This window comes from Gasterosteus aculeatus, chromosome 15, assembly GCF_964276395.1.
Source record: "Gasterosteus aculeatus chromosome 15, fGasAcu3.hap1.1, whole genome shotgun sequence".
In the NCBI taxonomy this organism is placed as follows: domain Eukaryota; kingdom Metazoa; phylum Chordata; class Actinopteri; order Perciformes; family Gasterosteidae; genus Gasterosteus; species Gasterosteus aculeatus.
This window is the reverse complement of record NC_135703.1, coordinates 5378361-5450449: the sequence shown is the minus strand read 5'-3', so window position 1 is coordinate 5450449 and position 72089 is coordinate 5378361. Positions and strand designations below refer to the sequence as shown.

The window sequence follows — 72089 nt, the reverse complement described above, 5'->3', positions numbered from 1 at the left end:
GAAGGAAATGGGGCTAAATATGACTTTTATTTCACAATAACGCTGCAGGGTTTTTGAAAGTATAGAGGATAAAAAAGGCAGCTGAACAGCAGGTAAAGCGTCGTATAAACTGAAGGAGAACGCATAGTATCTTTAATATCTACATTAGGCCAAGTGTAGAGAGGAAGATGACCATTCATCTGTGACTCGGAGGAAGGAGTTCGCAGTTACTTTGAGCTTATTCACCCAATATCTGATAATGATCCTTTGTCATCAGGCAACCTTGGGGAGAAAATGAAAGCGGACCTTTAAGACCTCAATGAGGGTCTGAGAGACAAAATGTCAAGAGGCAACTGATCTTTACTGCATGACTCATGCAAACCACTCTGGGGGAGGGGGGGGGGGGGGTATTAAACCTCGGTGTGAGCCTGTTTCTGTTCCTGTGGATTTATCACAAACAGTATTCTGCTGAATGCATGTGGTTGATAGCTTGTAAATCAGCCTCAGCCCACACACAATTACAGAGAGAGAGAGCGAGAGACGTCACAGTTTGACTTCACCGTAAATACAGGTTGAGGTCGCTGTGGTTTGCTGGGGCCAGGTGAGACCTGCGCCATCGTTTCCATGACAGCACACGGACACAGTGACGGCGGGGAGCTCTTATTCTGCCTCCCCTCGCTTCTGGGGAAGTAGGATAAACGTATTTCTTTAAAAACCGATCACTTCTGTCGCTGATTCGTGTCCTAGTTCACGTCGTGGCGTCCGGTCACACTGTAGGTGTCACAACCGTCACCGTCACGGCGAGGACTGCTTTCCCACGCCGGCTGACCGCCCCGCGCCGCACAAGCGGCGTGTCACGGTCTTTCTCACGAAACCACGTTCGATGGCCATCAAACAGCCAATAACTTCCTCAGCGCGCCGGCTCACTTCCGCCTTCTGCCTGTGGAGACCTGCCGTTGCCATGGTTCCCGGGCCGGCGTTTGCGTGCGAGCAGCTCAGACAGCCGTCTGGGGTTTGACACTCACGTAACAGGAAGAACGCTGGTCGTACTTCACAACCGTTTCTCACTTCTGCCTTCTTGATTTGGGGAAGGCTGGGCCGACGCACAGACACAACACACAGCAGCACTGCGAACAGCTTCGGGTGTTTCAACCGTCTCCAAAAAGAAATAAAAATATCGACACAGGCAGTTATTGCGATGATTCATTTTGCTCTGCAGTTCTGATACAACGCTCAGTCGTGGGGAAAATGTTGTGTTGGGATTTTAGACACAGGAATAGCTTGAGAGATAAAATGCATTGTTGTAAGAATGCACCAAATAAGATAACTACAACAATGCTTTGTCTTTTGTGGGTAAGATAAGATTCCTTTGTTAGCTCCACAATAGGAAAATTCACACGGCCGCGGCAGCAAAGTTGACAGTGCACACAAGATAAAAGGAAAAGAAACAAGACAAGAGCAGCAGTAATTAGTAAGTAAAAAAATAAAAAAGGAATGCAAAAGAAACACGATACCTAAATATACATGGTAGCTCGTTGCCGAGTCTCGGGTTTCAAAGAGGGGCTTCTTCTTGAATTAGCATTATGGAAACATCCGAATGAGGAGTGGGACGATGTAACGGCAGCAGGTGATGGATGTGCCGATTCATTTCCATCCCTCCAGGTTGTTGATTTTTGGCTTCAACAAACTTGCATGTGTAAACTTGCGCCACTGCGCCGGCCTGGAGGAAACCAAACAATTCAAAAGGCTGACTGAGAGTCTTTAATTCTGGTTTACTAATAAAAGGCCACAGGCTCTCAATGGAGGAAGGGAAACGGCCCGGACTTTTAATATCAAAAGCCTTTTGCGGGATTAACAATCACAAATAAATATGCACATAAATATATATGCAAGTGTGGTCTTCTCATAAGAGGAAGGAAAAAAAGGAAGCCATGCTGTAACATCAAGGTGCCAAGTAAGTAGCAAAGTGTAAATGTTAAGCAACCATAAGAGTGGCATCGGCCGCTCAGTGGCGGTGGGAAAGTGCACAACATGTCTGTCACATGGTTAAGTCTTTCTCAAAGCAGTCGTCAAGCCACAAAGATGCGAGCTAAAACCGGAACCCGTCTGCGGCCTGGGCCTTGCCAAGGCGAGTCTTCCCCGTGCCAACCTGTGTCTGATTTCAGTCAGCAGGTCTGCACTGTGCACAGAACCAACAAACCAGAAACACGCTCACGTGCACTCCGGCAAGGAAACCCTATCCTTCAATATATTTTTATTTTATAAGCAAAAGTTTCAAATGACGAAAGGTCGGCGACGTTCCATCATGAATGCTTTAATGTTATGGCTTATTTTGACAGAGGATTCGGGTTTCAGATGACGAATATCTCCGTCCAGCGGGACTGCGTGTTTCTTTTTTCTCACTTTTAAACCACATCACTGGTGGGGCAGCAACCTCTGACAAAGGACACAAAAGAGCCACGAACCGTAGTTCGGCTTCCACGGCCTTTGCAAAAACACGATGAATGAAAATGTGTAACGCGCAGTGGCGTTTCTAATGCGGCCGCGGCTCCCACACGGCTTGTGATGCAACGGGAGGACGAGTCATTCCCAAAGGCGCGTGAATCACAACAGCGACAGCTCACCGAAGCCTCGGCCGCTGTGAGATGCGTCGACGCTGCAGTGGAAAAGTCTGCGTGGGCGTGTAGAAACCACCTTTAGCCATTTGCTAAATCGTGAGGTACGACTGAAGAGCGCGAGTGGGTCGACGCTACACACTAATATCTGTCTGTCACTCGTGTCTCATGCAAAAACTGAAAGGAAAATGACATTTTTCGACCAATCAACAACTGCGAATCAGAACTGAGGACAAATCCGTATCCATCGTGAGTTTGTGTGCAGGTTGAAGTGTCTCGTCTGCGTGACTCAAATAATGCACAGTGGTTTGTGTGAAGCTGAAGAAGCCTTAAGAGAGATGACTCAACTTAGCAGAAGCTAGCCAAGAGTTCTGGGTAGAGAGGTTTGGCTAACCAACACCGTGAGAATGTGGCAACATGTGTCCTCTTCTGCGGCAGCGTCAGCCTCCTTTCTGGTCCCTTCCTCCGTACAACGGTGCGACAAAAGTGTCAGGATGCTTCAAGGAACACTTATGAACATACAAAGGTGAAATTAGGTTATCGCACGAACGTATTCTCTAATTAAAACAACGGGGGTGTAACCGGGTGGTAGAAATTGGGAGCCACTCATCGGACACACGTGACTCTAAATCACTCATAACACCAGAACATGAGTATTCTGCTATTTTACCACATGATTAAAGCAAATATTTACGCGTTTGAGTGCTGGTAAGCCAAGCTCTATCGTACCGCACCCACGCCCACAGACAATGATGCCCTCAAGCCTTTCAGGCCGTAATCATATTCTCCCCAGGCGTCATGTGACACATTGAGCGCCCCCCCTGGGTACCGAGTCACGGCCGCGGGAATGGCAGAGCGCTTACGCACTCCCACTCCCGACCATTGTTCGCCTTTTGTAGTGAACGGCAAGCCTCCTCATGTGGCTTGAGACGGGGCCTTTGATAAAGCCAATGGCGCTACAGCCTCTGGTCTGCTGCTCAGTTTATCATTTTAAAAAAAAAGGACAGACAACGACGTTCCCCGCGGGGACACATGCTCGAAAAATGTATTAAAGAAGCTGAAGATTTCGGGTTCGCCTAGAAAAATATATATATAATTATATATATATAAAGGCACTCATATGCACCCAAATAGCAGCGGTAGTCAAATCCCCACCGTCTAGTCACAAAGTGCTCGTCAGTCTGTGAGAGTTGTAGAATTTAATATATATTCAAGTTTTATTCTCACACATACACAGATAGAAACATGGAAAAAAAGGGGCCGTTTTCTCTCGGTTGTCTGTGCAAGCAAGCCACCAACCACAACCACAAAGCCCCAGTATGTCAGCAAGCACCTGGTTGCACAGACGCTCTCAGACAGACAGCAGACACACACACGCAGGGATCTGCACTCGAGTACCAAAAGATGCACCCGTTGTCTTTACTCGAGTCTTCCGAAGAAGACGATGCAAAAAGCACCTGCTTCCTTCAAAGGCTCCTTATATGATGTATATAGGTGGAGCGATGCACGGGTCACAATAGGAGTCTCACAGCCTGTGTGTGTGTGTGTGTGTGTGTGTGTGTGTGTCTGTGTGTGTGATAGAGGGGAACACAGCACATCTATTTCTAGCATAGAGCGTGGGAAACAACATGAAGTGCTGTCTTCAAAAGTAAAAGATTGCACCCATGTGTTAAACATAAACACAGTGCATAGGCCCGGGACTGCAATGAATGTCTTTTAAAACACATTGGATTCAATATTCTATATATATATATATATATATATATATATGAAATGTGCCACACACCTGGATACAGAGAGGCGGCTATCAGTACAATCGCATGCGTAGACGTCTGCACAAGAAGACAAATAAGGACACAGTGTGTAGCTGGTAGAGATGGTAAGATGTAAAAAATGTAAAAAATGTATCTCATATTTCTTGATAGTTTATAAAGATATGAAGTAAAAACGGTTCCTCCTAAGGATGAAATTGCTCAAAAAAGATACCGTTAGAAGATACGTCGGTTACTAAGAATTTCCCCTGGCGAGGAAGTTGTAGACAAAGCATGTTAGCTCTAATGGGCCACTTTCCTCAATGATATCAAATTGATTAAGAGCTGAGCTTTGCATGGTAAGTTAATGTCTGCAAAATCTAACTATTGGCATGTGAACAGGCAGCTGCAGGTTGGTGTTTTTTCAACAGTGTTCAGGCTACTTTCAAAGTAGACCTATAGTTATTCAGTAGAGTTGATCAATAATAATCAATCATGACTATTAAACCCCCGTCTAAATAAAGACTAAGTTATGAGATTAGAACTATTAATTCCACTGCCCATTTGATCAAACCATCACTGTAAATCTTGTTGTCACTGTGAGCATTTTACCCGAGGTGTTAAAACCACACGAACAGCAAGGATATTCACAAGTTACTTTCATGTTGGTCAGCACCAGTTAAACAAAACCAGAGCAGATAAACGGCCATCAGTAATTCAAACGAAGGGCCTGACTGGACCTCCTGCTTGGAGACATTTTAGCAGGTTGAAGGTCCAATCTATTCGTTTTATATCAATGCATATGCGTTTATGAAGAACGCAGTGTGGAATGCATACATTTTGAATAAAGAGAGTGAGAAAAGAGACTTATTTGGTTTATTTTGTTACTTTATGTGTGTGTGTGTGTGTGTGTGTGTGTGTGTGTGTGTGTGTGTGTGTGTGTGTGTGTGTGTGTGTGTGTGTGTGCGCGTGTAGTGGTACTTTCAGAAGAGAAGCAGAAGGAAGTATTACATAAATTCCTGTAATACTAAAATTGCATTTAGTCCAAAGCCAAAGCTTCAACATTAAATATACAGGGTCATATTCACAGATGAGAACATTCTTAGAGAACTTCTTTTCTATCAAAGATGCAAATCTTAAAACAGCCGTTTTAGTAAAAGTTACTCAAGCGGGATTCATTTTATTCTATTTACTGTTAATATTTGCAGCAGCAAGATAGTGTAAGTCTGATTTAATAAAATCTAACACTCCCACCTGCATGATGATGGAGGGACGGATCCCCCAATGCAATGATGCGTTTTTTGAAAACCAGTGAAATAATGTAGTTCCCGCCTTTAAAAATACAATATTATATTATATTGATATTATCAGGATCAATTCACTGTTGGTGTGACCACACAAATGGAGATATTTCTTATGGTCCAGACAAGTTCCCCATCCAACATCTTCTGAAGATAAGACAGAACGCCTGGTGTTTTACAAATGACAATTATTTTGTATGCCGAACATTTCTAAATGTTTTAGGAAGGAATTGGACCCAGACAGGAATAAATCCGTACACTCCGCTCCCATGAACACGCACTGTATTTAATTATTAATGTGACTTTTTCGAGCGTAAATTGGAGCCAGACCCGTTGTTGACGCGTTCGTCCTGCGTCTCCGCCAGTTCGAGCGCGAGAGGCCGTCTCAAGCTGCTCTTTGACACCAGAGCCGCTGAGCAGCACAGACGCCTCCGTGCGGCGCGAGGGGCCGAGTGGAGCCCCGCGGTGCCGTGTGCTGTGGTGCACCCCTGAGCCCCACCAGTCATCCAGCCTGCCAGCAAGTCCGGGGGGCCTGGGATGCATTAGAGGCCGGGGGGGGGGAGAGAGGCCGCCCTGAGTGGCCTTCATTAGGAGCGGCACCCCCCTCGCACACGCACACACGCACACACACACACACACACACACACACACACACGCGCACACCCCCCTCCCACAAAGGAAACACTGTATGTCTCCCTCAGAATAAAAGCCAGTCCTGGATCATAGATCAGACACATGTAGCGTCTGCAGAGTCTGGTTCTCGACTAGTGAGAGCCGAGGGGTTCAGCTACACACACACACATACAGTACACACACACACACACACACAAAACTGCACACACACACACACACACAAGGACACAGCGCAGGCACGCATTGCAATGGATGACAAAGAGCAATGACCTCCGATATTATAGGGGAATACAGAGGATGAACAGGGAGGCAGAGAGAGAGAGTGTGTGTGTTTGTGTGTCTGTGTGTGTGTGTTGGGACAGTGTCAGGAGTGCCCTGTGTCAGCATCACCTCATAAAGCATCCTAATGGACGTCGCCCCTATTTGTCAAAGGGAGAGACAAATGAAAGAGGGGCAGAGCGAGGGAGGGCTGACAGAGAAAGTGAGAAAGACATTTTGGAGAAAAATGGAGTGCGCTATTATGTTACCGGCTTTCAAAGGACTGTAAAAAGCTTATGCACATATGCCTACATTTACAGTTACGTGGACACACACACACACACACACACACACACACAAGACACATGCACACGCTCAAACGCATTAGTGAATTTCCTGAGCCCCCCCTCCTTCCCCCTGTTCTAGGTCAGCAAAACCCACCGAGGTACTGAAATGTGTGGGCTGACAAATGAAAGCAGGTCACTGCTGCAAAGCACACACAGTTACACACACAAACAAACGCACACACTGGCATGCAAACATACGCACACACCGGCATGCAGACATACGCACACACATGCACACGGAGATCAGTAGCAGAGTGATGGTTAAAAAGTTTGTTTTCGATGTTGCCCATGACACTGAGTCACGAAGTGGTTAATCTTGGGGAAGACAAACGTGCCCTTTAGGATTGATGTTACACCGTGAAACCTGCTGAGAATGAAGTGGATGCACATTTGGATCGTTCGGAAATTCACATACTGCAGATGCATTTTAAAGTGGCCAAACTTGCAGCCGTAAAGTCACTACAGACGTGTGTTACATTTTTTTTAATACGAACACCCGCACAAGTGCATTTGTATTGAACAGAGTTACAGTGGCAAATAAAAATAAATCATTTCATTTTAATTTAATTTAATTTAAAGTTTCAGATGTGGACAAATAAAAAGACACAGCTCATTTGGTTGGCCTGTTTACTTCACACAAATAACACACAAGTCATTTGTTAACTCTCATGTTGTCTCTCACATGCGGTGGTGTCACTACGTCTACATGACAATGACGACTTCTACACAATTCGAGTGTTTGTTAATCAAACTCCTCACGATCCAGAAATCCTATGAGTTTGAGAAATGTATACTTTACATAATTCTAATTCTTAATTTTACTATAATTCAGAGGGATATACTTTTTTTTTTATGAGATGCATTAAATTGTTATTGATTCCACTACACAATATGTTTCTACAGTGTGGAGAGAGGCCACTTGCCTGCACACTGGACGGTACGGTTCATGCAGCAACGCAAGGACACACACTCACACGCACACTGTGTCTCTGTAAACCACTGTGCATCTGCTGGAGAGGAACATCCTGCCCCACACAGACGAGCAGGCTCGTCTGTCACATCCAAAACCCACGTCTGAGCCACAGGAAACACAAAACGACACATGACACAAACGCACGCACGCACAGGTAAAACAAAAATGGTGATGGGGAACAGCACTCTGACACACTAACTGCAACTCTGCAAAGCGTGTGCTATAACCGTGCATTTTGCACGGCGGCGGCAACCGTCGAATAGTTGGGTAGAAAAACGACGCTTGCAACCTCGCAGCATCCCACCTGTGTTTGCTGAAAAAGATCCCGATGATGCACTGAGGACAATGGGATCGGTCGGGTTGGAGAGACCTCTGCTCTCTAATCTGGTCTGGCTAGGGCTGAGCAGTGTGTGTGTGTGTGTGTGTGCGTGCGTGCGTGCGTGCGTTGGGTATTGGGGCGTTTGGGGTAGCTGAGGTCTCGGGTTTACGGGTGCTTTTATGTGAGGCTGCAGAACTTCATCCTCCAGCTGCTCTGTGATGATGTGGTGCCTTTGTGTACCTCAAAGCTCGGTGTAAATTTACCACTCTGGTGAAGACGAGTGGTTCATAAAACACACGCGATAAGCATTTTTGAACCAAAAGATGATAAAACCAGCGGGCGCCCCGTGTTTGGTTTGTTTTATCGCGGATCACCATGAGTGGGTTTACCAAAACACTTGAAAGCACAGGTTGTTGTGTATGTAAAACATGGTAAATTCCAGTTTACTGAATCTACACAGTTGAAATTATTATAATATACTTTTCTATAAAATGACATGAAACACCGTCGACTAAGGTAAGATAAACTATTAAATAAAAATAAATAAATACATGTGCCACTGCTTTCTCAACTTGCTATGAGTAATACTTTTAAGTTACAAAGACAAATAATTATTATCTAAAATACAGTGAAATTAAGTTGAACCAGCTTGGAGGTTTTTGCAATGTGGTTCGTTTTCTCATGTGTCTATCTAATATGTATATTATGTCCAGCTTCCGCTGGAATGCCTCAATTTAAATATTGAAATCATTACGATTGCAGACTTATTTATTTAGCGCTGAACAGGAAGCATATGACTGCCGTGAATTGTCGAATGAGCCCCAGAGAGCTCACTGCCTGTGGTTGTTGAAGCTTTTCAATCGACCATGCTGTGAAGGAAGCTGGATGCTCGGTCTCTGTGTTGGCACAGTTTCTGAATAACAGGAAGAACTTGGGGTGAAGTGGGTGGGACGGCGGCTTCACTACCTACAAACGTGGTGAATTCGTGGCAGCTGAACGCCGACGGGTCCCTTCGTGGAGCTTCAGTCGGGCCCCGCCGCAGGTCACTGCTCAACCCCCCGGGGAGCTCCGGCTCCCCTCGTCTCCGCGTGGTCACCACAGTCAAGTCTCTACGTCTGCTGGAGCCAATAAATAAATAAGTAATGGAGCCGGCGGTCCCTTCCCGACCGTGATGCCGGGCGCTAAAAGCACCGCTTACAATGACGACGACAACAACAACAGCATGCAGATGTAGACGCATGCACACACAAACGTCAATGCTGAGCTGCTAACAGTGTATTCATTCCTCGTGCAGCTGCAAGAAGTAACCAGTTTAAATGTGACGAGCTGGATATTTTTACACATTTTACGTATCAGCTTTTAAAAAAATGTTTATTTGTGGTGGTGCTTCTAAAAACCGAATTAGCTTGAGGAGTCTTCAACGTGTCCCGCATAGACGTAGAAGGGGGCAGTGAAAGCGGACAGGGCCATCAGTCGACGGAACGAGCGGCGTAATATGATTACTGGATAAAACGGGCCGGATGAGGTGCGAGTGAGCAGGTAGGACTTTGGGCCCGCGTGAAAAAAAAGAAGAAGAAGGGAACGGCCGAATCCCAGGGCCCGTCCCCGAGGCTGGCAGGACCACGGTGTTTGATGCAATGACGGCCACTTCATTATAAAAGCCTCCTCAAGTCCCACGCTGCATTCCACGTTTATAGGGAACACATGGGGAAGCCTGCAATTTTTAGACCACAAAATAAGCCCCTTTGCAGCTGGACGCGCGACCGCACCGGGTCCTTTTTGCCTCGCGAGCCACACCCGAGAGGCGTAGGACCACTGACAGTGATTAAACCACCACAGTTTTCTCAGCAAAACAGGAGTTATATTAAGCTTAAATACAGGGGCTTGATAAACAAGGCCTGGGCAGGGGAACAAAAAATAAAAAAGAGTGAAAGACGGCCACAATGATCTTCAGACTATTTTCCCCTCACGGTCGTTGGCAGTGCAAAGCCGTGAGATAGATTTCAAAACATGAAGCAGATGTTTACCTTGACAAAGGAGAAAAGGACGCAGAAAAATGTCCTGCTTCGGTGCACCGCTTTCTTCAAATGTCAAGTTTGGGCTACACAATGGAGCCAATTGCCATTCTTGCCCAATGCTGCGGGACGGTCCTCTATTTGTTTAGCTTTTCTCCAGTCCTCATTGAAAATACAGACGCAACGTCTCCCACCGCAAATGGACAAAAATAAGGAAATGGACAATAATCCGAAACAGTCTGCACTTGTGAAAACAGCGAGCGGAGAAGTACACCACGCTGAAATAAGATCGGAAAAACAAAACAACGTGAATTATTACCGACAACATGTCACACTAGCACAAACGTGTGCACGTAGAAAAAAAGCAAAGAAAATGCAAACTGTTCCGAGCTAAACCAACAACAGGCCCCTGCGATGCGAAGGCAGCGCGGCCTCCAAGAGCAGCCGACCCGAGGGAAACGTCTGGCAAAAAGGCTCCGCCGCCGAGTCCCCCGAGTGACAGCAGCGGGCCTCCCTCGGTCACACAGCTGTAATCCGTCCCCGGGCTGGCGGAGCCGGGGGAGTGGGGGGGGGGGGGGGGGGGGGGTGCCGAGGTCATGTCGGGTAGGTGTGAGGAGAGGAAGCCTCGGCGTCTGTGAGGTTACGTTCGGAGGCCTGCAGCGGCCGCGCGGACCGGACTGATAAAAGCTGCGGGGCCGCGGCTGTGGCCTCGGCGTTCGGCCGCACTCGCCGACCCGCCGTGTCATTTGGGCCGCGCTGCCGCCTAGCCGAGCGGCAACTGCTCATTTACAGGGCAGTGCGGCCTACCGGCAAAACTCTCTCCCTCACACACACACACACTCAGAACATGGTACTGTATATACACATACAAACACGCGCTGTGGTCCGCGCAGTCCGGCAATTAGCACGGGTTAACGTGGGCTGACATCCACACACAAAGGAGTTTGGAGCAGCAGCGGGATCGAAAAGAGCACACAACATCTCACACACACACACACACACACACCCACACACGTACACGGGTTTCTATGGAGAGCTTTCGGGTCACATGTGGGACCAGACGGTGGTTTGGGTCGGTTGGTCCCGTGGCCAGACATGGTCAGCGTGTCACTGAGAGAGACGGGAGAAAGGAGAGAGGAAGTGTGGATACCACAGGTTTGCACATGCCAGTGATTTGTGTACTAACACACACACACACACACAGTCACACACACAGACTGGCAGAAAATGTGCTGCAAGATTGTCAAATTATCAGCACCACAGCATAACAATTTGTCTTACTCAGTTCTGTTCTTCAGCTCAGTTCTTCAGAATCTGAAGTAACATGAATCACTTCCTGTTTTTCTCACAACTGCAGGAGAAACTTATCAAATAAATAGAATCAAAAGTAAAGAAAAAAAAGAAAGAGCAGTAATGGCCTAACCCAGAAAAGTGTGTGAACCACAATCAGGTTAAATCACTTGTGGAGGGAAAACACTACACGAAACACTGTGCTTTTCTTTGCCTTTTTTCTCAAATCAAAATGACCGTTGAAAATGAAATGTTTCCAAGCACAGCTAACTGAACTGTGTGTGTATATTAAATATAGAGGACAATATTGCTCAAAAGACCAACGTCAGCAACCGACAGTGCTGCTTCTAACGAGGCAGCGGTCTCGGTACCATCGGGCGGCGAGGGGAGGGCCCAAACCACCGATTCCTACCAACACAAATGAGATGTGAGTCAGACCAACGATAAAACCATGGCAGGGGACGAGACGCTCGGGGAGGTTCAGCAGTTACCCCCAAACTCCACGGCCATCCGTCAATTTCTCCCCTTCTGATTCACTGCCGCTCTTTCCCCTCTTTTTAGGAGTTTTTTGGCTCAGAAAACCTTCTGGGAGCCGCAGCCCGGTTTGAACTCAAAAGAAAAATAGAATGTTTCCAAAAAGACCCGGGCGACCAATGAGAAGAACGAGCGAAGACGCGCGAGTCAGGGAGGGAGAAGCATGGAAAGCAGAGAAAATAAAAATGCATAAAGAAAAGACGATAGGAGTGGGAGGGAGGGCGGAGGGGGTGGGAGGGAGAGGCCACGGTGACCTCACGTGACGCGTGCTCCACCACTCACGGAGGGGAGTGTGTGTGTGTCTCTGAGTGGAGGATGGCGAGAAGGATGCAGATACACTGTGGCTTTTTTAGCCTTTTACTAGCATCCACGCTGCAGTCGGGCCACCGCCGAGAACAGAGACAGACAGACCACGCTATCCAGCTAGCCGGCTAACCTCAGACCCCTCGGCTCGCCGTGTGACTGAGGACCGCAAGCCCGGGCCCTCCTCCGCCCCCCACCCCCACCCTCCGTTTCCACCCACCACCCTGGGCCCCCTTCAGCCTCGGACCCCCACCCCACCCCCCCCACCCACTCATCTCATCTCCAGTGCCGGTGAGTCCACCACCTCCACACCTGGAGACCCTGTTGCTGCTGTTTGCTTCCGATGAATCTGTTTCACTCGCTCTCTCTCTCTCTGAAGTGCCATCTCTCAGAGTTTCTTCCCTTCTTTCCACCTCTCTCACACGCTGCTGCTGTTAACACGAGCTGCTGCTGCTGCTCTCTGCAGACTTGTGGCTTGGGATTCCTGCGGTGGCCACAAACCCTAGATTCTTGGTTGCAAAAGGGCTCCGAGCTGCAGGAGTTTTGTCCTCTCCTCACTTCTCTCTCTGACTCGCACTCGCTCACTTGTGCTTTTTTGACTTTTGATTTTTTTTTTTTTCAATTCTATCCCCTCCAAGGTCGGTTGGAATCGCACGCAGCAACGGGCGCTGTCCCCCGCTGTTCTGGTGTCCCCCGTCATGGCATCAAACAGCATCTTTGACTCTTTCTCCAACTACAGCAGCAGTCTACTCAGAGGTGAGCGCTGATCCTCCCCTCTACCCCCCACCACCACCTTCCTCCCTCCCATCACCATCCCACCTTCTGTCCACTTGAATGTGCAGCTTTCTTTGTTTGACAACTTGTTTGTTTTGACCAAAAAAAGAAAAAAATCATCACAGGCATTTCTTCAATGCGTTTGTTTCTCTTTCCACACACACACACACACACACACACACACAGACACGCTTATATGAGTTGACTCATATTGGAGTCCTGTGTTTTCTGTAGGCTTGATGGGAGTAGCGCCGTAATGGGATTCTCACCACAGACGTTCATTATCAAGAGAAACTCTCTGTGAGAATCCGAGCTCAGAGGCTCCATGTGACCGGGCCCTTTACCGGAACGCGGCAACGCGATAAAAGAGAAAAAGAAACAAACATATTAGGCTCTCTCACTGCTTTACTTCCACGAGGTACTTTTGGTCTGTGTGGTGAAGTGAGTGCACTAAGCTTGGCGACGCTCAACGCCAGCCTCAACAAGGAAACCATTTGTTGCCATGGCAACTCCAATCAGACAGCTTTCACTTGCAAATAGTGTGGTTGAAACGTCTACCTGATTCTGACTGCAATACTTTTGTTTATTTGCATTTCGTTTTATTTCTGACGAATGATGACGAACGCAAAAAAGGCGAAGTGGTCTCAAGTCCCGGGCTTGTTAATGCCGGCCAGGGGGGACTCCGTTGTTACCACGGTGACAGCCGCCAAAAGGCAGCAGCAAAAAAACTAAATCTCCTTCCCAATTAAGGCCATGTTGCAGTGTTAATTAGAGGCAGCCAAAGGAGAAGCACTACCAGCTCCTAATTGTTTGCAGCAGAGTGTATCTTAAAATCTCTGGAGCCTCACACGCGTACAGACACACACACACACACACACACACACACGCGGTACATCTGTGCCTCACATGTGAACAATCCTCTGATAGCCTCAGCGGAACCGCAGTGACAGGGGATGATGTTCCAGTGTACTCACTGCTTCTACAGACACCCGGGCATTTAGAGTTTCCTCCTGACAAGACAGGCCCTTTGCCCCCATTTTCTCCTCCAGACCCGCCGGATCTGCATCCCGTTATCTCCTCACTGTTTGCAGATCAGCGTGTGACTTCAGGATTCTCGGCTTTGGAGCCGTTCTAACGCGATGTGCTCTCAGGGCGCCTGATTTTGATTTTTAAGCCTATAGCCAGAGCAGCGAGACGGGCTGTGAGACAGTAGGTCAAGGCGGTGGGAGGGGGGGGGCATTTAAAGCTGTAATCATCCATTGGATATCATTAGTGAATATGCAATATGTAGTCGGGAGACTGAAACCGAACTGCAGGAGAACAAAGGCCAAAAGTCATTTAAAAGAGCCGGTTCAATCTGAAAGCATTTCTAATCGGGACCACCACATGTAAGCGAAATACCCCAGCGGTGAGTCTAACAACTTGCATTACACAGGCGAAGCAGTTTGGCAAGTTCTCTTTTTTTTTTTTTGCGACCCAAATCAAACTGAATTTAAGAGGAAACTGCTAGAAAAAAAAATCAAGGAGGTTGTTAAATGTCTGGCGTCCGGAGCTCTGATTTTAATGCAGTGAGACATGAGGCCGGTGGAAATAATGTATCATCTATTCAGAGGTAGGAAATATTGATGTAAGCAACAATTGAACAATCACACAAAAAGGAAATAGGCTGAAGTCCTTTACTTTCAAAATGTTTGATTCCTCACCCAAATAAAATGATTTAAATCCTTAGAATCGTTATTTTTCAGTCCACTAACTTTGAGTTGTTTTGAGAAAAAATATCCCAACAACACAAGCACTATTTGTCTGCGTTGTAGGTTTCATTGACTTTTTTTTTTTTTACATCTCAGCCTCTCTCACGGTGCAGACAGAGAACACATTTCGCGTGAGAAGCGAGAGATCGCCTCACCTCAGAAACCTCAGTCCTATGCTCGAGCTCCAGGAGGGACCCGCACGAGCAGAACATATGACACGTACACGCCGAGCAATAAAAGGAACAGGTGGCGCAGCACGTCGCTGTTACGCCGTCAGGTTCGGCCGAGGGGGAAAAGAGCTAAGCTCAGCTAATATGGCGTTTGGCCTCGGAGAAAGAAAGAAAAACTAAGAGGCGGAGAGCGTCGCGTCGACAAAGCGTTAATCTGATGACTCGCAGTGCTGCTGCAGTTCACTGATAATAACCACAATGGGGCTGTACACCTGCTAACCCTCACACAGCAGCACCGCCATTTAACCATAAAGCAGCATTTCTCTCACACTTTCACACCTACATTTGATTTACTCAACAAAAAAAAAAGAAAAAGACAAGCCAGACGTTTCCCCTGTGAAGCAGAGTTGTATAAACTTTACTGTGTTTCCCGATGCAGGTGGAGTACCTGTAGGTTTGTAGCAGCGGCTCATGTCTTTGGGAGGGCGGTTTTCTACAGGGGTCCATTTTCTTTTGGGGAGGCGGCGTCCTTTTGCGGCCGAGCGAAGGGCTCCTGGTTTATTAGGGTGGGAATGGTTTTAATACGTTTGGCTTTTTGCGCTGCGTGAATGGAAGTGAAGGCTTGTGTGGGACAAAAGGGGCCGCGTCGCCTCGCCGCAGGGGTGGCGGAGGCTATTATTTCGGAGGATTCCGGGAGGTTGGTCTGGTTTGTTCTGCAAGCTTCTAGGAGGGGAGAGAAAGACTTGACGCACAGTTTCGAGAGAAACGCGTGAAGATGAATCATTCACAGGGGGATAAACCTGGAGATGAACTTCAAGCTAATGACCACTGACAAATAAAAAAAAGGCTCTACACGGTAGCTCAGGAAAAGAAAAGGGCGTTGCGTTCTACAGAACACATGGCTGGCCTCCGGGGAATTCATTAATAACATACGGCGGGGAGCCACCCCACTCCCGATTTTTGAATTAACATGCTTGATTGGAGGCCATTTAAAGCCCCGCTGCGTGTGAGGCCTCCTGCACGACGCCAAAACATGAAACCTGGCCGAGCCGGTTGAAATCTGTAACCAGATATTAAGAGTTTCAATATTCTAAAGTGAAAGCAAAATAATAGAAAACTCATGGCAGTCACAGAGCGGTAAAATCCTGTCTCCAATTTAGCAGACTATAATATCTATTTATAAAGCTCGAGGCATATTGGATGTGGGGGGAACCGATCTGGACTTGATTAGGACTGTAAGCGTTTTTGGAGGTACTTATTTACTTTTTGGTCCGTCTCGCCGTTTTCACCGTCTGTCAACACGCCTTCACGGCGAACACTCTCAGGAGTCGCCGCAGTCAGATGGCTTCCAGGTAAGAGCGCGCGGAGGGGCGTGCTGATTATGCGGTCGTCTAATCCCGAACCTGCCTCCGCCCTTTTTTGGCTTGATCTCAGCGGCGCGTTGGTCAAGGTTAAAGTCGCGCTAAGTGTGGCAGTAAATACAATTTTCTGGTGGTCGACAACCAACCACAGCGGCCATATTCTTTTCAGCCGATCTGATAATATGGATTTATGCCGTAGGTTTCACTTACACAGTGGGAGCAAGCGGCATCCAGCTAGGAGCACAGTTCATCCAGACTTTAGTCTGAGCCTCAAACCAACTGTGACGTGATTGAACGTGGCGGCTGTGAGAGCGGCGAGCTGTGACTGCGCACTAAAGTCTTCCATGATGATGAAAAGAGAAGCGCTCATGAATAAAACGTGTGAAAGACACAGATGTCCAAATATGATGGAAGTAAGAGGAATTCAAAACGTCTAGACTGGGACGGTGAAAAAAAAAAGAAATCGAAACAGGAACTGGGTACATGCTGGAAGGAAAATACGCAGACCTTTTGAAGAAAAAACGCTTGCACAATTGGATAACGAGGTGGAAATGATCAGAGGATGAAATGGTTTTGCTTGATTTTTCAAAAAAAGTACTGACTGTACCGGACTAGACTAGATTCTTCTGCTGTGACTCATTTCTTTATGGTTCATTTGCTCCACTTACGAGCTAATAACATTTCAGAGAAATTAAACCCACGTCACCGTTTCAACATTAGACACTTCATGATCTCGTGCGTCCTGCATGGTGGTCGACTAAATTAAGCATAGGCCTGTCTCGCAATTTTTAGTTTCTTAATTCTGCTAAGCCTAACCCTAAACCACGGGCCAGACCCACGGCCTATTACATGCTGAGGCTGGGGTTACAGAAAGAAACAGCATTAATATAATCTTATTTATGTATTGTTAACCCTAAAGTCACGTTGGTATGTGCAATTTGCTTGCAACTGTTGTCAAAGTTGCAAATAAGTTAAACAATTGAATGTAAAAGCTGGAATAAAAACTTTGTTTTATCACAGGTTTAATTAGATTTACGAACTCTGGCTACAACTAGAGAGAGCTGTGACCCGAGTCAGACAAAGAAGACTTATTGTTTAATACCTCCCGGTATTGTTAACCAGATGTTGTCAACAACATCATCATCTCTGCACTGAGCAAAACTGCCTCTGACTAAGCACAACGTCGATGGCTGTGCACTTTTGTTTTTAACATTACTGTTGCATTCCTAGCCACAAATTGCTTTAATGGGCGGGCACGGGTCTGGTCGGCAGCACATAAAATGACTCAAACTTATTGAGATCCCACATGTTCAGAAACATATCAGCAGACAGAAAACTTTTTTTAATATCATTTATATTTGAGCTTAGATGGAACACAGAGGGAACAGAGGGTTTTATCGTGTGTGTGAAAGTTTAGTGCAGATCAGAGGAACTCAGTCTGTCACCATGAAATAATTAAAAGCAATGTTTTCATGGACAAAATATCCTGCTTCCAGACTGAAATTTCACGTCATAATGAGCAACTTTAATCGTGCTCAAAACATCCTTATATATCCCTCTTCCCATAAGCAATAAAGGAAAAAAAAAAACGTAATTACGGTGAAGGAAAAACGCAGATAATGATAGGACGCGAGAGGCTGCCGGCTATGAAATGTTTTCTGATTCTCGTTTTTTTCCCAGATTCTTTATTTCAACTTGTTTACATACGGTTAATTGTCGCTGCAGCAATAAAATGTGTTTTTCGGGTTGCTTCTTCCCTCCTCTCAAACATAACTCTAACCGCAGGTAATTGATGTTTGCAGAGACAGCATTTCAAGAATGGGAGTTTAGTTTTCTCTTGGCCTGTTCACTGGGGAGTGCAAATAGATGACTGTGCTGCCTGCATCGGTCACTGGCCCACCTAAATGTGCTTTTCAACACCAGCACTTTTGCACTATTGTTAATGTTGCGACTGAAAGACGAGTGAGGGACCGGTTCGACATTTTGGGACATGCGCCTTCTGGCTCTCTTTATGAGAGTTGGACGAGAAACCTTTCTACCAATTTCACATATCAAGATAAACTTGTGAGCTCAACCTTGCTTGGTTCTTTCCAAAGGACACAATATCTGCATATCAACATCCCTAATTAATCTCTGCAAAATGTAATCACTGCTATTCGTGGCTGCCATTTATAACCCAGAATTACTGTTTTAAAATCACACAAATTCATGCAAAATGCACCAAACGATCCGTCAGCCTTGTACTGCAGCGAGTTTTCTCCTGGCGTAAACCTGAGCGAGCGTGTACTTTCTCTACAGCTGCTTACTTCTGTATTGGCTCAGCAGGCAACACCATGCCAGGGATTCCCCCTCAGCTGTGCAGCAGAAGTGGCCCCTCCATCTCTTCTCCATAGTCCGTCTCATGTGAGGTCACTCCGTCTGCTGCGCAGTCACTTCTCACGGTCGCAGACGGGGCCGTCACGAGCGCGAGGAGCGCGCAGGGATCTTTGCGTGTAGTTACACAAAACTGCCCCTGGCGTGTAAAGGCCACACACACACACACACACATAAAGTCAGCCCTCCACACCCCCTTGCTGAGTCAGAGAGGCGCACTGTATGTCAACATGACGGCCGTGACGTTCTCCCCCTCTAAGTGCTGTCTGACCTCACCGTAATAGCTGGTCAGGACTAACATTCGGTCTTAGTCCAGCCGTGACCAAACGGCGCAGGACTAAACTGAGAGTATATCAGTAACTGACATCTTCATTTCCAAAGTATTTGATCGACAACAGGGAGGGTTTGTAGAAACTTATTAGATTCAATGTCACAAGATCCCTGCTCAGTCTAGAGATGGACTCTAATTGGTGGTCCTAAGAAGATCTTGATCTTTGCTGAGATCAATCGTGCAGATTCAAATAACAGTTAACAGCAGGATGGTAACACATTCCGTCAGAAGGAGCGTGGCCGGTCCTCCCGACGGGGAGACCTCCCCGCAGCTTTTAGCACACCAGCTAGCCCTCTTATAACACTGCCAACCTGGCAGAAAGACATTTGTGTAAGAAGGGCCTGACGGACTTGAACACAACTTCTCCCCTTTAATCAGCGTGATGACATAAGAGGCAGACGGCGAGCCAGTCACGCAGTCGGTACAGAGTTTGATTAACCTAATCACCAGGCAGCCAGGCTCCAGGCCGCCTGATTGGGTTTGTAAACGCTCCTTGTCATCGTCGTGTCATTAGCTCGTCGTTAGCCGCGGCCGCCTTGACGTGGAGCAGCGACGTGCGCGAGCCTCAAACACAGCAATCAGCGGATTAGTGTGCAGTTACAGCAAAGCCTCGGTGGACGCCTCAGGCTGTGACTCAAAGTCCTGCCTTACTCCACGTGGCCGGGGTGCCAACTGCGCACTGCCGATTAGCGATGGGAGGCGATGAGAGGAAACATTCAGTCACTTTGGACACGCGGGTGGTTTCCCGGACGGAACAGTGGGTCCCCGCGGCGGCTTTTGAAGAGGGTTCATTTTCCTTTTGATTCAATTTAGAATCAATTGGAATGATTAAAGATAATCACTTACTGTGCAAAAAGTCTGGGACTCAGACCTCGTGAGGTATGACAATAGCATGTGTCTAAGTGCTCTCCTGAGCTCTTTGGCTTGCTGGCCGGGAGTCGAACACACCCGGGGACCAACCGAGTGCCAACCGAGTGCTTTCCAAGTTGTCTCACGTCTGCAGAGGAAAGTGGCACGAACGTTTGTCAGGAAAAAAACAACGTCGGGGGTTGCTGCTCTAATCTGGTTGAATCGGGCGGTGTTCGGGAGGCTGATCCCCCTTACGAAGAGGAAAATGAATGCAAATTCAATATTAAGGGGCTTTTTGAAGTCCATTGTAAGTTGAATGAGAGTGACGGAACCTGGAATGACCCCCGTTGAAATAGTCCCTGAACAGCGAGTTGAGGGACAAGCGATGACAATGGATGAAAAGTTGGAAGCGTGCACATGGTGTGCATTTGCACGTGTTTACACATGGCTACGCTTGAATGTGTGCGTGCGGGGACGTTCTGCGTGCACACACAGCCATTAAAATCCATTTGAATGCAAATACACAATGCAGCTAAGAAAAAATACGTCGGGCCCAGCGCCCGGTTGGCAGAGTCCTCATCGACTTGTGTTTGGCTGCTTAGCGTTCAGGCCGCTCATTGCATACGATACATATCTCATCGTGTTCCTCTGCGGTCCAAAGTAACAGGGACCTAGTCTCAAGAAATAAAAACATGTGGCTTTTGTTGCAGGGAGGAATGAACAACAGCATTCCGTGTGCAACCACATCAAAGGTCCCCCTCGCCATGGGGCTAAATGAGGGCAGACTGCCCTGCTCGCCCCTCCTGACAGCACTGCCATTAATTAACCAGAGATCTACGACGGACACTTCGTCTTCATCACTTTCCCTCACATCTTCACGCTAATCTCGGGCAATGTCTTTTTTTTTTTTTTGTCTTTTCATTTTTTTTTTAAACACGTATGGCTTTTCTTCGGGGTTCCGGCGAGAACGGACAGCCACACAACAAGCACAAAGGGGCATTGTCTGCTGGTGAAAATGTGGTTTACAGGCTCTGCTATAATGGCGGCGGTGGTTGCTGGAAGCCATGCGCACTTCCTTAATATTCAACTCACATGCGATTTCATTTTAAGAAAAAGGCCCGAGCTGTGGGGGCTTCGCCTTTGTGTGAGAGCGACGCCTCACAACTTATTTTCCCCTCTCACCCCCCCCCCTCCCCGCTCTTCTCCCCCTCCGCACCCACACACACACACACACACACACACACACTGGCGGCGCAACTATATTTGCGTTGTGCGTCTGTAGCTGTGGAGCAGAGCAGGCTGCGTTGCTGGTCGAATGTGTTTCGGGGGGCCGTCAGACTGAAAGGCTTCCAGCGCTGCGATCTGTCTCCTCTCCCCCGTCAGCATACGAGCTGTTTGATCTGACGGAGAGACTCCATTAGAGACACACACGGGGGGAAGTTCAGCTGCTGGGAGGTTGGATGGCTTCAGCAGTCAGAGTAGCCGCTCCGAGAGGAAAAAGGTTTGCACATGCAGTCTGGTTGCAATCTTGGTGTCTCGCTGTGTGTCTATAAATGTCTCTGCGCATTACTTGTCCTTATACTAGGTGTGTGTGGTTGCACGACGAGCGCAACGCAAGAAATCCCAACTGGGCAGACATATTTTGGGGCTCCGTCGGGGCAAAAGGGGGTGATGACGCAGTGGATAATGAGATCATAAACGTGCGGTGCTGCTGAGCTGAAATGACGGAGGGGGAAGAGAGTTAGTGTGCTGAGGCTGTGGGAGAAGCGAGTAAGACGCGCTTGCGTTCTTCGACACACATCGTGGCTTTCCACCAGTGTCACGGTGGTGATGACCTCATAAACCCGGGCCGCAGTCCATTCTTGTTGCCGCCGGTGTCGGGGTGGTGAATTGGTCGACGATGGTTTGATAAATATGCGTCGACGGTTCGCCCACAGACCGTCGCTATACGCTCCCTACATTTAATGTGGCTACGACTTCCGCCGATCCGACTCTCTCTGACAAATGACTGGATCCTCCATAGACTGCGTTTACAGGGTTTATACTAGGGGATTGGTACTGAGATTTACATTGTAATCGTCCGCTTGCACGGTGTGATAGCTGTTAACAAAAAGGAGCAGGGAGTAGATGTGGCCGCCGTCAGGCATCGGCCTGCTGATCTGTGTGTGGCAGCTGGGCTCTGGCAGGGCTTTGGCACCGGGGCTGCATGGCAGTTAAACTGTCACTGGCAGGAACTGTAAATCTTTTGCAGAAGGTGAATGCAGCACGACGGTACCGCAGGTGTGTGTGTATATATATGTGTGTGTGTGTGTGTGTGTGTGTGTGTGTGTGGGTGCTCACCAGTTGCGAGTTTGCCACAGTAATGTACTTGCTGGTCTTTATGTCCTTGTCTCTTAACCATTCTGAGAGAAGCAGCTTTCAATTTTTTTTTGGACAGATTTGCCAGAGTCAGAGTGTGTCAGGATAGTCTTGTGTGTACGTGTGTGTGTGTATCTGTAGGGGGTGGGGGTGCTGTCACTTTGGCAACACAACTGCACATATTGCAGCGATTACCACAACGGAAAAATGTTTTTCTGCAACATGCAATTACTACAGATTACAGATTGCTGTCCTTGCATCAGAAGCTCTCGCTTGAAAAAGGAGAAACACAGGGCAGTTTGTGTGTGTGTGTGTGTGTGTGTGTGTGTGTGTGTGTGTGTGTGTGTGTGTGTGCGTGCATGTCGTTACACACAAATAGACAGACAGACACAGAGACAAAGAAAGATGAGAAATGATTATAGCGCACACTAAAAACCACAACTGAAAGAAATGGGGGAGTTGACATATTTACGGGACTCATTTAGATGAGTTACACTAACTTTCAGAGGTAAATAAAAAACCCTGAGACAAAAATACAATAAGTCATTCAGTGAAATGAAGAAAAGCAGAGCAGGGGTGTCATATGCCCATCATCGTCAACACTATCTCATACACTGATGTCCTCGTGACGCACACAACCCTCAACGCCACAAGTCATATTAATTTCGGACATTACATTTTGTTGCAGGTTACAAATCACCCTGGGTATCAAAAAGCTTCGCTCAGGTCACACTAAACAATAAAGCCCAAAAGTGGTGCCCCGCAGCAAGGCAGGGCCCTATTTACTAACCCACCAGATCAAAACTCGACCCAAAGTGCTCCTATAATAGCAACTGGGTCCTTTTGGTGAGCGCACCATCCAATGCTACTTTTAGTGGGTTTCCAAAGAATAAACAGGCCCGGGAACCACATCACAGACTGCTGACTGTCATCGCTGGGCGAGTGCACCCGACGGATGATGTGAGGGCGGAGCGGCCATGACACCGGGGTTTACACCGAGTCACTCCCAGGCCGCCGCCCCCCCCCACCCCCCCCAACCCCCGGCTGGGGTGTGGTGTGCGCCATTGAACAGTCACTGAGGGGACAGGGAGGGGAGGCCGACCACGATCAAACCCCCCCGAACACTGATCACAGTGAAGCCGCCGGCGTCTCACTGGGCCTTTCCTGACTCACGTGGTTATTGTGACCGGGAAAGCGGTGCTTGATTTTTGGGCAACAACGGGGCTATTTTTGGGAATCTGCGATTATGGAACACGCACCAAACCCCCTCAAGAGCGACACAAAGTCGGATCTTCGGGAGAAAGTAACAGAAGCACAATGTTAAAATATTCTGTTACACGTAAAAGTGATTGTAAAAGTACATTTAAAATCCTATCAAAGTAGAAGGGGGAAAAGAAGGTGGCGGTGGCGCGTGCAAGGTTGATGGTTTGAATCCCGGCTGCTCCACGTCCCATGTTGAAGTGACCCTGAGCAAGATACCTGACCCCCCCTAATTGCTCCCCGGGCAAAATGTAAAAACCACGGGATAAAAATGCAATGTAAGTCGCTTTGGATCAGAGGGTCAGCTGGGTGACATGTAATGTAAAAAAAACTTGACAATATTGAATAACATTTACAGAGAAGGGGGAGGGGGGGGGGTCCTCCTCCAAAAAGTTCTTCTACCAAAAACTAAGCAATGGTCCAACATCTTTAACCACTATTATTGTAGCTAAATTATTATTTCATTATTTCTATGCATCATACCTTTGTCTACACATTTGATTAAAAACAGATTCTGTATTTCTAAACACCATATTGGTCCATTAATTACATCTGTTCACAAATGAAGAAAGGGGGGACGACAACAGGAACACAGGCAACTCGACTCATGTCATGTCGCTCACACGCGTTGATCTAAAGTTAGCCGACATTTGCTCTTGATCGTGACAAACCAACTAAGCAGTAAAACTGTAAGACGCCTAGTGTCCATCCATCCATCCATCCATCGTCAAACCGCTTATCCTGCACACAGCGTCGCGGGGGGGGCTGGAGTCCATCCCAGCCAACTTTGGGCGATAGACAGGGTACATCCTGGATTGGTCGCCAGCCAATCGCAGGGCTACACAGAGACACACAACATGCACTCCACACAGAAAGGCCACTGGGCCGAGTCGAACCCAGGACCTTCTTGGTGTGAGGCGACAGTGCAAACCACCACGCCACCGTGCCGCCCCAACTAGTGTCTTATTTATTATTTTTAAATATCTTACTGTTTTACATACTGAGACGTTATAACAACTCATTGATATTTACTTTTTAATGAGGTTAATCTTTAATAATGTATCGCAAACTGTCCAATAAATGTATTGCAGGCAATAACAACAGTTCCCTCTGGTATACAGCTGCACAAAATTAAACATACTTTCCATCACAGCTCTAGAGGAACATCAAACTCATCCCATAACATATTCAAAATGAAATGAAGTGTCAGAGAGACAAAAACACGAATGTAGTCTTTAAGAAGACCATTTACATCCAATGGACAGACATAAAAATGAGACGTCCCCCAGCAGCCATCACGCAGCTCAATTGATTCAGAGGACTTTTATAAGCCCTTGGCTTCGCGCTGCACCTTTTATAAAAATGTTGGCAGAATATTAAAGATGCATGCGATGAATGTGCTCATTGTCTGGTTACTGCATCTCAGCTCATCACGCTTACAAAGCAATTAGCTGCTGGGTTTTGGGAACAGTGCCATCCTCTTCATCATGTTTAGAATAATAAATACTCTATACAAGATCCTTGGAAAAGTTTAAAGTCGTGACACTCATGACTTACCGGATATGCCAAAAGTGGATAATTATGAAAGAAAACTTTTGGGGAATAAAGTCTTATAAGGCCAATAAGATCTAAAACGAAGTTTGAATACACAAGCGCATTCCATTGATCATTAAAGCAAACACGGGCAGCACTGGTGAAGAAGAAAAATAACAAATTCAGATGATCAAAATTGTTCAATGTGTTTCCGATTTTCTTGTCTGAACATCAAAATGGACGAAAATGACCACCAGTTGTGATGTGCTGACACATTGTGTAATCACAATTTGAGAAAGAATCAGCGATCAGAGCAGCGAGAGCCCAACAACCCAAACAGTCTGTACCCACTGGCTGTTGTTTAAAAGTTTCTCCGTATACTTGTGTATGTAAACACTGCGATGCTAAAATATGATTTGGCTTTGAGGGGACTGGCACAAATGGCTTTGGTGCCTTACATCATGCCCGCGGAGTCTAATCACAGACACTCTTGTCATATCAAGCAGAAAAAGTTCATTTCATAGCGAGCTACGTCTCAAAAAAAAAAAAAAAAGAGGAGGGAAGGGTAAACAAGCCCGGCGTTCCACAGCCACCGCAGAATTCATCATTCATACAAAAAAATACCCCAAGCCCCAAAGTAGAGCTAATTTAATCCGAGAGGAATAAAACTCCATTTCATAGAAGTCGCCCATTCACAACACTCATATTTCCACCGAGCAGAAACCCCCGGCTGAAATTCGAGCAGACACTTTTCGGAAGGAATGCATTCGGCGGGTTGAGGGCCAGAGCTTGCCCTGTAATTTGTGAATGTACAGAAATGTGCGACCGCCACAGCTCCTCTAAAGATAGAAATCGTTGTCTTATGTCATCGCTGAACCTCAAACTATATCTAATTGCCCCCGTAGCCCCCTTTTCCAAATGAATAGCTACCCATCCAAAGGCTTACGTGAGCGCGGCTGAAAATAGCCCGGGAGTTTACGCAGGCTAATAGATCAGATTCAGTAAAAAAAAAAGAAAAAGGAAAACAGGAAAAAAGCATCGCCGCGTATCCGAGACTGTCGCCATCCTCAAAGGGACTTTCATTTAAGCGGCACTGAAAGCCGCGTGGGTGGCATTTACAGGTACACGTTTGCGCCCCAAAGGCTCAGCACCGGTTGCTCTGCTAATGGGGGTCGCGCTCACGTTAGTGTCCACGATGTGAGTTGTAACGCCCGCACTACTTCTTTTCAAGGACTCCGGGGGAGCGTGAACTAAGCTTCCTTTTTCAACTTTTTCTTCAAATCCGATTGAGAACCGTTTAAGCTGCTTTGCTGTGTTTTTAGAGCCAACGAAACCATATTCTAAGGGAACCCTTCCTGGTTATGGGCGGCCATTACTATTAAGGCCCGGGACCACAAGGACCCTCTCTCTCTCTCTCTCTCTCCCTCTTTCTCTCTCACAAGTTTTCACTTAACAATTATGTGATGTCTTCATTTCTATCCGCAGGATTCATTTTCTTTTTAACCTTCAATAGTACGAATCCTATACGCCGAGGCCCATTTGAGGTGGGTCCGGGTTTCACATGTCCTCCACAAGTTCTGTCTTGATTTCAGGCTCAACCCACGCGGATCATTAAAAATCGTTCAGGGGCACGGTGGGCTCCGTCCTGGATGCCGGTGCGGCTGAAACCGTAGAAACTGCATGTTGAAAGGCGGAGGTCTAAATGTGACAGGCAGGCGCCCCGAGCACCCATTACGTCTGAGGAAGGCGGTCACATATTAATAATGAACTCGGGCAGCAGGGCGACTAAAATATCACCGGCATCGTCATTGTCCCAATCCAGCTGCACTCTAAATAGAGGCCTTGTGATAGGTGATCCGGTGATGTGATCAGATGTGATGTGCAGCTGGGGCTGAGAGATTAGAGTTCAACTGAGACGCACGAGGCATTTGGGGTTCCCTGACATTTTTAGGTAAAAAAAACTATAATCATCCGGCAATGGGGTCATTCTTGCAGAGTCCTGTCGTCGTCAACACTGAAATCACACGATTCTTGATATGACCTCGGGGGAGTAAGATAGAGATTATTTTTTAATGTGTCCCTGACACGCTACTGAACCACTGTCCTGGATCACCAAGCTAAACAACAACTGCCAAGTAAGAGGGTCAGAGAGTAACACCCAAAAAGAGGCACTGAAGATTAAATTACACAAAAATGACATTATGAGAGCTGCACAATTGGCCTTCTTTTTATAGTTCTGATATTTTTTTTATAAAATCTGCTTTTAAGTTAATGACAGTAGGAGGTTTGTGGCCAAGTTTGATCCCAGTTTGATCCAACATAAACTGCTAATTATGAAAATTTTATTTCTGAAACTGTCTCTCTTAACTCCCATTAATGTGAATGTAAAATTAAGGGACAACGAGAGGCACTCGGATGACTCTTCGTGCCACTTAACTGCACGTCATTTATTCTCATACAAGTAAACAACTTAAAAACCGCGGCATGTATAGTTAAACATCAAACGTCGATTGATTGGATCCATTGTAATATGCGCTTCAACGAAAAATCCAGAACTTATTGAATATTTCTATTGACGTCAATTGCCCTCTTTGTGTAATTCAATTTAAATATCTAGTTATTTTTATCGCGTTTTACCATTTAAATTGTTAGTTTTAATTTAGGAATTTCAAAATTAATTTGTGTAGCAGTTATATCGCAAAATCGTTCATAAAAAATGTCATATCCTAATCAATAAATAACTCCGTCGGTGCTCGCCAAATCCGACGCGGACGGTTTTAAAACACATTGGATCGTCGGCAGAATATTCAATAAAGTTAATCCACTAAATTCAAACGGACATGTTGGTCCATCTCGGTCCATCGCGCGGCTTCAGCGAGCGATTTTTTAACGAATAAATGTCAGAGTATTCATGATATTTCATTCATCAACAACATTGCAGACAATCAGGAAAAAAATAATTATAAAATGCAGGTGGAGGGGGGGGGACATGTCCCCGTGGTTTCTATTGAAAACGTAAATGCCCCACAGAGGGTGTTACTTTGACTCGCTAGATCTGCATTAATTCGGATGTCCCTCGGAGCACAGATTAAAGTTTCCTTTTGCTCTGCACATGAGAGGAGCGCGCGCGCCTCACAGCGAGCTGACAATTGAAAAGGCAAATGCGCCAACTAGTGTCCGAAAGCAGCATGACAGGAGGAGGGTGGGGGGGGGGGGGGGGGTCTGCAGGGCGTGCCATCATCTGATGTGACGTTCATACCATTTAAGAGTTCTAATGAATTCAGCCTCTGGCTCGCCCGCGCGCACGCACGCACGCACACACCCACACACGGAGCCGTTAATGAACAGTCGGGCCCGTCTGATGGAGAGGAAATGCGCACTTTTTTCTTTACTTCTCTTATTAATTCAGCGCAGACGTTTAAAATGATAGGAATCTGTCTTGTACCCAACTTCACTTGATGAAAGTGTTCTTCACCTGCAGAGGAGGAGTAGGAGATGTATTAGATTTTCAAAAAGGAATAAATGAGAGTAAAAACCACGGGGCCTTTGCGGTGTAAAGCCTCCCTCAGATACATTATAAACCGCTCCGGGAAAAACGTGTCAGGGATAAAAGTGCACGTTATTCATCGTTTTATCCATTAAACCTCACAATTGTTTTACATCTTAATCCATCACTTTGAATATCTAACTCATTACATGTGTTTATATACGAACCCTGTGGTATTAACTATAATTAAACATGGTGTTACTATAATTTAAAATAAATGTCGCGCAGCTCTAAAAAGATATAAAAAATATATTTATATAAAGCGTGTCACTTATTTTAACTCACTGTCTCCTACGTTCGGTCTGCATCACGTTAATGTTGGTCTAAAAGAACAAATAAAGAGAGCACAGAGAAAAGCACAGATATGTATCAATAATTCAGATCGCGTGTGTGTGTCAGCTTGTGTGGGTGTGCGCGCGCGTGTGTGTGTGTGTGCGCGCGCGCGTGACAACAGCGCAAGGCTCGGGGAAGGAGCAGCGGGGAGTCTGATTGGCCCGCTGAAAGTCCAGCCCCGCGCGCTCATTGGCGGAAATCCCCTGCGCGCTCCCAACCACCACGCGCTAAAATGACTCGGGTGAAATAATATCGCGGCACTCTGCACTGCGTCCAGCCTCGCGGCTCCTGCTCGCGCTCAAGGATAACTTTTTGAGGGGACGTTTCAGCTGGAGCGACGGGATATCTCCCCCCTTGTAACCGGGGTGACGTGGGCTTTTGCGGGGAGGGAAGAGACCCGCCGAGGATAAAGTTGCAAGAACAAAAGAAAGAAGGGACACTGACGTGTTGCATGGCTCCAGATATTCGGGCATGACACATTTTGTTTTGCGCTCTTTCTGTTTTTGCCCCCCCCCCCCCCTACTCCCCCTCGCCTCCTGCAGACGTGTGCGAGGAGATCTGAAGACGCGGTCTGGTGACGTTTGGCTGCTGAAGCGGTTCTTTATCACTCTTTTATAAAAAAACAAAAACAAAAAAACAATTGACTGGATTGTGGAACTTTCTGCAACGCGGCTGGACTACCCGATCACCGCCGACAGATCGGCCACCGACCGGCAATCAGCTATTTAGAAGTTTCATTGACTCATTTGAGATTGCGCAGCAAGAGCCCGGGCAGTGTTGATCTGTTGTCCCCACGCGGCTGAAGCTGTCCTTCAAGCGTGCGACGGATAAGACGCGTTCAGCACCCAGAGACATTTTGTTCGTCCGGTTTATGTTGTTGTTGTTGTTGTTGACGTTAGTGTAACACAGAGCAGCCCTGGTGTTCCCCGGGCTGTCACATCCTGTGCAGGTGATCTAGTGCTCAGTCATCAACACCTCGTTGTTTGCTGTTAAAGTCGCGAGGCTCTCCGTCCCTCAGACTCGGCGCGCTTTCGCCTCCATCCTTTTGCGCTCACACGGTGGACTCCTGAGGCCACCAGCGTCCGGAGGCAAAGAAGAAGAAGAAGAAGAGAGAACAACAACTGGGTCCCCCCCCCCCAAAAAAAGGAGTCCTTCTGTTCTCATACGACCCGGCCAGGTGGCACTGACCCAGACTGTTGTGATGCATATTCCCGTAGAGCCGCCCACCACCAGACGGTTCACGCCGCCCTCCACCTCCTTCCCCTGTAAGCTCGGAGACGGCAACGGGGCCATGGCCACCCCGGGGCCCCTGAGGTCAAGATCCGACACCAGGAACGTGGTGGACGTCCTGGCGGACCACGCCGGCGAGCTGGTCAGGACCGACAGCCCCAACTTCCTCTGCTCCGTCCTGCCGTCTCACTGGAGGTGCAACAAGACGCTCCCCGTGGCGTTCAAGGCAAGACACGTGGCTTCTAATTTCACTTCATTATATTTTTATTCGGATGACGCGGCCTGTGGTTTTCTGACTCTGGACAGTGCCAGACAATAAACTAACAAATAACATGAAGCAAATACATTATATTGAATAAAATAGTTTACCTTCAGTTTTGCGTTTATTAATAGTGCGCATCTGTTATTTTTTACTTTTGTGTAGAATACAAAATTATTCAACAGATTATTGTTATTCAATAGGTGTTGCTGTTATGGCCTTCCAGCGGCTCCAACCAGAATTATAGCATCTTTAATAGAATTGAATATATATGAGAGGTCTGAAATTAAAACACGACTGAGCAATCATACCTACTCCATTTATTTATTAGTATATTTTTGTATTATTGCTGATTTATAGTCTGGCCTCTTGTTAATGTTAAAACTACAAATCATCAAAAACATGTATTTGGATCAGATCCGAAGAACACGAGGACAAACATTGCTGTGGTACAATAAGGCACATATTATCCGCATTTTATAATATAATTTTAAATGTAATTTATCGGAGGGTTTCTAAATCCTGCATTTAAAATTATTGATGTAATGTTGTGCTGGGTTAGAGAAACATGTGAAATGTCCTGCTCAATATTATGGGAGTCAGATGCGGTTTTACGCGCGCATGTGTGTGTTCGGTTCGGTTCGGTGGCCCATAGTGACCGCCCGCGTTCTCCTGTGCAGGTCGTGGCTCTCGGGGATGTTCCGGACGGGACTCTGGTCACCGTCATGGCCGGGAACGACGAGAACTACTCGGCCGAGCTGAGGAACGCCTCCGCCGTGATGAAGAACCAGGTGGCCCGCTTTAACGACCTGCGTTTCGTGGGCAGGAGCGGACGAGGTGAGCTGAAACTCACACACACACACACACACACACACGCTCACACCAACGCGCGCGCGCAAACACACACACACAGTGAAAGAACGGCTGTAATGTCATCGGCAGCACTATTTGGAAACGCGATTATAATAATGTATTGGATCATATGTGTAAGTGGAGAGCTGACAGCTGATAGCGCGTTATTATTTCTTCATGAATATGACAACATTTAAAGCGTCTGTGACACGAGATGTTTAAACTATCGGTATCCCTGTTGTCCATTATAAATATATATATTTTTTAACGTTCCGATCTGGAATCATTTAGTCTCCGGTGGGGCTGTGGTGCCCCCTCGCTTTGCCAACGTACACGGGTGTCATCCGAAACATCTGGCCTGCGTCACGGTGAACATTTGTGATGTGACTTTCTGAATCCAGGAGGAAATAAATGGTTATCCACGTGGTGGCAATCTCACGGATGGATTGAAAAAACAAAAACATTCAGCTCCTGCGACGAGTCAAATAATCCCCAGCACCCAAAAGCCTCTGAAACGCAATATTCTTCAGGCTATTTTGTATTTAAAAACAAAACACACAATAACAGGCCTGCTGGACGGAATGTTGTGGTTAATGCATGTGCAAAAATATTGTTATATTGAATATATAATATATTTATATTCAGTATATTCGTATTTTTATTTTATTTTTTTGCCTGAAATGGGAGCCTCTTCTGATAGTTCATACTTAATTTAAATAATAACACAGCTGTGATTTTTATGAAGGGGTCTCCAAATAGAAAATAGAAATGTGGCCTTTACTCTTAATTTATTTAGTTAAGAACGCCACTCGAGGATTCTTCTTTCCTCCCACGTAGTCTCGTTTTAAAGTAGGGTGCGCTGGGAGCCGCTAGGTTGGCGGTTCGAGCCCTGGCCTCTGAGCAAGGCACCTAACCCCAAATTGCCCCCCAGGAAAAATGCAAAAAAAAAAATTCAATGTAAGTCGCTCTGGATAAAAGCGTCAGCTAAATTACATGAGATGTTTTAATGTCAAACTCCGTCTTGCCCCTTCGCTCCGACGATGAACCATTTGCGCTAAAAACCGAAAAATCGAAATCATACGCGCCTTTTAGGAGAGGTGGTCCTTTTCTCTGCAGCGGGACAAAGGCCGGTGGGGGTTTGAGGTTGAACAAGCGAGGTATTGTTGCGTCCAATAAGAGACAAACAAAAAGTTGGTGTATAATTGAAAAGGGGCCGTTTGCAGCGTGCAGCTCCCGCATTGAACCTCGTGGACGCGTCTCGCTGTGTTGCAGGAAAAAGCTTCACGCTGACCATCACCGTGTTCACCGGACCGCCGCAAGTGGCCACCTACCACCGCGCCATCAAAGTCACCGTGGACGGACCCCGAGAACCGCGCAGTGAGTACACGTACACGCGCACACGCGCATTGTTCCGACTAAAAGCGCATTGTGGTGTGATGAGAATGTCGCAGGCCCACCAGTTAGGAGCAGATACACCTCGTCCTGAAAGAGAGTGTGTGCGTGTGCGTGCGCGTGCGCGTGCGCGCGCGCGTGTGTGTGTTTTATATCTATATGGTAAAACAACCCAACGAGTCATATGCAGATTGCACATTAAAGTCACTCTGCAAGCTGTCTCTGTGTAGGCGTGTGTGTGTGTGTGTGTGTGTGTGTGTGTGTGTGTGTGTGTGTGTGTGTTTTGCATTCATCACACCAAAGAGGTAAAAAAAAAAATCTGTTCACACGATCACATGTGCCAAAATGGGGTTTCCACATGATATATTTTGGGGTTAAGACTTGGTTTTGGGGTTAAGATTACAAATAAGACTCGGGTTAGGCATGTAGCGGTTATGGTTAAGTCTGCAGAGTGCATTGTCCTCACGAGTATAGTAGTGCAGGTGTGTGTGTGTGTGTGTGTGTGTGTGTGTGTGTGTGTGTGTGTGTGTGTGTGTGCGCAGCAGGGGCCCGGTGACCGGCACAGTCTGAGGAAACTGTAAAGCATATTAAGGCATAACCCAAGACCACTAAGAGGAGCTGAGTGAGTCTCCAAGCCGCAGGTGGCTCCGCTCAGTAGCCCCCCACCTCCCCCCGGCCTCTCTGCACCCCCCCCCCCCCACGCCCCTCCTTACCCTCTGCCCTTCATAGGGGGGTCAAGCTACCTGACCGACCGCATAAGTGGCTGGTCGATTTCACAGAGGGCAAGACTCGGCCCGCCAGTGAGGCCGCGCCGCACTAAAGCTGTTAGCGCCCCCGCCACTCGGCGGCGGCTCCATTCTTACGTGGTTAAATGTGTGAAGGGATGGCGGGGAGCGCTGTTGCTTCCTTTTTGAGGCGGGGAGCCGTGTGAGCGCTCGAGGCCGGGTATGGGTGGGGTTCATGAAGGATGGAGTTTGTAAAGGTTATCGGGTGCAAGGGGTTTGTGGGGTTCTCTGGACGGGCGGGCGGCGGGGGCTTGTGCAGAGGGGGGGGGCATTCGTGACAGGGTGGATTTAGCCTAGTTAAAACAGACCACAGCAGGGGAAGAGAGAGTGGTAGCGAAAGCCACGTGAGGATCTGGGCGGGGTATAAATGGCATAGAGGAAGGGGAGGGGCAAAGAAAGAGGGGCATCGACCCACCTCCCCCCACCTCCCCCCCCGCCAGCCTAGACGCTATTTGCAGAAGCATTAAAGGACAACAGTGACCCCAAAGGAGGTGGGCGGGGGGTGTTATAAACACCCTACGTGTGTGTGTGTGTGTGTGTGTGTGTGTGTGTGTGTGTGTGTGTGTGCGCGGACGGCTTCAATTTGATCGACTTTTGTTAAAAAGAAGCTCAACGCATGAATGCATTCTCGTGTGCATCTGCGAGGGGCCTTAGCTTTAAAATAACACACGCACATCAAGGGGGTCTCCTGTCTGTCAACATGTTGCAGCTCCAGCTGAGGCGTCAGCGTGGCCGTGCTACTTTTACACTGGCGCTGGGTGCTATAAAGTGACACTGTTTAATATAGGGCAAGAGGAATTTAGGGCTCCATTAAACTCTGCTGCTCGGTGCTGAGAGGGATTTCGTAGAACGACGGTGACGGAGCTTCTGCAAAGGGCGATTTATGAATATTCCCTTTCTTTTCAATATGTATCAATATGGAGTTGAAGCTCCTTCAGCTGAACCCCCAGGAACCAGAGGGTGTTTGTTTTGTGCAAACGTTAAGATGGCTGACACGATCGGAAGCTTATCTGAAGTATGAATAATACTTCCAGTTTACCCTGCAGTGAAAACCGATCCACGCCTCCACCAGCTAAAAGCTAAAACAGCTGATCACAGTTAATAGAATAAGGGCATTCATATAACTCAACAAATGTTTTTTTTATTTTATTTGAATGGGCTTCCAGGTCTGAGGTGGAGATGAGCTTTTAGTTCAACCCAGTGCCTCCGAGTGGGACGAGATAAAGGACCTCTCACATTTAAAACAAGAGGCGCATTCTACGAGTCTTAATACCGGTCGTGTTCCGGCACGCACTACCATTCATACGTCATTACAGCCATAAAACCAATCCGATTCTTCTCTTACCACAGGGCACCACGTTACATTGGCTGCATGCCGCTTAGAGCCAAAGCAGACGGCCAACGCTTTTGCCAACACAACTAATAGCAATTTTTTTTTTGTTCATTACAAATCTCATCCTCAGACGGTGTACTCTGCAGAGTACACTGTTGCGTACTCTGCTTTGATCGCCACCGGTGCTGCACAGTGCAGACTTGGCCGCGCCGCGATCACCTGCGCGCCGGCGGGCCGCGGGGCCGTAGGGGCTGTTTGTACAGGGCCCTGCAGTTGCACGGGTGCCAGCCGAGCCGCGGCGGGAGTTGGCACACCGGGAGGGGAAGGGGGCGTGGGGGGGGGGGGTTATTAGTGTTTACAGAACCAGTCAGGAGAACCTGACGGACAGGACTGCGGTGACAGCTCGCCGGGGGGGAAAAGTAACAAAAGACACTGTGCCTTTGGGAAACACACACACACACACACACACACAGGTATAATGTGTACACTGATCACTAATGTATAATCACATGGCCACAAACACCACAAACACTTATATCGTCACGGATACGAACAGCCACAGAGAGCATTCTGTTCCTCAACAGAGAGTTGGCTAAACGTTCTGCAAAAGTATTTTTGTCTCCCTTGCTGCTAATTTCCTCATCATGCATCCGGCCTTCGTCACCACCCCCCCCCCCTTCCCTATGTATCAGTCATACTATATTATCAAACTTCAGCTGAAACCAAACTGGTAACACGACTGTTGCAACTGAAAACTCTTCCGCTCTTCCGAGAGAGAGAGAGAGAGAGAGAGAGGCTAAAAAGACAGCATAAGAAAAGGTGTCGAGACCCTCCCTGTTCATCGCACACTACGTGCACCCTGCAGTGTTACGCTCAACAACTATATTTTTGGTGCTCTTCTCACTTACATATGACATCAGCCTCTACCTATTTCTCCGAGGGCGGGTACGGGAGGGAGTTTCCGTTTGTATTTCCGTATCTCTTGACCTAAACTGAATTAGAAAGAAAAGATGAACCCATCCGGGGTCGGGCCGGGCCACACAGACCAAATGCGGTGCTATAAATACTTTGAGCTTGTGAGATAACGTTCAGGAATAATTTACACAATGCGTGTGTGTGTGTGTGTGTATGTGTGTGTGTGTGTGTGTGTGTGTCCGGGGTGAACAAAATAATTAGTACTAAAAATATATATATTGCCAAATTTAGAGGTGCAGATGTGTAGACCTTAAGATAGAAATAAGTGCACAGGTAATAAGTAATATAATAAAATAATATCTGTGTGCAGATTCAAAGCTGTTATCAGTGTGTGAAAATCAACCCTCTGTGCTCGAGCCCGTGCGCGTGTCTGTGAGGCTGAAACTGATCAGGCAATTAGAAAGCAAAATCGTTTTTATCCGGTTAGACAACAAGTCGAATTGTCCAAGGGATTTTGGTAGGTATTCATACTTTATCTGGAAAAACGGCCTCATTTGCACACATTTGTTCTGGTAGTCGGGCAGCTCAAAGAAACAGAGACGGTTGTTTGCTGAACGTCAAGGATGTTGAAGCCGGCTGTAGTCGGGTCAGAGCGGCGATTCGTATTCACCCGGACCGCTGACACAATTATACAGTGTACATGCAATACATGCATCCCCTCACCCCCCCCCACACACACACCCCCACCTCCAAATCAAGCGCTGTCGTGTTCTGTGGCCTCTATTTGTTCGGCTGGGTGTGTTCACGGAGCTCCACGAGGAGAAAGGCGGCGTGGGCGTGGGCGGGAGGGGTGTGGGTGGAGGAGTCGGGGCTGCACATGTCGGAGTTGGCGGGTTGATTCTATTTGCATTTGGCACACAGACTGTACAAAGTATGCAAATAGACAAACAATGACATTTGCTGTGTTATTTTTCCTGCGATATTGCAGTCTCTCAGTAAAGTAAACAACAAAAAAATAGAGCGTGCGCGTTGCCGCGTATGCATGCATTAGCGTGCGCGTGTGCAGGCTCATAAACCTGCCAGGTGCGTCCATCTCTTAAGTCGCCCCCCCTCCCCCCCGCCCCACCAGGGGCCACGCCCGCGCTCCACAAATCACATGAAAGGCTCGCCCTCTGTGCGAATTGCTCTCTCAAAAGGCAACTTTGATGTTTGAAAATGGAGATGGGTGTCTTTCAAAGAAAGGCCTACAGGTGTAGCATTGCCAGGGTGGGGGTGGTTGGGGGGGGGGGGGGGGGGGGGGGCGCTTCTGATCCCGGGTGCTTTCCTCACAGCTAACGGCTCGCCGTAACTCCCAGATGTATAACCTGGAGACATAGTGACACACAAACACACACACACACACACACACACACACACACACACACACACGCGCGCATGACCAGTCACACACACGAATTGCGATTAAGCTCAGCAACCAAAACTCATGAGCAACTGATTCACAATTTAGGAGAAAAGCGATGGATGAGGGCAGCTTCCTCCGGCGCATGCTGCCCGCACATTAGGGGCGACCCGCCGCTGCGCTCCGCCGTTAATTGTTTGGCGAGACATCGCCGCGTCTCTTCCTGTGTGAGTCATTAAAGCGTGATTCAACGGACATGAAAGAATCTACAGTATAATCAAATCTAATTGCGGGAGGGTAAACAAGGAGGAGGAGGGGGGCAGAGATCTGAGCTCTTTGACCACTGTCGCCACCTTAACCACACCAAGAAGGTCTGAGGGCCGACTCCCTTTGAGGGACACACACACACGCACACACACACAGCTGTTGGTAATCCTAGTTAGCCTTTTGTACAATGGCTTTCCTGTTAAAGCAGAGCTAATTGATCGAAATACCAAACCTAAACTGAGATGTAAACAAAGCGAAAACACCCATTAGTCTGTTACTGGCACTTTTCTCCTCTCCTCCGGCTTCTGTTTGCTCTGCAGCATGTTGCTGCTGCGTCAATGCACAAGTTGTCGGCTAAAAGCGAGAAAAAAGAACATCATTGTCCGACGATTTGATGTCCCCTCCTCGGGGCAGTCGATGACTGTCGGAGACAAATAAGGGCCCCCGGGGCCAGATGCCCTTTCTCTCTTTTTTTTTTCAGCTTGGACAAAAATTTCCGCCCTGTGTTTGCTGACGCCACGTAGAACAGCAGCGCGTACGAGGAACTACCGAATTATTTACAGAGGCCCAGACAGTGCTGCTAATTCACCGTGATGATGCAAGTAAAAGGAGTTTTCTCAGAACCGCTGGCGAAGCTCGGTACACGCCGCTGCTCCCTCTGCGTCGCTCCACCCACCACCCACCCACCCCCCAACTTAACGGCAAACGTCTTTCCTGTTTACCCACCTATGAAGGGAAGTAAAATGCCCACTCTGTGTGTGCTCACCCTTCCTTATTTACACTGACCCATGCGGGAGGGAGCCATTACGACCTTTCAGGCGTAATTCAATAAAAGTTCCGTTTTTGCATTTAGAAAAATAAATGGCCCACGAAGCGAGTTAAATGTTCTCCCCCCCCCGCTGCATTATGACAAGAAACCGGTTTCTGTGTCGGGGGCGGTGGGGTCGAGCGGCGGAGGAGGTTCGTGTGTGAAGAAGGCACCTGCTGGTTACTGGAAAAGACGCCGTGAATCACCGCCCCGCGGTTTTGGATATTTATTTCTTCAGTCCTTAATGGTTAGGAACAGGGAGAAAATAATAGGTGTAGCTAGATCTTTCTTTTGCTCCCATGAGCCGAGGAGGTTGTAGGCAAACACAGAGCGAAGCCTCGGAAACATCACAAGTATCCAAGAGGTCAACCGTTGGCACCCAGTAATGGGGCGATAACCGTAGAAAACAGTAGCGAAAGCCAAGTGCGTGCATGCTCACACGCTGCAGGATTTCACACATTTCTCATTTTGCATGTTTACTTTGACCCACCTGAAATATCAATTCTAATTCTTCGTAACTTGGGACCAACACCTGCCTGCAGCATGCACAGAGGTGTGAATGCGAAGCCGTTTGTCACATCTGCTGGCGATGCATTGATGTATGTGACAACAACGGCAGCTTGCTTTCCTTTCCCACCACCTCGCGAAGGCCCCCACATTTCACAGCCCCCCCCCCCCCGCCTCCCCCGTCCCCCGCCTCCCTCCGGCACCTCGCCGCTTAGAACGACCTGACTACCACGTACACGAGCAATCACGTACACAGGCTGCAAACGCACAACAACTCAGCCGCTATTGGAGATACGACTTTTCTTTCTTTACATTGAGAGCGGCTTATTCACCGGAGGCAAACGGGCCTTCTGTGCTCGACCAGGAAGGAAAAGTAGCAGCACTGGGGGAATGTAATGCAGGCAAGCAGCCAAAAGACAACCATACCAACTCCCGAGTAGAAGAAGAGTAACACAGACAGACCGACACACACGCATGCATGCACGCACGCACACGCGCACGCTTGGTAAAATGGAGGGACAAAAGAGGGATGATTGCTCTCAATGTGCTACGGGCCTTTGCTGTGTTGTGGGAGAATCCGGGCGCAGGATGGCCTTATTTTGGCACCCCTTCATCCTCTTCGCTTGCCTCAACCTGTCTTGTTGTGGGGTTGTCCTTGTGTGGCAGTGCTTCTGTTTCACAGACACACACACACGCTTTAATCCCTTATCAGAAAAGGAAGGCTGCGCTCTTTGCTCAAACAGTCTCATGAAGCAACTTCCGCCGTGAGCAGCTTGTTTTCAGACCTGCGTGGGGGATTTTTACACTTCTGATGTCCCCAGAGAGAGGCCGACACATCTGCACGGGGGACGAGACAATCATCCAGCTGTGGTCAGGAAGGGTGACACTGATAAAAAAAAAAAGATAAAAAAAACTCTTGCTCAGGCCAAAATAATTTTTCCACAACCTCCCCACCCCGGCAGTGCAGCTGGCGTTGCCATGTTGATGACGCCCCTCAACTCACGGTCTACGTGTGAAATAAACAGCCCGTGCATTCAATCGGTGCTAATGGTACAGCCGTTAAAGCACGATGCATTCATTGTCAAAGTGTTACCAGTGTGTTATGTAAATGAGTGGAAAGCAGTGTAATGTCTGCGTGTGGCTAGCATCGACTCATTTAGGCTGAGACGAGACAGCCACAATCACCAGCCGAGGGTGAAACCCACATCCTTCAGGGTCAGCCTCAAAGCAAGAACTTTGATTTGTCCCGCCGTAAATACCCAAAAGTGTGATTGGTGGCCTTGGGGAGACACGGTGCCAAAAAAAAACGTTTTCGAGCTGCGCTACGCCGCCAATAACGGGTTGATATGGGAAGTAAGAGACAGAGCGGCGGAAGAGGGTGGGAACCATAACGTTGGGGGGGGTGCCGTGGGTGGGGGTTCGGGTCTGCTCGCTGGGAGGAAGAGGACGGCAGGTGTACGAGCCTTTGCTCAACAGATGTTGAAACGTCCCCAGTGTCTGTTGAGGGCAAACGGAAGTCTGCTCGCAGGCAAGCAGGCCTCGCTGCAGCTCGCGTTCAACCGTCGCACTGCAAGGATTCAGGAGTCAGATAAGCAGGCGGCTCTTGTGCTTCACGCCTTTTCAACACTACGTTTAACACGGAAAAACCAGCAAAGGCGCATTTTAAGTCGTGGCACTATTCATTTGACTCAGCGACACAACGCTATTTTAACATTTTTTAAACCTTCGTGGCAAAGTTCTTCACTGAACAGACACTTTTTGTGTGTAATCCTGTTGCATACTTTACAGTCCAGACATAGTTTTCAGCATTAAGTGAGACACATGCACTCGCAATCAATTCTAGTCTGTTATCAGGGGCCTATCAAGTCCATTTATACGTGAATACAAATATTTACACTTCAAATATATTCAGTGCAGACTTGGGCCGGGGCCAAAGCACGTCTTGCCCTTTGCCGTCCGGATAGAGTTTCACTTTGCCCCTGAAAAAGCGCCCAGCCGTTTACTAAAAAGAGCTTGTGTTTAATGTGTCTCCCTTCGGACGGGAACATATGTTTCTTTCTTTCAATGCAGACAGAGAAAGAGAGGAGAAAAAAAAAAAAGTAGTCGGGGGGGTGAAGGAAAGGAAGCAGGTCGCGTTGGGTGATCACTCAGCTGTGGCGTCGGCGTTAAAGGCCCGGCTGTCACCTCACTGAGCAAACACGGCCTCTGTGTGGAGATGATACGGGCTTTGTGGAGGGGAAGGCTCGGCGCGGTGTCGCTGCACGTGGTCGCCTCTCGGGGAAAAAAAAAAATAGCTTCACGCCGCGCGCGTCGACTGCACTTGGATCTACGTGCGTGCGACTCAAAGCGCAGATAGCGCTCGAGTTGTTCTGCAGCAGAGATACAACGCTCAGGAAATAATACTTTTTCTTTTTTCTTTTTTTTTTTTTCAAAGACACACGCACAGAAAACAAAGCAGGGCTGAGAACGGCGCACCCACTTCTTCGAAAACACAGCCATGGCGTTTGACTCCATCGTTAATACCAGACATTTTATATCAAGCGTTTTTATTTGTTCTACGTAGACCTTCATAATGCTTTCAGATGATGCGACTACTCTGAGGGGAGGCTAGTAAATCTACAACCTTTAGCATCCATTTCGGGTTAATGAGCGCTGCCGTTTAGGCCTCATGTGTGCATTGCCCCCCCTCCCGCCTCCCAAACCCCTCCGTCTCCCAGCTCTATCTTGTGGTTATGATATCATAGAGAGAAAAACAAGGGCATTCTCTTCTAAGTGCACCCTGACACATTAAATATTCATCCGACCACAGAAACCCCTCTGAAATGGGGCCGGCGTGGGGCGCTGGCCCCCCCTCTGGCCCCCCGGACCTGCAGGGTAGAAGTCAAATGTTGGCGGTCGGAGCGGACGCACTGTGGCTGCAGACGGGGTCAACTGGCCAAACGGAGCGCGTTAGCGCAACCTTTAACCGGAAGACACCGGTCTAGCGCCTTGATTAATTGGATTTTTTTAAAGTTTCTCTGAATAGTACAGGTGTACTTCAGGAATGCCTGGAATCCAGACGGAATGCAGACTAAACAGTCATTTTCATAACCAAAATGATAAATAAATAGAACAAAATAAATAGTTTCTTCTTTCCTTCGATAGTAAACTCACAGCAAGCCTTTGAAGTAAATCTAATCCAAACTGGCCGATCATGGGATGCGCATAGTCGGGGAAATATGGAGCCTCATCACAATCTCTCTAGCAGTTACGCGGCGCCATAAAGCGGAGGGGAGGTGGATGTGAGTGAGCTTTGTCCGAGAGAGACAAAAGGCGGAGGGGAGGAACGGAGATGCAGAGGAAAAGAAAGTTTTGGGTCCTCTCCCCAGTCGATTAGCGGTGTCAACATCGACCGCGGGCCCCCGGGGGTTAATGAGCGCCAGGCCTCCGCTCCTCCACAAAGAGGAAAAAAAGATCAGGCCCCTCACAGCCCACGAAAGCCTCCACTGGAAGCTCCAAAACGGCGCGTCCCTGCCAACTGGGATTCGGCCGCGGGGTCCACGGCTATAAACTCGAGTGTGCGTCTGTGGGCGGCTCAATGATCACTTTCAACCCCAAAGAGCCGGCCAACTCATCTTAGGCCGCCACCGGCCGCAGAAATACTGAGCAATTATCGTTTTCTTTAAGGGTTTTTTTTCCCCTTCAGTCGGTCTTCCTATTTTTTCCGACCATAAAGCGGCGGGATGTATCGTTTCCCCGACCTCAGCCCTTTGAGGTGGTGTAAATCTCTTAATAACTACACAAGGACACATATAGGGGCTATATTTGGAGGGCTGCTTCCCCTGGCCGCCCCTACCCTGGCCTGCAGCAGACAGTAGCCACAGTGTCTATGTATGTGTGTGTCTGTGTGTGTGTGTGTGTGTGACTGAGTGAGAAGGACGCAGGCCTTCATTCCTTCCATCAGTGTTTAAAGAGAAGGCCGGCTGGCCGCATGTGAGTGCGAATAAAAAAGATATTACAGAGTTTGTGTCGGCGCGCGTCCACCCATGTTTCTGAGTAACGGCACAGAGCGCAATCCATGCACACACGGGCGCACACAGACACACACGCGCAAACGCAACAGATGTGTTGATCTTAGGTGTGAATAAAGAATGTGCTGCGTTCTGTGCAGCACTTTGGCTTCGGACAGAAGGCGTCTTCTTGTTCAGTAATAAAGCGCGGCCGCGGCCCCGTTTGTGCATCTGTACGGCGTGCGTGTGTGTGTGTGTGTGTGTGTCGGGGGCCGTCGATGCCAGACACTTTCTATACAGTTCGTAAAGAGAGGACGGAGGGGAGGTGGTGGGCACCAACAAATGGACAGAGCGGTAATCGAGGGGAAACTTTACCCATGGGTCAGCCTCCGAGGGAAGATATATTGCCCATGGGTCAGTGGAGAGAAAGGACGGGCAAAATCCATATTGGCCGTCTGCTTTGCCCCCTTTATATAGTGATAAAATATTCAAATCCAGCCATTACTTCACATTAGGCTACTCTGTAGAGATACCAGGGAGAAAACCACAGAATGTATACATGCCGTTTCACACTCCGTTTTGGTGCATTGATAGTTACATTAAAATCTCTTCCTCCCATTAGAGGCTCACGTCTGACATTTAACGTGTGCTCACATGTACATGCGTGTGTGTGTGTGTGTGTATTTCCACATGTGTGTGTCTACATAAAAGGCATGTACAGAAAGGTTTTTTTTTTTCTTTTCTCCCTGAACGGGACATCAAAGTGATAAGGGCACTAAGTGTGTTGGTTAGTTCTCCGTGGTCTGGATAAGAAAGAGATGTAGCAGCTATGCCTCACTTATTCTCACATCCTGCACACACACACACACACACACACACACACACACACACACACACACAGTCTCTTTCTTTATCCTCTATGTTCAACACTGATGACTATATGGTCTGGTAGCCTCGTCTGGGTGGTTCCTTCTGACTAAGTGCTGTGTCAGTCACTACTGAATGTGTGTGGGTGTGTGTGTGTGGGTGAGTGAGACTGGTGGATATTTTGGACAGATTTACTTTCTTTTTTAAAAGTAAGACGGCAAGATAAAGATCACTTAGCTTCAGCAGTTCACAGCGGTGCCTAATGTCATAATTGGGAGAATATTGTTTCATATTCAGTTCAGATTCAGGGAAAACAGCGTTTCTCAAGCACTTCTTTTTTCGACCGCGTACGCTGTCGTTATCCGCGGATGACGCGGTAGCAGGTGCAGTTTGGGTAACACTTGGTGTCTAGTCGATGTATGTCAAGGTCTGTTAACATTCTAATAATATTTTTGTGTTTGCAAGCTGAAAACACGGTGACGGCGTCTCCCGCCCTCCCTTAAATAATGTCGTCCCGCGTGTGTTAGGGAGGATATGGACGGAACTTCACGGTCCAAGTGGATTTTACACTAATTACCGTTCAGACCACTGAGGACCAGCTTGTTTTGTTCAGCACTTGGAGGAGGGAAAGGTTTTTCAATGGGACTCTTGTTATTGTCTTTGCTATTTTTGTAAAACTCTGGAAATATAAAGTGCCGCCCTGCGCCATGTTCCCGGTTGTGTCGTTGGTAAACTGGCCGCTCCTTGATTTTATTTCTTACCCGTCCTCCTCATGTCGCTGTTTCAGGGCACAGAGTGAAGATAGAAGACCCCCAGAAGATGCAGTTCTCGGACAGGCTGTCAGAGATCGAGCGCTACCAGCGGTCTATGCGGATAGGCCCGGTGAACAATAACCCCCGCCCCATCCACCAAACCCACCTAAGCACCACACAAGGTGAGGACCACTGATACCTACAACCACAACCAACATCCCCTCTAGTAAATCCATCCTTCAATGAAACAAACTGGTTTTTATTTTATTTGGCCGGAGGGTAAGTGAACCCACGTTACAGTGTGGCGTTCAAACAGGCAGCGCTGCGGGTGCGTTTCCGCCCGAGGGGAAGCCGGTGTCGGTTTTTGTCCCCGGGTGCCCCTGCGCTGGTGGGTCCGGCGGCCCCACATGGCGCAGGGTTGAGCCCATGGCCAGGTGGCACGGCGGGCGCTGCTGCCAACCCCGCTTGGCCCGGGATGCTGAGGCTGGCCTCCGCACGCCGCGCTACAGCCTCAGGAATCTGACAGCCGCCCGCTACCTTGGCAATCGCGTCACTCTCAGACTGGTCGGGGGAGAGAGACGGGGTGGGGGGCGAGGGGGCTGAGACCCAGACTGAGGTGGTGCGATGAAGGGGAGGGGGTTGTTTCATGCGTGTGTGTGTGTGTGTGTGTGTGTGTGTGTGTGTGGACAGCTGCGTGGGTGATGCTTGGAGTGAGGATGAGTGTTCACTCTCCGTCATGTGTCAGAGGCTATTTAACAGCATGCAGACTAAACACACACACACACCTTGACGCACACGTACACACACAGTGTGCCGACCTCTCCCACCCACTCTCTAGTTCTCATGCTAGCTAATGACTGTCATTACCTTTGTATCAGCATGCCGCCGTGTGTGGGTTGACTTCTATCGGCGTGTATCCACCTCTGTTTGGCCTTGCGCTCGGCTCGGGCCGTGCCGAATCACCGCCAAGGGCCCGTCTCACCGCCGACAGCCGACAACACAAGACCCATTGGTGTTGATTTTGTTCCCTCGCGCTGCCTGTACCGAGAGAGAGAACATTTCAGCCCTTTTAAAAAAAAAAACTGCGCCGAAAATAAACAAGCCGGCGCTTCAACACAATACGGCCCCTGTGATGAGCACTTTCTGATCGGTTTGAGTTTGGCGCGAGCTCCTTAGCTCGTCTGCCAATAAAAGGGCACCCCCCCCCCTGCAGCTACAGGCCATGGGCTTTAGGGTTCTGAGGGTTAACGCGTGGAGGTGCAGACGAGGAGAGGCTCCGCTCTCAGCAAGATTAAGGCGAGAATCCGAGAGACACGCGGGGGCTTCAAAAAGGCTGCAGCGTTGCCACGAACACACACGCACCGAACACAACATCGGAGCTGTCACAGGCAGAAAAAGGCCTCGAGTGGCTGGAGGCCGTCTACGAGAAGTGTGTGAGACAGACGAGAGGGGAAGGGCTGCGAAAACCACACGCCTTTAATCTGAGCTATTACCGTCATGGCGGCAACACCGCAGGCCATGAGGGGTAAAATAATGAAATATCAAGAGTTGAGGGGGGAGGGGGGGGGGCTTCTCCTGGTGGAAAACGCACGGGCACGAATGGCGGCGAGCGCTGGCGCGCCCCCCCCCGACCCCTCGCAGGAAGCGGCGGCGCGGTATCACAAGCGAAGCTCGTGCATAAATAGACTTGTTGCAATCAATCCCATGGGGAGACGCGGAGAGGTGTTTACACATCAACAGCACACACGTCTCCGCTTTTGGCCGCCCCGCCAGACGCTGTTGTATTTTGCAGATACTTTAAATCCAGGGGCCTGTTTGTTTGGGGATTGCTGGGTGATAGATCGCCCGTCAACACGTTATAATTACACGGATTCCCGCCTCGCTGTTACAAAAGATGTTTTCCATTATCCGGGCGGGGGGTGGAGGAGGGGGGGGGGGGGGGGGGGGGTTTCTCCCCCTTAAAGAAAACAACAACAAAAAAGAATACAGTGTCGCCTCCTTGCTTCACACCGTCGTCCGGGCAGCGGATCGCTCTCCGCCCGATTGCGCCCCCCCCCGCCCCCGGATTCTGAAAATCTCGAATTGCACCACGGGCACATTTGAAAATACACACACTCAATTGTGTGCCAGTGTTGCAAGTTGTGCGCTGGCGGCCCAGACAGGGTAATTAAGAGCTCATTACAGAGCGTGCAGTGACAGGAATCCTGCGCGCCGGCAGACGCTGCATTCGCTGCTTGTTTTTGTTCTCGTGTGGCCACAGGTAAGCCTGCTAGACATGTGGAATGATTCTCAGCGCGGGGCGGAGGGAACGCCTGTGTGTGTGTGTGTGTGGGGGGGTGAGTGGTTCAACCAGTGCAGTAAAGCAAATCTGACACTCTGACAATCAAGTACTAAATTGTTATTCTGGTTTTCAAAACCTCAAGTGAGGTACATGTGTATGCTATGTGGGTGGCAGGTTTCTTTTTTTTCTTCTTCTTCTTCTTCTTCTTCTTCTTCTCTCTCCTGGTTCTCGTACAGAGATATTTCTAACTGTGACACTGCGTTGGTGGCACGCAGGCGTTTCCACGCTCCAGACAAATCATGACAGAAATTGAGATTTTCTTCAAAGTGGAGACGGTTCCAGTTTTACCTCGTAAGGCGAAACTCAACAAGCCCCTGGCAGAGCCTCTGAAGGACCGCCCAGACGAAAGCAGCGCCTTTAAACTTAAATATGTTTTAATGGTGAGAAGTGGGAGGGGGGGGCAGCGCGGGGGGGCTCATAAAGTATCAATTTAATCATGCAAAGGGAAAGAAAAAAGAAAAGGGGTCTTTGCACTTTTGGGCTGGTGTCATTTAACAGGCTATTTGTTCCGACACCTGTGTTTCTCACTCTGAAGATGAGTATCCGATACGAGCATAACGTTCCGCCATCGAGTCACGGTGCTCGGCGCTTTGATGAGGGTCCAAAAGTGTGTGCGTGTGCGCGCCCGTCTGTTTGAACAAGGGATCCAAAAAGTCCAATTTCAAAAGAAGCAAAACAATTTCTGTTTAACCACACTGCTCCAAAATGTTACCTCTGGCCTCCTCTTCTCGCCGCTGTCCGGCGTCTTCGGGCCTCTGGACCGGACTTAACGCGAGAAAGTCCCGTTTGATGGAGGACCAGCCCGACGCGGCCGTGCCCCTCCTCCCTCGTCCACACTGACCACACTGTTTACACCACGTAAACAAGCCAGCCCCCCCCCGCCCAAGGTTCGAGGCGGCACTCTGCTACCGCGGCGGCCAAGAGGCTCACACTAATTCACACATCCAGGATGACATGATCAGCCAATTAGAAGCAAGCGCGAGACAGGAAATTAGCACCGTCAGGTAGCCGCGGTGTGGACTTTAGAGTAGAGCCGTCACGCCAGTTGGGTTTCATGCCGGTTTCTGCCAAACCCGAGCAGGAAGCTGGCCCTCGGGGGCCAATACAACCAAAGGGGAGCAGGAATCTGGACCGGTACTTTAGACACGGTGTTTCACTTCTGCACTCCACTATTTACATAATATGTCAATGACTGCCACGCAGTTTATTTGTTATGGTGCCTGAAAATTTCACTTGTGGTTACTCTCTTTTTGTGACCCCCGAGATGAATAATTCAAACTGAAAATGTTTTTGTTCTTCAAAAAAAAAAAAAAATAGAAAAAATAGAAAGAAAATCTTTTGAAGCCGCCTCCTCGGTGAAAAAAGAAAAAAGAAAGAAAGAAAAAGAGAAGTGAGAGCAAGTTGTTTTTTACCAGACTCGACTGTTTGTGTAAGTTATAATTTCACATCAGAGTCTGGCTGAGTTTTACATTTCAGCAATTACAGAAACTGCATGTGTGCCATGAACAGTCTCTATTGAGTCTGGGGAGACGGGAGGGGCGGGAGGACGGCGAGCTCTCAAAGAGAACATAGGATTTTTCAGCCCCATGTGTTTGTTTTTGCTCACGTTTTAAGTGAGGGCTCAAAAGACATATCAAATGTCCCGCATAGCTGAGCCAAGGCCGTGTTCCTCCCCTCTCTAACACGCTCCCTTTTCTCCCCTCCTTCCCTCGCTGCCGTCTTTCTTTCTGTCCTGCCTGCTCGCTCACATTCTCTCCCCGTTGCGACGCCCGAAGGCCTATAAGCGAAAGAAACCGGAAGCCGGCACAAGGGCCGGCATTCACTGTGTCTCAATGACACGCTTCATTACGGCAGGCGCTTTGCATGTCGCAGAGGCGTTGCTGGATCCGGAGTCACGAGGATGGACGCCATTTTGGCTCAAAACGTCCTCTCGGACGGCCCCTTTTCTTATCTACACGTGCAGTTCAAAAAGCGGTGCATGTGTTTATTTGTGTCCACCCCCCCCCCCCCCCCCCCCAAAAAAAAGAAAACTGGCTGGCACCAACCCAAAAGCTGCTTATTAGTGACGCAGTCGCCACTTCTGCCCCCTGCACCTCCCCACTTTCCCGGCTCCACCCCCCGGGGGGGGGGGGGGGGCGCTCCTATTAACAGGGGTAATCTGTGCCTCTGGTATTGACGTTGTCTGCCGGCCAATCAAAATATTTGAAGGAAATGTTTATTTTCTTGAGCGAATCGCACCAGCTGCTTGGAAGCAGTTCTGAATGAGGCCATTTATGTGTAAGAATTTGCCATTGTGGGGGACCTCTTGGTGACTGAGTGCTGATTTGGGTCTTTGCAGAGGAAGTGGAGGAGCTCCGGGGGGAAGCACAGATCTCACACATGGCGAGCCCAGTGCGGCCATAGGTGAACAGCCCCCTGCACCCCGCGTATTTGCCTCTACAGGAGGTTAGGAGTTTACTACGTTGCGGTACCTCAACGGCAAAGGGTTTGCATCCGTAGCGATACCGCGTGGCTGAGCGCCACCGGTCAAAAACTGCTCCTGCAACACGCTTTTCTGCTTCAAACGTTCATGTGCAGTTGAGGGAGAGAGTGTGTGTGTGTGTGTGTGACAATATGTAACATCGTTCAGAGGCTCGTAGACCCAGACGGCCCGAGTGCAGAGAGCGCCGTGCAACAACTGCGCCGTCTCAGACCCGAGAGCAAACAGCCCCCCGTTTGTGCTCGGCCCTCCTGCGGTGTGGCCCGGGGAGTGTGAAGCAGGGTCCCACGCGTCGGGCCAGCGGGGTCCGCTGCCCTCCTTTGGACAGGCCGGCGAGTGTCCTGCGCTTCACAGGTCTCCGCTGGGCCCCCGCCGGAGTCTCGCCTGAAAGACCCAAAAATATCTCCCATGCACCCATCAGGCATGTTTTTCCAGGCCAGGGTCTCACTGTGGTGAGAGAAAAAAAACGCCCCTCCTCCTTCCCAGTCCTCGCCGCTCAGTCAGCAGAGGCCGACCTGTGACAGGGAGACACATCTCCAAACCGCCAGATGTCAAGACAGTTTTGACAAGTGTGTCACGGCGAGGTGTTTTTGGATCGCGCTCCAGATTTCTATGGCGCGGGCGGTGCTTTTCCTCACCCCGCTCATACACACAAACACGAGAAACAAAAATAGTTCACAAATTCCACTGACTTATTCGCAATAAGCCGATCATAGTGCTCACCTATTCTTCATATTGTGTGTTACATCAGCCCTGTGGCAGGAGCAAATGGACACCCCCGCTCTGAAGACATGCAAGGTAGAAGAGGACCTGAGACCATGGCCAGGTGAGACACTGCGATGCCCTTCTTCCTCACTCTTTTTTTTTTTTACCTTTTTCCTCAATGGAAGCTCAGCCGCCCCGATTGGACGGCCAATCCGACGTGAATTTGCATGTGTGCGCGAATCTCTTCCTTTTGCGTGTGTCAAATGAGGGAGTTGATTGGCAGGGCGCTCGTTAGGTGCTGACACATTAAACCTCAGACGCAGCGTGGGTGGTGGGGGGGGGGGGGGAGGTCCCTCGCAAGCGATGGCCTTGATCCACAAACATACCGAGGAGATAATTGAGGCTGTGTGGACTGCCAAAGAGTTTATACCTATTAAATGGTGCACTTGGAAGAGACTTGCAAGCAAGGGTTTTGAAATTAGACATTTCGTAAGCGTTTAAAATGAGAACAAACAAAAGTTGAGAGCAGAAGTGGCACAAACTCATTTTGAATTTGTGGGAGAATGAGCTCGATGAGCTTGTTCTCTTTTCTTCCGAACAAAAACACGACGCCTGAAACAGAGCTTTCACACGTGAGAATTACATATCTAAATGTCACTGAAGACATTTGTAATGTAATGCGAAAACACGGGATCTGTGGCGATGGAATTACTAAAAGCATTTGATCGGGACATGAAGAAAACGCGACAGAGATCCAAGGGATGTGTATTAAACGATGGTGCTACTTGTATTCAAATGCCTTTATCTTTACAATAACAGTACGCACAGTCCAGGGTCAGCAAAACACACATTGCGTCAGTGGCCTTCCAAGGAAGTATCATATCTCTCATAGAAAATCATTTACTTAACAAACAAACATATTAATCACGCCACCTTGTTTGTCGACGCATTAGGAAAATCTCAGGTTTCTTTTTGTAATCACAAACCTGCCGCGCACTTGCTTGTACTGCGTGTCACAAGTCGGCGACATGCAAAATCGTCAGTGCTCACGTGAAAAAGTGCCGAACAGGGATGAGGCTTCGGGGCTGTTGACCATGGTGCCGCAGAACAGAGGTGATTATCATTTGCATCCGACATGATGCTCCGGCCCCAAAGCCGTGGTGCCTAAACAAACACCTGCAGATCATTTGTGTTCATTTGGGTCTCCTATTATTTGGGCGCCGCGCTGCAGCTCCACCGTGGCATCGAGTTGCCTTGTCATCACCACGGCCCCTGTCATCAAGAAGAAGAAGGAAAAAAAATCACTGATCCCTTGCGGCATCCAGTCAGTTGGCTCATGTCGGAGCCCCTGCGGTGTAGGGGAGGAGCTGCCGGCGGCACGAGTGGGAATCGATCCCGCTGCGCCGAACTGGACGGGGCTCCCTCTCGTTTTCCTCCACTCCACTTATTTGCCTGAGTCACCATTCCCCCCGGGCGCCGGCCGTCACAGTTTGCATTGAGCCTGAGTAAACATTTCACAGGTGAGCGCCTGTATTTGCGTCTCCCCATCGCCAGGTCCACCACATGCGGGCAGGCGCGCACACGCACACACACACACACTCGTGCCGCGCACAGACATGACCGCCTCAAACTTGCCCTTATGTTAACAAACAAAATCAGTTTCTCCCATAGGCAAATGAGGCAAACCTCGGGTCGTATCTGGGTTACACGCTTGACTGTGGACTAGTGGACTTCTCGATCTGGGCAGAAAGGAGGACGGCGAGGACTCCGCCCTCGGTGTTGCAGAATTCAAATAAGTGCGTGGCGCCGCGCTCCAGAGCTTAGGGCTCGGAGGGGGAGCGCTGGAACACTGTGTTCTCTATAAAAGACCCGATTCCCAGCTACCCGCTACGCAGACTGGGAACATCACAGACTGCGCCAAGCAAGCCCTCTGGGGTCCATCCGCCCTCTGCTGTCCCTGCAATTTAGTCAACACGTTTCAGATGAGCCTAATGGAGATCATGTGTTGGGGGGTTCGGGGCGCGGAAGGTTACAGGCAGCTACTACCAGGCCGGGATGGGAAGAGCCGCTCTGCCAACGATACACCGCCGCTGCCGCAGCCGCAAACGGCGAGGCCTGTACTTATCCTGGGTGGGGGAGGGCGGTGAGGTATGCGACACGGTCGAGGGAAGAGGAAAAGCAGACGGCGAGAAAAAACGCCGCTTTTCCGTTTCAACGAGGGGTTTGTTCAGGCCTCTCGTCCTCCGGAGGGAGCTACCGTGCGCAGGGAGGTTTTTTTGTTTTTTTTTGAGGTGGCGGCGAGGCTAATCCTGGCGCAGCGCCAGCGGCTTGATGCCGCACGAGCCCATTAAGTTGTTGTGATAAGTGTCCGGTCCTGTTTCCCCTGACGGAACACAGGACTCGATTCCCCCCACCGCAGTTTAGCCAGCGCGTTTCCACCGGCTCCAATTAAATGGAGATCATGAGAAGGGGTGGGCCGCGGGCCCGCCAGAGCCGTCCGAGTCCCAACGCCACACATCCCCCCCCCCCCCCCCCCCCCCTGCCAGCTCCACCCCGAAGCCTAAATTTAGCAGAGAGAGGGAGAGATGAAGGGACAGAGAAAGAGAGGGAGTCCGGTAGGAATTAGTGGGGCGACTCAACTTCACCCGAATCAACAGCAGCTGAAGGCTTGGATTTTCCTCGCGTGAAATCAGATATGGAGCCCGACTCTGGTGCCTGGTAGACTCTGGAAAAAGAAACATCCCCCTCCCCTCCCCTCCCCTCCCCCCCGTTCCCCCACCACCAAACTCTCTCATCCCAAAAAGAAAAAGAAATTCAACTGCAGAAGCGTGTTGCTGCGAAAGAATAAATAATAAAAAGAAGTACAGCACGGGCCACGGAAATTGCAAAGGAACAGTTAGTTATTTTTTTCTTTTTGCTGAAAATGGACACAGTTTTCCAGACATGAGGAAAAGACATTTCAATGAGTCTGTGGCACGCAAGTTTGGCATTCTCGCCCCTCAGGGCAATGGCGTGCAAGCGCTTGCTTTTCACAAATACAAGCTCTCTTTTCTCTGCCATCCAAATCCACATTTTACACTTGCAGTCATGTGGATGCATTGGACTCATGAATGCCACACGCGGTGAAAACAAATGACCATGGACGGAGGTGTGTGTGTGTGTGTACGAGTGTGTGTGTGTGTGTGTGTGTGTGAGTAAGTGTGGTAACAAGCAGCAGGTGTGTGTTTGCTGTCATCAGGTATGAGGAACTTGGAACATGAACAACCAGTTTGAAAGCGTTCGAAGCGCAATTCAAGCCTGGACGTCGGCCAGCTCATCTTCTCCAAAAAATATATCAGGACGTGTCTAACTCGTGAGGCGAGACTATTTTTTACACCACTGAGGGATCATTACGATGTGGTGCGATTAGGTGCAAGTTGAAACAGAATTAAGGAGAAACATGAGGCATGAGGTGACGCCAGGAAGGGCCTCTGCAGGCGCTGGGAGCGTCTTCGTAGCATCGAGGAAGTTGGTGACAGCAGCGGCACCGAATGTGAGAAGCAAACCCGCCGAGTCAAACCCCCGGAGCCATTCGTCTTTGTCCTCTTTTGTCAAGCGCAGTAAATCAGTAAGTGTGCAGTGAAACTGAAGTCCGAACAGCTGGGCTCACGGCGCCGTGTTACCTGTGAGGGTACACTTAGCAGTCGGCTCTGACAGGTCCTGGGCTGCGATACACGTTAGAGGAAACAGACCTTTCTCTCTCTCTCTCTCTCTTTCTTTGTGTCTGTACCTTTTTTGCTTTTTCCTTTTCTCCCCGTCAAACTCATCTGCGCAACTGTCTTCGATTGTGACCGTCTGCCTCAGACTTCGGGGGCCACTTCATAACAGTCTTGTGCACGGGGCTGTGGGATGATGTGCTGTCAGTGCTTGACGACTGGTGTTGGGCAAAAAAAAATGAAGTCATGGTTCGTTTCTTTGAGCCAAAGTTTCCGTGGACAGACGTATGGAAGGAACTCTAACCTTAGGGTTTGGAGAGATTTGCTGTTCTAAATAAAACAACAGAAATTGGGAAATCTCCCAGCCCCTTGTTTCGTTTTCATTTCAGTTGACTCTTTCCAACCTTTTGTTTTCTCTCCTTCTGCCCGCAGGGACCACAGACCTCTTCAACCAGAGGACCAGCTTCCCGTCTCTGTCGCCGCTGACCGACCCCCGCTTCTCAGACCCCCGCATGCACTACCCGGGGGCCTTCCCCTACTCCACCAACACCTCCAGCACCGGCATCAGCGGCCTCAGCATGTCGGCCTCTTCTCGATACCACACCTACCTGCCTCCACCCTACTCAAACAACCAAAGCCAGAACTTCCAATCCAACCCCTACCTGTACTACGGCACAGGCTCCGGGTCCTACCAGTTCTCCATGGTGGCGCAGGGGAACACCGGGGGCGAGCGCTCCCCCACCCGTCTGCTGTCCTGCTCGGGGGCCACGGGCCCCGGCGGGACCAACGGCCTGATGAACCAGGGCCTGAACAACCAGAGCGAGGGCGTGGAGGCCGACGGCAGCCACAGCAACTCCCCCACCGCCATGAGCGCCTCGGGCCGCCTGGACGAGTCCGTCTGGAGGCCTTACTGACTGACCGGCTAGACTATCGGAGGGCGCCGGGCAGGTGAGGGAGGGAAGAGTAAAAGAGAACAAGAAGACATGAAACACTGAAAGCCCCCCCCCCCCCCTAAAAAAAGAAGCAAAAAAAATTTACAGAGAGAGAAATGCTGCATGTTGTCTTTTATTTCTCCAGCACTCACTTTAAAAACTCTGTTCTGTTTTACCGACTCTCTCTAGACTTGTGTATTTTTTACATTTTGAGTAAACTGCTGCACTGTGCTAAAACATGTACTCTTAAGAAAAAAGCAAAACAAAGGACTGTAAAAGCCATAGAAGTTGAGGGGACATTCAGCTGAAAACTGTAAATAGATGAGACGAGGGTGAGGCCAAAGAAGCAACAGTAACATTTCAGGACAGTTTGTTTCGAGGCAAACAGCCACTCGGTAGAAGACAAAAGAACAAAACAATGGCGGACTGATCAATTGCTCACGGCGGATGAACTGGACATTGATCAAACTGATCCTTGTCACCTGGTCGGAGACGCTGACATCCTACGAGAAGCATGGCTGCGCCGCTGTAGCAATCGGCCCCTTCTGAAGCTTTCATTTCTGTGGAAAGGTGAACGTCAGATGTGAAAACATTCATTGGTTGAATCCAGGACGACTCACGCAGGACCTTCGTTTCCTAACTTATTAACCAAAAAGGACACATTGGCCTTTGGTGCTACGTCGTGCAGTGGATGTTTTTGACACAACGGGCGCATGAAAACAGCATTTTGATTGGTCGGGACTCAAGTGTAAGTAATGGATCTTCCTCGGCCGCGTCGTCGGCGCATCGAGTTCCATCAGGACAACGGCTGATATGTTGAGGATTGTAAAAGACTAACACAAAGGGGTATTAATTGGTTTCCTTTTTTTTGCAGGAATATTTCAATCCTGCTGTGTCTATTCTTTTACTTTTTCCTTACATTTCGTATCCAAACCCTTTTTCTGAAAAAAAGTTAGTCTGGTATTTTTGAACTGGATGACACGGTTTACTTTTGATATTTATTTGAGCCAAATTGTGAGGAAATGTCCGTATATAAACCCCAAATCCTCAAGCATTTCTCTCTACCTTTCCTTTTTTATATATATATATATATATACAGTACATATGCCTTATTTTGTTGTTAAGTATAAATTTGGAATTTGTGTAATATATTGCTACTAAATTATGAAAAAAAACAACCTTTAATGTAATTATTTTGTCTTCCAATGTAGCTTTGATGCACTAAAAACTTTTATTCCTTATGAACCACGCCCAACGGATCGTCTGTTAGTTATCCAGAGCCGCAATCCTTCCTTCCCGCGCTAAATAAGCCATTTGCTTAATTTTTGCACTATGTTTGAATTTGATTCTCTTTTTTTATTATGTATTTACAAATATCTGAAACTCTGCCTAAGAAAAATATTCCTTCACTTGATCTGCTGAACACACTTTAAGTGTCCTTTTAAACAAACCCTTTGCCAATTAATTAACAGTGTCACGATTAGACACACACACACACACATTCCTGCGTTACAGGTGTGTGTGAACATTCCCCCTGTCCAGAGGGCCTTTCCCCTGCAGTTGTGCACATGTGATCCTTCTACGCCTGGAGGAGGATGAGTGTGAGGATGAAGGGACAGGTGGAGGAGGTGGAGGAGGAGGAGGAGGAGGAGGGGTTGGAGTGGTATCTTCTTACCGGCACCAAGGGCAGTTATGCAAAAAGAAAAAGAAAAAAAACCTTCCCTTGTTGTGCACAGTTCCCTTTGTTCTGTAAAGTCGGGGAGCGCTTTGAAGCCTTTATGGCCCTGATTCTTTCTTTTCTGGTCTAATTTACCGATCAACAGTGCCAGCGGCTCAGTGCTCTGCCAATAATTCACCCGCCTGCGCAGAACCCCTGGGTATGAGCTGTGTGAAGGCCTTCGCAGCAGCTATCAGGTGTCTTATATCTACTAGAAAACACTTCTAAAGGGGGGAAAGATTTCATTTCAAAGTGAATAGTGATCTAAAAAGGCTTGTATTTACAGCTCAGGTGAAAAAACTAATTTTAATAAGTTATGCAAGGTGTTTTGTACACGTCACGTAAACACCCCCTCTCTTATAGCTCTTTTGTTGTTAACAATCAGAAATAGTGTCTCTTTGTTTTAGAGGAACAGCATGTTTCCCTGCTCTCTCCTCTGGAGTCTTTATACAATAGAGGACCTTTCTTTATTACGGGCAAAAATCATGCAGCTAGGGAAACCACATGGGTGCTTTGTAATACTTGTGTGGTTCCTTAAAAAGAAAAAAAACCAAAGATCTTCACAACCGCCTGTGATACTTTCAGGATGATGGGAAAGACGTTTGGCTTTCTTTATGCAAGACCAGGACGCCAAAATGTTCGAGTGAGTTTCATTGTTGTTGGATTAAAGAGCACAATGTTACGTCTTTTTCTCCATCGGTTTCCTTTTCATATACCAACATGTTAAATTGTCTTGCTCCTTTCATTTCTCTTGAAGCTCAAAGCATGTACATCAGAAACTGATATGTTAATTTAAGGATCTCATCTATGTATGTAACGGCATCGTTTATGCTTCCATATTGAGTGCTTGTAAAGTTTGCGGATAATGTAGTTTTCAATCATTTTAATTAAAAAAAACATGTGTCTCACTTTTGTCTGAACAGCTGAGCTTTTTTTTTTAAGTTATGACAACAAATCATTTTTCCTTTCAGCTTTTCTTGAATATCTAAATATATATATATATATATATATATATATATATATATATATATATATATATATATATATATAAATCCCACCCACATTTGAGTTGGTTCTGCATTTATGGCCACATTCTTCAACATCATTCACATTGCTATAAAAACTGTTGCACACCATAACAGTTTTCAGATTTTGAAACTCAATGCTCAAAAGTCTGGATTGCGACATCTTTTATGGTTTAATGGGCTGGGGGTGTTGAGAGGGAAAACATTAAACATGGAGGCACGGGCATAATTCATACCCACAATCCCAGACGCCATCGCATCAGCTGACAAAACGAGCAGCAAAAAAACCCCCAAAAAAACATTCGCATTTCATGCCAGCACATTCTAATCTGGCAAATTCTGCCCTTCCTTCTCCTCCGGCACATGACGCCCGTGCCGCTGCCTCCACCCCGCGCCGCCGGCAATTCATTGTGTCCCCACAACTCGTCCTTTAATAATTGACCTCCCTTCTCTCCCACTGGCCAGACTCTCGCCGGCAGTCTCTCACGCGTCTCTGGGTTCCTGAAAAGGCCTCGGCTGCCGGCCTGTTTGGTACCCGGAGCGCAAATAAAGCCACACTGGCCTGGCAGCCTCCGAGTCGGCGCGCCTCGGCGAGTTGTCACTCGCTTGGAACGATGCGGCAGCCGCTTGGAATGTCGGCCCTCTTGTTTGTGTATTTTTTTTTTTTACCAGCTATGCCGTTGTTAATTTCCGCGGCGCGCTGATGGCATCCGTTTGGCCCGTTTCGGGGCCCGAGCCGAGAGATTAAAACGCTTAGAGATGCTACCTTGTGGGGTGGTCTGATTTCACGTGTGTCATGTGGTTAACCTGAAATACAACACCCACAATGCCTCCCTCTCAAACTAATGCCACCTGTTGATGTACCATGAAAGGGCTTTCACTACGAAACGCTTTTGTTTTCTCCTCCTTCATGTTAGTCACTCTTTTATTCCCCCTATTTATACTCTCCTGCCGTGCATCTACGCTCGTTCCTCGTCTCTTTCATCCACTCTTCTCATTCGACCTCTCCCTTCTTTTCTTTCTTTCTTTCTGTGTGGCTTCGGCTGTGTCTGCGTCGGGCCTTCTATGGGGGCAGCGCTGGCAGAACAACAAAGCCTCGGGACGCGCACACGCAGCCACGATACACACTGTATTCAATTAACTCTGCACACTCAAAAGCATTTCTGAGCACGCACAAGGCGCACACACACACACACACACACACACACACACACACACACACAAAATCCCCTGCGGACAGATCTCACACCAGCCTCCACCCGGACGGCCTGAGCTCCACTTCACAGCGCGGGCGTACAGCAGATCTGCACCGGCTTAAACCTTCTCGGATATTTCCTCCAGGTCTCCTCACAGGAGTCGCCCCCCGCCCCCCGCCGATCCCCCCACCGCTCAGGAAGCACAAAGAGAAGATGATAAGCTTTCAATTAGGTCGGGCTCAAGGGAAATTTTCCAGCTGTCTTCACACACTCTGCGAGGCCCGACTCTCCCGTACACATGTGGGGAGCAGAGGAGCTCTCATCTGGCTCCGTCTTTGTCACGGACGTGCACCAGCAGTCCTTTTTTTCTCTCTTTTTTTTTTTTTTTTTGTTTTGTTTCCATCCTCTCACTGTTCCCCGCTATGCTGTTCTTCTTCCGAAAACTGTAACTGCACAGGAAAGAGGGGATGTGCTCTGCCTGGAAGAGGCCGCTTGTCTGGATGTAATTGTATTCAAAAGGCATGATGAATTGGTTTATAAGACGACAGAGACAATTGCTTTTTAAGTGGATGAAACATAAAGAGAACTGGGGGCATGATTGTGAACGTCGCAGAAAAGGGGAAACTAAAACAATGAGGATCATTGAGGGGAGAAATTACTTTGGCGAGTCAATAACGTGTTCTGGTGAACAGCACAGTGTCTCAAGCCGAACAGTTTATCTTCATTTAATAAGGAAGAGAGAGATTCAGGAATCAGAACATTTTTTCCCAAAATATGTCAGACATACGAGGAATTTGACTAACATCAGACAGTAAGACAATGGACAACAAGACAACAAGCCCTATTTATACATTTAAATAAGATACAGGATAGGAAGAGATGCAGGAGGCCGAAGGAAAGGACACAAGAGAGGGAGTGTTTTGAAAAAGAGCTCAGAATCGTAAAAAAAAAAAAAAAAAACTCTCATTTCTCATGAACACAGTATCCCGTGATGCTTCTGCGGTACCTGCATACGAAACCCATTAGGGCCTCCTCTGCAGCCGCTGACCTCTCCTCCCCCGAACCCGTGAGAAGGAGCGGGCTGGAACCAGCTCGTTCTGGGTGCCTGGTACACGACCAGAAGTCTATTTTCTAACCGAACTGGTGGTGGGAACAGAGGCTGCCGTCCAAAATCAAGGTTCCCACAGATTGACCGAGAAACGCAGTGGGACGGGAGGAGAGGGAGGGGGTTGGGGTGAAGAAACCGCGAGAGCTGTGATGCAAGCGTTCTCACACTGACGACTATAGTGCTGCCTCGCCGATAGGGAGCGGCGTGTGGAGGGAGAGACGGGAGGGAAGGAAACGAGGAAGAAGGGCTCTCCCAGTTTAGGAGAGATCCCAGTGAAGGTGGTTTTCTCATCCACGCCGGGTCTACAGGGGGCGGCTCCGAGTTCCCACAGTGGAGCGCTGCTCCCTCATGCACGTAGATGCACGTGTGATCTGGAGAAGGCGAAGACGGAATGACGTGCATCTTATTGGGATGCAAGATTATTTTTATTTTTATGATTCATTCATTTTCAAAATATTGCATCTAGGATGTTGTATGAAAGTACATACATTAATGAATAGAAAACTTCTATAGAAAAATGTATTTTCATATTATGTAGATTTTTTAACTCATTTCCAATGTGCCTTTACTTATTTTAAAAGCCATTTTGCCTGGACATTTTTTGTCTTTTTGATTGTCACGGCAACAGTCGTACAGAGAGGTGCCCGAATCACGTGGAGAAGTTCAGCTCTCGACAGTCTCCTGCCGAATGAGGCCGCCGTCCTTCACCACACATTTCCAAACCAGAAGAAGGCCTGAAGGCGATCATGGGCAGAGACCTCGGGCCGGACCTCGGGCCGGACCTCGGGCCAGACCATGGTTAGATATATTCCGGCTAAGACCACGGTGGCAAACGTTCATCCCGACGGCCTGTTGTTGCATACGACCACAGCCTGCTTTGTTTGACCAATCTGGCCTTAATACAGTTAGTTAGTTGGGGAAAGAAAGAACATTTTGATATTTGAAGAGAATAGCTTCTAGTGTTTTAGGAATCTTCGTTGGCTGAAATAATGAAATGACACGCTTTGTGAAGTCTGATTGGGTCATTGCATTTCCACTTTACCAGCAAACCAAAATATGTTTTTTTACTTAGAGAGTAGGGCAGATTCCCAGAAACAATGCCTGTTGTTTCCCAGACAGATTCGTGAGAATTGACACCAAAAATTTTTTTTTCCTCTTCTCTTTTTCTCACAGAAAAAAATCAGAATAACGATCTGGACATGCGAACACTGCTGCTTCTATAAAACAGGAAATTAACACACACACACACACACACAGAGCATAAACACTACACACTGTAGCCCTCTGCCAGAATCTCCCCCATCAGGTTGGAGTCAAATGTGTGTGTGTGTGTGTGTGTGTGTGTGTGTGTGTGTGTGTGTGTGTGTGTGTGTGTGTGTGTGTGTGTGTGTGTGGCGGCAAGAAGGGGAAACGGAGATCCCGGTGGACCAGGTCTCTTCTCAAAGCCGGGGAACACGCGGAACAGGCGGTTCACACACACACACACACACACACACACACACACACACACACACACACTCTCTCTTTATTTCTATCTCCCTTCCTTTCTCCATCCATGTACTGTACATTTGTGGTGAGCAAAAGGACGAATGATTGCCTGAAGTCTGTTCTGGATCACGCGGGAACGTGGACGCTCACCCACCACCTCCTGTCGATCGAAGTCTGACAAGCGCCGGAAACTTTGCCGTGCGTCCGACTGGGAAACCGCTGAATCGCCTCACAAGCCAGAGAGAGTTAGAGCGACACCATTAACAACAAAAACCTATATTGTGCGTCCTATTGTGATGCTCGTTGCTTTTTTTGCCACTTTGAGTGTATTTATCGCCGTGGAGACAATCGAGACCCAGTGTGAAACAAATCAAGCCTCTGCTGACACCTATTAAAGTGTCAGCTATTGTTGGTGCTGGACAGGTAAGGAGACTAAAATACATTGCTTTAGTGTGTCTGTCTTCAGCCTGCACCATGTGTGTGTGTATTACACACCCCCGTGTCTGCGGCCCCAGAGGCCTCTATTAAGCAGTTCCCATGGTTCCACGGTTCCACTATAGCGACTGTGGATTTCCTCGGGGGGAACCTCCCACTCACTGGCTTGTTTTCATCTCTAATGGGAGATCCTCTTACACTCTTTACGGTGTGTGCGTGTGAAGTAAACAGATTGTGTGTGTGTGTGTGTGTGTTTTGTATTCTTCTCTGTGCATGCACCTGCACAGACAAAGGCATATCATCAGGTGTGTGTGTGTGGGTGTGTTTGTACACACATCCATGCAGTGAATCATCTTATGTGTGTTGATCTGCAGACACCAGACACCTCAATTTTCTCTCCTTTTTTTGCCATGAGGCCCAGAGGAAGATGAAGGACAGAAAATCATCTTTGGAGTGTTTGGAGATGTCTGTTGGGAGAGCGTTGATATTTAGGAATAATTGCTTTTAAGTGCTGAAATATAACAGCCAAATGGCCCGTGGAACAAAGAGGGCTTGTGGGGTGTATGGAAAATGAAACATTTACATCCAGGGCCGAGTAATGAGGGGGTTTTCCTGATGACAGATGACAGCAAGGAGGAGGATCAGAGGTAAAACAGAGAGAACACATCAGATCAAGGGGGTGGCAACTGCAACGCTGATCCCAGCCAAGCTCCTTGGGCTGTAAAGACGGCCCCCAGACTGTGACACACTCTGGCCATAGGATCAGAAGAAAAAACTTGACCCTCCTCCCCCCCCAGCTTAAGGCCTGCAGGTGTTGGTGTTCCCCGCTGGGCAGGCCGGGCACGCCGGAGCTCAACATAAACACAGCGGGTTGTTAAAAACCATCCATCAACCCGCCAGGTCCGCCAGAGAAGCAAAACCCATCAATCTCACTCACGCCGACGGACGCAGAAACCGATTATTCATGACGCCAAAAAATAATATTGATGAGTTTTTTTCGGGGCGAGACGTTTCGTTGGTAATGAGTACGGCTGCCTCTAGACGTTCGCTGCTTACTCACTAAATCATGTGGCCCTTTTCCCCCGCTGTGCTTTCAGAGAAGCGCCATTTCCCTCTGCGCCACGGTCACCCATTTTTTTTCTTTTTGTGGTTTTTGGAAATGCCCCCACTTTTCCGGCCCTGCTCCAATTTTCTTTAAATACAACCGTAATTGGTTTGATTTCCTACCTCCGGCCTGGCAGGGAGTGGGGGGGGGGGTTCAGGGGATAACGAGCAGTGGTGGGAGCTAGCGAGGGCCGGGCGAAAGGAGGCCGAGCTTACAGCAGCCGATCTGCACGCTTGGGTGGTAATACAGTTTGGACTTGAGTGCCAGCAGCGCTCCTCCCGCCCCCGTTTAAAGGCTGTTTATGGGCCGAGCCTGGAAGCCCATTAGTGAAAACCGACATAAACCAGCATGGCGATCTCCGACACACAAAATTCAGAAATCTAACCTCTAATGTCTGAACGTGTCCGAGTCATGAGCGCGGACGCGTCATAACTCTTTCTCCTTTTGCCTCCACCACACCCCTGCTCGCAAGTCTTCCTTCTCAGCATCCAAATCAAAACCAGCCTCCTGCAGAAAACCTCCTCTTTGTGATGTCTCTTGGGCAAACGGAGAGAAGTGCGAGGGTGCCGCTCATGAGGCAGGCGTGAGTAATCAAGAAGGAAAGAAGACGTAGCGTCTGCGAGAGGCCGGGAGGAGGCCCTACTGATCTGCAGCCAGCTCATTGTTTTGGGCCTCGATTGTTTCCTGCTCGGGTTGGCAGACCTGAGAGCAGCCAGCCAAGAAGAAGTGTGGATCTGTTTTCGCCTGGGAGCAGCTCTGGAATATTCCTCAGGTGGCACTGACGGCCCAACCCGGTGAAGTCACTGCCAAACAATGCGCAGCTACACAGAACATGTAGATCAAAAATGACAGATGACATGCAGTCCATTATTGCATGATATCAAATCAGATCTCTACCAAGCATGCGACCGAGATTGAAACCGGCCCGGTGCTTTGGGGGCGAGAGGATGAGGGGGGGAGAACTGGATCCACACATTGAAAAGTATCCGTCCGGGGGAGACGAGGTGTTGATTTTCACTGTAGCCAGCGGCAACGCCGAGCGGCCCTGTTATGGCGAGTCCGCGGCCAAACACAGCTTGTTAAAATAGGATGGGGCGGCAGGGGAGGAGTTTGTCTTCTTTACGATGGCTGGAAATAAAAACAGACACACTTCCAACCAAAGCAAGATTCTGGGGTATGTTGGGCAGCGAGGGGAGGCGACCCGGGAGGCTGCCGTATAGCGCTGCTGCAGAGAGAACACAGGGGCTCTTCCAGAAATGGCACGAGTGCACGCACGCAGACACACAAACGCACGCGAGGCGCTACGCTTTCCCGGGAAAGCGACAGACGTCTCGGCGGAAAAATATGGTAAGCGATGCATTAAGGCCCCCGGACTTTGAGGGATTGCAGACCAGGGGGAAACACACCGCAAGACATCCAGGAAGTGGAGGAGCCACACAAACACACACACACACACACACACAGGCCGGGGAAACCGAATCAAACTAATGTGATCTGGGCACATGTGTGAAAGTGTGTTGGAGTAGTGGGTGTATTTGAGCATATGTGGGCGTATGCCAAACCTACCCGGTAATTGGGTGAAGGCCACAGCACCCTGCTCCTAATAAACAACTTTTTACAAAATAAAAAACATGGATTTAGGAGCAATACAGAAAAAAAGCTCCACAACAACAGAAAGCCCACCCCCAAAAAACCCAACAGTGCCTGCCTGCCATACTGGTTTAGGCCTGTGGTTTGTTGCAATTCAACACCGAACGGCACACTTCTAACCCCCGTTCCCGGTATCGAGCCGCGGGTCTCTCCTCGTTAAATAAACCGCGCAACGTTCACAACTCCTGGCCCTTCCTCCCGTGTCTGTCAGCGCGAGACGGGACTTTTACTGCAGGCAGGTTCAGGGCTCGATCGAAAACGAATTCCCCAAAAGACTACGAGCTTAATCTTAACCTGGAACCACGGAAGCCAAAGAGACCCTCTGTAAACAAGCCTTTCCGGCCTCGTGATCTCGACTTGCCCGTTCCTGATGGGCTAACAGGCTGGAGAAGTAACACCGGCTGTCTTATTAATGCTTAAAGCATTCTGACGGAGCCTTTTTACTCACTTAAACCACGCTGCCTGCGTGGAACGACCTAATGGAGGTCTAAAAAGGCCATTAGGCCGGGGCTTAGCCAACGCCAACCATGCACGCAGGCTACCGAGGAGCAGCCAAGGGCGATCGATTCACCTCCTTCCCTCCACCAGTGTTAAAGCGAAACGTCACAGCATCCTCTCTGGCTGCTGGCGGGTAAAACCGGACACTTTGGTTGAGGTCAGAGGACGCCGCGTTGGCACCTGCAGGGCGGGAGGTCAGTTGCCTTCTTTCGCCAGAAGCTTCTCCTTTTTTTTTTACTGCAGTCTCAAGTCTATCCTGCTGGTACACTTTGACGGCTTCCTACGGCTGCCAGAATTAAAACCGAGAGGAGCATCGCAGGGAGGAGCCAGCCGGGGCGTTTCTCTTGAACGGGCCCGGCCTCCGCCGTGGCTGGCATGAAAAGAAAGTCAGTGAGCTGCAGACGAACGACAGAACCAAGACTTCAAAGACTTGTTCCCTGTTGATGTGCTGCACAGCTCTGAAAGGGAACCTGCTAGTTCACTTCAGCACAAAGACATTCAGGCAGACCGTGTCTTGTGCACACAAACACACACCTGGGATTATCAACACACCCAACAGACATTTCCTGATTCCTTTAAAAAAAAAAAAAAAAAGGAACAATAACCGGAGTTTCGTTTAGTCATGAAAATACACTCAAGCAGACAGTTAGTGTTACACAGATGCACAAGCGCACAGAGACAGTGGTAATTCAGCACACAGCAGACAGATATTCGCCCCGGGCTCAGACACACCAACATAACATAAACTCTGAGGTAAGTCTCTGTGTGCAGCTAAGGTAGGGGTGTGGCCGCTGACAGAGCAAAGTCTTTTATGTCTAATAGTTTTTCTCCGTCGCAGACTAAATAAAACAGGCCACCATTGTAGTCGTATAAAGAGACTAAACAAGCTCCACAAAGGCCCCTGGAGGTATGAAATACCTGATGTCACAGGGTGCAGCTGACAAGGACTCATAGTAACCCTTTTTGTCTTTAAAAACACTTACTTTAAGGCCACATCTCTGCTTATCCTTCACACACACACACAAACACACACACACACACATGCGCAAATCCTCCCTCAGGCTTCCGGTGAAAAAGTGCTGAGCGTGTAAAGGAGATTAGAACAATCCCCCCCACCAGCATATAGTCACAGCCAGGGCTGAGATGCCCCCCCCCCCGTCATTCCGCTCAAGGTGGTAGAGCACCCTCTAGTGGCACATGTGGTGAACACGCTTCTTCCACGTTTGTATCCCTCGACCCTCCGTTGTGCCTCTTTACCAGGCAACAGGCGCAGTTAACCGCAGCTCTGCCACAGAGTGTGACTGCTGGACCCAGATGGGGTGAGTGGCAACAAGTGTGTTTGGGGCCGGGGGGGGGGGGGGGGGGGGCAGCTTTTTGTGGGCCGCCCAGAGGGACTGGAGGGGTACCACCACAGTCCCTCTATCTCCTCACCACAATAGCCGCCAAGCCAAGAGAGAAAGCCACCCCACCGCATTTTAACGAGGACACACACTGAAGTAGGGCTGCACGGTATGGCCAAAAATCCATATCGCGGTATTGTGAAATATTCTGACGGTATACCGGTATATCACGGTATTGCATGTTCAAGTAAACACATCACCCGAAAAGGACGCGGCTACTCGAACAGCTGGTTGGCGCTTGCTGGCCAACTTGCTCGCAACTGGACTTGGCTTGTTAGCTTGTTAGCGTGTTTGTTTGTTAGCTAGTTAGCGTGTTAGCTTGTCGTGGCTGCTTAGTGTTGCCACCAGATGCTCGACAGAGTTTGCAATAAATCGTTTTCTGATCTAACGTACCGGTAACTTAATTCGGATTTTCCAAAGCTGGTGCATCTCTGGTCTCTCGTTGTTCCTCCTCTATCGCTCTTTTCCGAGTTAACTTCTTGTTGTGAGCTGTACCCAGCATGCAGTTCGGCGGGGTCATTTTTATGAATGCACAATTATTAGTGTACCAAATTGTTTATGTGTCACAAGCTGTTGTGTCATGGTGTTTTACCCTGTTATAGAGTGTTTGTTGTGTGTTACTCATTGTTGTTAGAAAGTTATAACTATGACTCAATCTCAACACACTAAGGTGTAACACCGGGATGAACCATTATAACCGACGGTACAAGGATGGAACAGCCTGTTGAGCCTCCCTTTAATTTGGATGCACCACTTCTGATACCGTGGTCAACTCCAAACGAATGCCACACATATTCCGGCCTTCCTGGGCCGGCGCCTATATGGTTTTCCGTTGGCGAGGTTGTGAGACGTCCATCCGAGTCTGTACCATGACTCAAAAGAGAGGAGAGAGGAAGTTTAAATGTGCTGCTGGAAGAAAACACTCAGAATCGCAAGTGTATTTACTGAAGCACTGACTTTTAGGTACTCGTACTTTACTACAGTACAGTTTGACACGTTGTTCTACATCAAGGTGCCCAACGGCATATTAACTCTTTTTGGATCAACAATACAATTTTAGACATGCAATACAGCAGCAATAAACAAACACTATCGGTATGACCTTCACAGGGGTCATTAACCACATTATGAGTACTTTTAAGAATTTGCGACAATTTTGCTGATAAAAAAGGTACTTTTATGAATTTAAAATGCAGGACTTTTAGTTGTGATACAACAGGATAGCTTCATGGCTCCCTTTTTTATCTTTAATGGCGTGAGCCCCACAGATAAATTCTTGTCACCTGCATTGCATTTAAGTTAAATTGAGAAAATCGTTTTTGTAAAACGTAAGATAACTGAGCCTTTTAAAATGCACCTCTAATAACACGTCAGTCATGTATTCTACCCTTGACACCGGATACAAAAAAACGCAAAACTATTCATTGCATTTGAACCCGCTTTGAAAACATACTAGAATACTCAAGTGTCACGCTTTTCTGCCAGTGTGCCACTGTGCATCACCTTTAGCACATGTGATGTGTTTTCATGAGCTATCAAGAGTATTTAGGCCCACGCACGCGTAACTGTGTGCGTACCGGGACGCGGCTGCACCGCAGCATTCACACTCGAGGGGTCACCGGCAGCCAAAGGACGCCATTTCAGCTCCGATTGGCTCATCGGCCAACGTGCCCAAGTGAGCTGATGATGATCTGATGATGATCGCGCACGCCAGCTATTTAGGAGTATTAATGAGCTACTGTGGCGGGAAGCCACGAATGCAATTACGCTGGTGTCATGTCAATTATCATTCTAATCTTTTATCGCCCCCTCTCTCCAGCAAACAGTGCCATGCAGAACTAATGACATTAATAATGGGCTGGTTCCATTTCAGTGGGCCATTATTAATGTTGACAGTTTTTCACAAGTGCGCTGTTATAACACTGTGTTTTGACAGCTACAAACTCCTTTAATAGGCTTCGAGGTCGCCTATTAAGCAAACGCCTGACCTCCGGCTGCTTGAAAGCATAGCCATTGTTTCACGATTAACATTTTTATTAGTCTATTTATTTATTAGTTATCAGTCACAGGATATAATGCGAGGGGTCAAGAGCATAAAAAAGCTACACAAAAATTCTACTCTCACAGGATCTGGTAATAATCAGTAAAGAAATGGGACTGATAGGTCAAAAACATACGTAGCTGTCAGCCCGAGAGGAAGATAGGAAGCAGGCGCAGGGTTCTCAGGTAGGAAAGGAGATCTTTATTTATGCAGCGAAGGTCCTCCAGACAGAGTCTAAAGCGGGCTATGAAATTATCCTAGGTCACACTTCTTCCGATAAAATAAACCAGGAAGAAGTGTGGCTATAAAACTATCAAAAACAAAATCACTCCGCTCTAGGAGGAAAACAAAAAGGCTTTTAAATTTATCAAAGTAACCAACGCACTCTATTGACGGAGGCAACGTCTCAAAACAAAATCACTCCTTATAGGAGGAAAAACAAAGAACTATGAAAGATTAATGTTGCATCTAACCTAGGAATACAAAACTTAAGCAAAACCAAAAACAACCTGCGTGGAGGTGAAGGCACTGGGCCGATCGAAGATCCTGAATAACAACAAAAAGGAACCTGTGACGTGGCAGAACGAGGTAGAACACATGGGTAATGACGAACACACTGGCACAGGACAAAGGGAGACGCAGACTATTAATACACATGGAGGGGAATGGGGAACAGGTGGACACAATCAGGAATCAGGGAAGACAATCAGACTGGTGACACATGAGGAAGGGTAAGTGACCTGAAACGAGAGGAGTTATTATTTCAAAATAAAACCGTAAATGACAAGACAAAATGCCCCACAGAGTAAAACAACAGACAATTTCACCGCGGTGTGACAGAACCCCCCCCCTCTAGGACCGACACCTGACGGTCCAGGTAGCTCAGGGTGGTCTCTGTAAAAGTCCTGAATAAGTGAAGGGTCATCTATGTGGCGCCGCGGGACCCACTGTCTGTGCTCAGGACCGTATCCCTCCCAGTCCACTAAATACTGTTTACCCCTGCCTCTATTGCGTACGGCCAATAGTCTCTTGACTTTATAGAGTAAGCCTCCGTCGGCTGCTTCCAGTGGCGGCGGGGGCTCAGCGATAGGAACCATGGGGCTTTCCTTGGTGGGTTTGACCTGACTGACGTGGAATGTGGGGTACGCCCGAATTGACCTGGGCAAACGGAGACGGACGGCAGCGGGGCCAATTACTTTGGAAATGGGGAAGGGCCCAACGAACCGCGGTGCTAGTTTTTTGGAAGGGACTTTGAGGTGCAGATCCTTGGCTGATAACCAAACCCGTTGTCCCGGTTTGTATTCTGGTGCGGGACGGCGTCTTCGGTCGGCTGCCTTCTTTACTCTGTCCCCCTGTCTGATGAGCACTTGACGGGCGGCGGCCCAGATGCGATGACAGCGACGAACCAGGGCATGGGCGGAGGGAACTACAACTTCCTGCTCAGAGTAAAAAAATACAGGAGCCTCGTAACCGTATACACACTTGAAGGGTGAGAGACCTGTGGCAGAGGTGGGCAGCGTGTTGTGGGCATATTCCGCCCAGGCCAGATAGGAGCTCCACGCCGTCGGTCTTTGTGACACCAGGCATCGGAGGCTTGTCTCCAGCTGTTGGTTGAGACGTTCGGTCTGGCCGTTGGCCTCCGGGTGGTAACCTGAAGTCAGGCTGGCTGTGGCACCGATGAGCTGACAGAACTCCCTCCAGAACCGTGAGATGAACTGGGGCCCCCGGTCTGACACGATGTCCTTGGGAAATCCGTGAATTCTAAAGATGTGTTGCATCATGATTTGGGCAGTCTCTTTAGCTGAAGGTAGCTTAGGCAAGGCAATGTAATGTGTCATCTTGGAAAAGCGATCCACCACGGTTAAAATCGTGGTGTTACCTTTTGAAGCCGGGAGCCCCGTGATGAAGTCCATCGAAATGTTCGACCACGGCCTGGATGGGATGGGTAGGGGTTGCAGCAGTCCCATGCGTGCCCCGGTGGCCGTTTTGTTCCGAGCACAGACCGGACATGCGTCGACGTATTCCCGGACCCCTGATTCCATGGATGGCCACCAGAACCGCTGAGATATGGCGAACATTGTTCTCCGGACTCCTGGATGACAGGTGAGCAGCGAGGTGTGGGCCCACCGAATCACGTTTGGGCGCAATTCCACTGGAACAAACAAACAATGCTCTGGGCACCCACGAGGTGGAGGCGCCCCCCCATTCGCACGCTTCACCTCTTGTTCTATCGGCCAGGAAACTGTTCCAACCACACAGTTCTGTGGAAGGATGGGTTCTGGTTTTTTGGCCACTGGTTCCGGGTCGTAGATGCGTGACAGGGCATCTGGTTTAACATTCCGGGACCCCGGCCTGTAAGACAAGGTGAAGCAAAAGCGGTTGAAAAACAATGCCCACCTGGCCTGGCGTGAATTTAGTCTCTTCGCTTGTTTGATGTACTCGAGGTTCCTATGGTCTGTCCACACGATAAACGGATGTTGTGCCCCCTCCAGCCAATGTCTCCACTCCTCCAAGGCCACCTTGACCGCTAGCAGCTCCCGGTTGCCCACGTCATAATTCCGCTGTGCAGAGTTTAGTCGCCGGGACAAGAAGGCGCAGGGGTGCATCTTGCCATCGGCCGCTGACCGTTGCGATAAGACGGCCCCGATCCCCTCATTGGAAGCGTCAACCTCTACCACGAACTGGCGCTGTGGGTCTGGCAGAGTAAGGATGGGCGCCGAGGTGAAGCGACACTTGAGGTTCTGAAACGCCTCCTCTGCATCTGGGGACCAGTTGAACCGCACCTGGGGGGATGTCAGGGCGTGAAGGGGACCAGCTATCGCGCTGAAGCCTCTGATAAACCGCCTGTAAAAGTTAGCAAACCCCAGGAATTGCTGAACCTTCTTGCGGCTATCGGGCGTAGGCCACTCAGCCACCGCGCTTACTTTAGCCGGATCCATCTGGACTCTTCCAGGGGCTACAATAAAACCCAGGAAGGAGATGGTGTCGGCATGAAACTCACTCTTCTCTGCTTTCACATACAGGTGATTGCAGAGAAGACGTTCAAGGACTTGGTGTACATGGCGTTTGTGTGTGTCTAGATCTGGTGAGTAGATTAAAATGTCGTCGAGGTAAACATAAACAAAGTGGTCAAGAAAATCTCTGAGGACATCGTTAATCATGGCTTGGAATACGGCAGGAGCATTGGTGAGGCCGAAAGGCATGACTAAGTATTCGTAATGACCGCTCGGTGTATTGAACCCAGTCTTCCACTCGTCTCCCTCTCTTATTCGGACCAGATGGTACGCGTTGCGCAAGTCCAGTTTTGTGAAGACTGTGGCCTGCTGGAGCTGATCAAAAACAGAGGTCATCAAGGGAAGTGGGTAGCGATTCTTTATTGTGATGTTGTTAAGTGGACTATAGTCTATACATGGTCTCAAAGACCCATCCTTTTTTTTAACAAAAAAGAACCCGGCACCCGCAGGTGACGATGACGGCCGGATGAGCCCCGATTTCAGAGATGCATCAATGTACTCAGTCATCGCCTGACGTTCGGGTCCCGACACAGAATACAAGCGACCCTTAGGAATGGTGGAGCCGGGGATGAGCTCGATGGCGCAGTCATACGGTCGATGTGGAGGGAGAGACGTGGCCTTTGTTTTATTAAAGACCTCCTTGAGATGATGGTAGCAGGGGGGAACGGAGGTCAGATCTGGGTACTGGGGCTCCGTGACGGGGTGAGCAGAAACAGTGTTTATTAAAGTGGTGATGGGTCGGTGAGGCTTCTCCCGCAAACAATTCCCTTCACAATCTTTTCCCCATCCCATGATCTTGCCCGTAGGCCAGTCTAAGTGGGGGTTGTGGCGAACAAGCCATGGGAATCCCAGTACTAGGGTGCTTGTCGGTGAGTGAAACAAAAAAAAATTCATCAGTTCTGTGTGATTGTCTATGGAAAGTACAGCAGGCTCAGTGACATGTGTGA

At 48.6% G+C, this 72089-nt stretch overlaps 1 protein-coding gene across 3 annotated transcripts; it reads left to right on the top strand.

Moving 5' to 3' along the window:
* The first annotated feature begins 12374 nt into the window (after nt 1-12374).
* Nucleotides 12375-57088, top strand: runx3 (RUNX family transcription factor 3). Of its 3 annotated transcripts, XM_040199744.2 has the most exons (8): nt 12375-12609; nt 12957-13074; nt 30176-30414; nt 31128-31284; nt 32572-32676; nt 44349-44495; nt 49885-49959; nt 53966-57088. In XM_040199744.2, exons 2-8 carry the CDS (start codon nt 13017-13019, stop codon nt 54445-54447), a joined length of 1263 nt encoding a protein of 420 aa, XP_040055678.1. In that variant the 5' UTR covers nt 12375-12609; nt 12957-13016; the 3' UTR covers nt 54448-57088. The 3 variants fall into 3 exon arrangements, with proteins under 3 accessions (XP_040055678.1, XP_040055677.1, XP_040055676.1); XM_040199743.2 differs by lacking the exon at nt 44349-44495; XM_040199742.2 differs by lacking the exon at nt 49885-49959.
* Nucleotides 57089-72089: the final 15001 nt, after the last annotated feature.

Coding starts and splice junctions, on each gene's coding strand:
- runx3 (XM_040199744.2), top strand. CDS start 13,017: ATGGCATCAAACAGCATCTTTGACTCTTTCTCCAACTACAGCAGCAGT. Junction 13,075..30,175: donor CAGCAGCAGTCTACTCAGAG/GTGAGCGCTGAT, acceptor ATATTCCCGTAG/AGCCGCCCACCACCAGACGG. Junction 30,415..31,127: donor CGCTCCCCGTGGCGTTCAAG/GCAAGACACGTG, acceptor TCTCCTGTGCAG/GTCGTGGCTCTCGGGGATGT.